Source organism: Gossypium hirsutum, chromosome D02 (assembly GCF_007990345.1).
Source record: "Gossypium hirsutum isolate 1008001.06 chromosome D02, Gossypium_hirsutum_v2.1, whole genome shotgun sequence".
Lineage (NCBI taxonomy): Eukaryota > Viridiplantae > Streptophyta > Magnoliopsida > Malvales > Malvaceae > Gossypium > Gossypium hirsutum.
Window position 1 is genome coordinate 20,660,573 of NC_053438.1, and position 72,089 is coordinate 20,732,661.

Consider the following 72,089-nt stretch of genomic DNA (forward strand, 5'->3'; position numbering starts at 1 on the left):
TTTAAATATATAAAAAATAAATAATATTCAAACTTTATATAAAAAAAATGAACAGTCAAGTGCCTAACTTTTAAGTTGTCTATTATTCTTCATATATAAGCCATCCAAGTGTTTGAAGTATACAAATACCATAGCTGGTATACATTTTCAGATTCAACTGATGCTAAATTAAACAGTGCTTTAAATCAGCGGAAGTGCCACCAAATGCTTAAAATGTATACCAAATGCTTAAAATGTATACCAGAGTTTGAGAAATAAATTTATTTATATTTACTTTATTTTAAATAATTTTCATTTTAATATATTATAAAAGGTATCAATAGAATTAAAATTTTGATACATATACCATATTTTTAAAAAATAAATAATTATTAAAATTGTATATAATTTAGAAAAAATTATCTTTAATGAATTTGGACATCTTGTTATCTAGATTCATTCTAGACTTCACTTTGAAATGTTTCTTATTAATTTTAAATTTTTTGAAAATTTTAATTTTAATTTAATATTTTTATAAATTTTAATAATGTTTTTACAAATTTATAATGTTTTAATTTTTTTAGAAATATTTTTTTTTAATTTTAAGAAAAAGTTTGGAAAGGAATAAACATAAACACATCCAGTAAAAAATAAATTTTATTGTTGACGTGGTAGTTGAAACATCAACAACTATCGCTGACATGGAGACCCACGTAGCGCTGTTAACAGCCACATCAATGTTGTAACAGTCAAAGATGAAAAACATTGGTCAAAGGGCTTAATTGATACAATTTGAGAGTTTGAGGACTTAATTGAGTGTGTTTTACGCACAAGGGATTAATTAATGTTTTCACCAAAGTTTAGGGGCTAATATACCCATTCAGCCTAATTTTTAGTTAAAACTAATAAATTTATAATTTTAGTTTTGTTATAAATATTTTATTATTAAGTGGGTGTTCATCAAGATCAAGATAAGTTTGATGTACGTTAAGACTCTAGTATTCATTAGAAGTATAGTTTTATTTTATTTATACTTATTATGTCTATAAATATAGACTTTGGAGAAACATTGTAAGCAATCGTTATTAATAAATAAAATAGGTTTTTTTTTGCTCTCTTATTTCTTGTTCTTTGCCTTCTTTATTATTTATTACATAACACGTTATCAGCACGATGTTCCTTTTTTTTCCATGATTTCTTTCTATGTTTTTCATCTAAAATTTTCATTCTTAGCATTCTTCTTCACATATTTTTTTTTAGCTTTTTAGTGGCTAAAAGGCACGAATGCAAATAAAAAAATCTGGTTGGATAAGCTTCACTACCTGACGGTCTTCATAATAAAAGAGATATTTGGTGATAAGCTTGTGCTTGCTTGGAAAGATCATCGTAAATGATTAAGGTGCGTTGTTTGTGATACATAAAATATTCAGCCAGAGCCACTCATATATAAGGAGTGAGGTATCGTAATATAGTTGGGGAACCCATGCTTCTACTACCTTTAAAATACTTAGCCAAGTTTTACCAAAAAAATATATCACACCTCCCGTAAAACTCAAACCAACACTTACACCGCAATAAACAACTCTTACCATTATTCCCTTATTGCTTGCCTAAACTAAAAGTTTTAGTATTATATGTGAAGAAAACTATAGAACCAACTTCCTTTAGATGGAAGAAAGTAAAATAAAACTTCATTAGGGAGATTCAAACCAAGGATCTCTAATGAACCTTCACACCTTTAACCACTCAACTGTTTCAAGAATTTTGAATTACTTTTGGCAAAAACTTTATATAAGAGTATATCTTCTTAGAAATGATGGTTGTAATGCCCTAAACCCAGCTGAGAATAATCTTTTCTTGCTACAATAGACATACAAGCATTTTCTTTTCTTGCTTATGCTTGTTAACAACTCAGCTGAGAATAATCTTTCAACTAAACTTCATTTGATTGCGCTGGACTTTACAATTTGAGGACTTTACAATATAAGGATTTACAAGCGAATATCATGACGTAATTACATAGTTCTATAAATTTTGTCTCTAAGTGATATTATTGACAACAATTGTTCTATCCACTTGTTTGGTATACATTACAAGGACTTACAAACAAATCTCTAGACTCATTTACGATACTCCCATAGACTTGATCACGCCAACCCAAACTTGCTTTGTATGCAGAACAACCCATCATGCCATTTCTTGGGCACAACCCTAGCGTCATCCCTTTTGGCGTAGTCTCACGGCAAATACCTATGACATGAAACATGGAGGTAAGTTCATGAGAACTTAATGAGTAAACCCTCCATTACCTGAGTTGTATTTGAGATCTTATTTCTTTGTCATAGAAGCCATACCTTGCCCTGAGAACATAACTTACCTTTCACACCTTCGTTACCTCTTCCACATCCTTCACCCTACCCATTCCTGATTTCTTACCCATTCCTATTTCGAAAAACCACACAGACAAAATATTGTTGATTGATTTGTTCTGTAAGTCCATTTAGCTCATATCCTTGATCCGCCACATACTCTGGTGCTTTCTAGCTTCTTTGTTCATACCTTAAGATTATGCAAGATTTACTATAACATTTCACACGAAGCCTTTCTTTCAGAGTTCTCCGTACACATTACTCTTTTAGAGTTCACCATATTTACTGTGCCTTCAGATTTTGCCATACATATTATTCCTTCAAAGTTCACCATACTTACTGCACCTTCAGAGTTCGCCAGGAATACCATTTCTCTCTTTCAGAGTTTGCCATAGAGGCATTCCCTTTAGATGATAGCTAATAGGGCCATCCTTGAAATCACACCAAAAAGACGTTCCTGTTATTATTAGCCACAAAGGCATCCCTTTCCAAAGACTGCCATAGAGGCTTCCATTTCAGATATACCACAAAGACTTTAATTTTAGATATGGCACAAAGGCTTTCATTTTAGATACGCCACAAAGGCTTTCATTTCAAATACGCCACAAAGGCTTCCATTTCATAGATTACCACAACAGCTTCCATTTTCTAACGTGTTTCTGATAGAGATTCGCCTAGACTCACATTACGTGAGGTTTGTGCCTCATCGTTTAGGATCATGCAAAAACCTCTTTCAGTAATAACCTTCATTTAGTTCTTCCCATAAGATGTCATAACCCACCAGGTATGATCTTATACGATATGGTGTTTCTATATGACGCCATAGCTATGGACTTTTCTTTTCAGAGGTTCGTGTTTAAAGTCCCAATAGACCCTTTTAGACGACTCCGAAGACAGATATAGACTCATCACTCATACTGATTCATTCATAACAAAAGTATTCCATAGCATGTTTTTAGACACATAAACATATACATTTTAATCTTTAGATTCCTATTACACATATAGACCATTAGGTTTCATGCAATCCATACACATAAGTCCATAATTCATACATTTCTCATCAAAATCATCATATCGTACATTCTTAGCCTGACCCTTATGGTTTCATTTCTTTTCACCGAAGTTTCTAGAATGCATAATACACATGCAAGAGTCAACTTAAAGACTCACCTAACAATACTGTACAATAGCCTAAGCTCGAGATCTAAGGTCCTTTCGGGATTCGTAACAACCATTACCTCTTAAAATAAAAGAACACCATAAAATCCATTTAGATAGAATTTCCCTCATCTTAAACACAAATAAATCATAAAAAAATCCTTACTTCTTCAGACATTCTTGTAGGTATACTTTTCAGAGTAATAAAACTCACATTGACATGGAGAAATTTCTAGAAGAATTCAGAGTTTCCAATCCAGCTTAAAGAAAAATGCTCATTCTTTTCCCCTAGCCTTGGATTTCAATATTTTTCTAAGAGAGAAGTAGAGAACTCTCTCTTTGTTTCAACTTGAAGGCCTATTAAAATAGTCTAAGTCTTTACTGGAACTTGAAAAATGTCACATCCCTATTGACTTACCTTAACAAGGGTCTACAACTTCCAAGGAAATTAATTGAGTACTTACTATTTCTCTTTTAGCTAGCATGGTTCACGTTCGATTAGTTCCTAACCAACTTACCTTATAACTTAACATGTACAATATCACGAGCAAAAAGTGTGTACTACTTTTGATGTGGGCTCATTCCTTCAGTATTTATTTACCTAATCACATCCTTCTTCCAACTAATCAAAATGATCTAGCATGGATTCCTCGATATCTTAAACATACGACTGTGTCCACCCCCATATACGTCAGAAAGAGCACTACGGTGATTACCTAATCGCCAAGTGGACGCCTCCAGACATCCTAACATCCAGAGTATGAATACTACAATAAAATATAGAATTACGAGGTGGGATTCGCAAGTATACGGGTCTAGTTATAATATAGATTTACAATTGAGTGGGTGAGTACTTCGAGGATCAGACCCAAGGGAGGCGAGCGTTAGATCAATTCTAACCTAAACACTAAAAGATCTAATTAGTACTTTTAAATTTAGTTATAGTATGAATAAAATAAAATAAATGATTTTTGGGGGTTTTTATAATAATGAAAATAAAATAGCATAAAAAGATAAAATTCAAGAGATTAAAAAGGAAGAATAAATCAAATCTAATTATGGGTAATTAGCTCACTTCGGTAATCTCTATCAACTATTGATTCGGGTTCCTTGTTAATCAACTAGTCACTAACTAGCAGAATATTTTGATCTTCCACTAACATAACGAGTTAGCAAGAACTACTTATCTACCGACCTCACAGTCCAGACTGGTTTGGGGTTAAGGTGTTCACGGATGGTCAATTCCAATTTTGGGTTAATTCCCACCTTGATGACTTCCCGGGTTGTTAGGCTTAGGGTTTGTTTCATGTTCTCCCTTTTCCAAATAGTTGATTCGTTGAGTAACCCTACAAAATAGTTAACAGATCATACCCGCACTCGCTAATCCCGCATAGAAGGATTAGTTCCTCATGGCATTCATAAATAATATATAATTGATGTAAAGAGAAATCATGTTAATTAAACTCGACAAGATAAAGTAAATGAAAAAGCCTAATTGTATTGGTTTTAAGCGTAAATCCACAGAGTTAAATGATTCCACAATCCAAATCTCTTAAAAGAAAACAATGAAGAAATAAATTGAACTCTAGAACACTAAGAAAACGAAACTAGATATAAAGGAAGAAACTAGGTTAATCAAAAGGTGTCTTTAACATGTGCCAAATGAGCCAATTTATAGCCTTCAAGTGGCCATCGTCCTTAACCCTAGGTTAGCTACATTTCCGAGCTTTAAGTTCTATTGTGCAGACCAAAACGCCCCTACTTCATGTCTAATTTCTGTCCAAGAGTCAATGTCGCGACACACCAGGACCTGTGTCATGACATAGCAACCAGTATGCTCATCTGTAGCCATCTTCAAAGGTATGTCGTGACACCCTCAGTCTATGTCACGACATCGAAGGCAGACCTGAGTTTTCTTTATTCTGTTCCCTATGTCACGACATTAATTCTCCCGCGTTGCGACATTACATTTAGTATCATCGTAAAATGCCTTCTGATGGTCTCCTATACATTCACAAAGTACGTTAGCTCTCACTTAGGCCTCATTTGGCTCTTAGGGTCAATAAAAGATTCAATTTGCACATTTTATTGAATTTAAGTAAAAAAAAGAAAAATAACTAAAATGTAATAAAAATTCTTGTATTTAGGCTCCTTAAGTGTGAAAACTAGTTTAATCTGCTACACTGAATTTTGGCAGATCAAACTCCCCCGCTTAAGTCAATTCTAGTCTTGAAGCAACATAAACAAAGATGACAAATAAACATAACAATCCTTGAGCAAGTATGATACAAGTATTGACTTCGGAGCATATGACTTAGGCATTTCATGTTTACTAACAATTTCAACATGATGAATAGCTAACTTACTACCTTTGACTAAAAACATCTAAGTTCAGTATGTTACAAAATATACAAGTATTAAGGGTCTCTCTTATAGGAATTCATCAACAAATCATACAAGTACTTTGATTCTCTGAGTAGAATAAAAATAGTCATTTTTTGTGACTTTTTCATTGTTCTTTTTCAATTTTTCTCACTCAAGAATGCTTTTTAGCTTTTTCAGGTGCTTTTTCTATTCATATGAATTTCCTTTTTGGATTTTTCTTCTTGTTTTTCACTTTTAGACTAACCTATAATTCCCATATCACACTAATATTTCCTTTCCCACTCTATTTTTACAAACTTCTCCATGATGTATCTACTTAACCCTCAATACGTATGGCCAGACGTCTATAGTCGTGTAGTGCAGGACCAAAGAACAAGGGCAAATACAAATTGACATTTTTAAGCTCGAGGCTTGTAATGTGGTTCATCAAGAAGTGTCAACAGGCTCAAAAATTGGTACTAAAGGTGAAATATAATTAGGAAAACTTTTTGGCTCTAGATGTGTCCCAAACAATGCTTTAGGTCATCCCTAAATATCTCAACATGCACAAATTCAATCAACCAAACAAATACAACTTCAACTATTTATCATTCGTACTAGCATGCTCGTTTCCTTGTATTTTCTATATCACTTAGTATATTTGATTTCTTAATAACTATTTATAGTGTAACATATAGAACTTAGTAGCCTAATAATCAAAAGTTTAAAATCACCTATCATCATGCCAAATTTATTCATAAACATAAGCAACCTATGTACATGCTCCTAACCAATCACTTGTATTCTACAAGTTCAAGAACACAAAAGACAAAAAAAATCAAAGGAAATGTAATAATTTGAAGCAAATTTTCTATGTTACCCCCACACTTTAGTTGACACATTGTCTTCAATGTGTAGCCTCTAAATAGATACGGAAGGAAGTTACCCGATTGATTGTGGTCGCTCCAATTACTAATGGTAGGTGCTTCCTCCTTTGATCGTGTTATCTTGAATTTTTTTGTGTCTTTTTTGTGTTGGGTTCCTACAAAGAAAATTTAACAAAGTGCAACAAAACAAAAAATCTATTTATTATTTCTACTCCTACAAAGTCTAAATTAAAATCATCCAATAATTAAAACAAGTCTTTATAAAATTAAAATAGTTCAATTGTCTTCTTCATCCATCTCCTCGTTCCCATCATTCTCCTCGTCTTCTCCTTCCTCCTTGCTTTTATGCACTTCTTCTTCTTGTTCCGTATTCGTCAGCCCGAACATGTCAAGTGTGTAATTGGGGACTCAGATGTTATTTTTCCTTGCAAATTCTTGGAATATTGGTCTCGACTCTTGCATTCATTGTATCATCCAACCAAGCTTTGGATGACTACTTTCACCGATGTCTGGTTGAGCTCGTTTCAACCTTTACGATGGAATCGGTGAAGCCGTCGCTTCCTATTGTTGCTTGTTCCAATCCTTTATTTGTTTGGCTCACAATTTTGTGTACTATTAGAACAAGGTGTCACCAATAATACTTTTGGACGGTTTGTTTTGCCAAGATGGGTTATAAAAATTAGATTGTAGTCCTTACCTTCCTCGATTTTGGTTTTTGTTACCTATGTAATACAAGGATTCTGGTTTGATGGACATTCTTCAAACAAGTGTCCTTCCCCACAATAAACACAGGCTACATATTTGTATTGATTCAGTGGCTGAGCTGTAAAATTATTAAACCCATTAATGGTAAAATTTTTAAGCATTGAGGAAATCGAAGATACTTGAGATACTAGTGAAGTGAGAGCATCCACTTCATGAACTCCAGTGACTTATCTTCCTGACACTACTCGATTGGTTAGCCATTGATAATTATTGCTGGTAATACTTTCAATGATTTCATAAGCCTTATTATAAGACTTAGAAAGGAGAGTTCCATTAGCCGAAGCTTCTTCTACCATTCTCGTGTGAGCATTGAAACCATTATAGAATGTCTCAAGTTGAATGCAATAAAGGATTCCATAATGAGGGTACTTTCGTAATAATTCTTTGTACCTTTCCCATCCTCATACAAGGACTCGTCATCCATTTGTTGGAAAGTAGTGATCTCGTTCCTCAACTTAGCATTCTTGCTAGGTGGGAAGTACTTCATAAGGAATCTTTCAGCTAACTCTTGCCATGTGGTGGCAATGAGTTCAACTAGGCTCAAGCCCTAGCCCTTAGCGAATATGGGAACAACTTTAATCGTAGTGCATCTTTGGGTACTCCAGCTAGCTTGAAAGAATCGCTCACCCCCATAAGCAATCTTAATTGGCCCACTGTCTGAAGCATCTGGAACATGACTGGCTTTAACTCAAATTGTTGTGCCTCGATTTCGAGTCTCCTAATACCCATATTAAGTTCATGAAACATTAGCACGGCATACTATCTTAGAGCTCTATCCCTATCATAACCAATAAGGTTTTGCTCTGTTTTCTTGATTTAGATTTTCATAGTTCATCTCCTTGGTCCTTCTCTGAATTGCTTATCTTCTTCTTTGTCGAAAAGTCTTTCAATTTTGGGATCTACAGGGAGTAAATCAATAATTCAACCAATACTCATAAATACCTGAAACAATCACAGAAAAAAATTAGCTAAGTTACAATTGAACAGAAAAAATAAACCAAAATGCAATATTAACAAATTCACAAATAATGATCTTTAAAACTATCCCCAGCAACGGCGTCAAAAACTTGGAATGATGGAAATGTGCAAGTGTATACAATCGCAACAAGTAATAAAGTGACAAATAAATGTCGAGTTATCATACCTACAGGAACTGTGCAAAGAAATATTTATGAAATAAATAATTTAACAAGTTGGTTGTGAAAATTTTATGATTTGAAAAGGGGTTTAATTAAGATTAAGAATTAAAATAAGTAAAATAAAATAAAAAGAACAATTTCCAATGCACGATTTCAAAACAAGTTTTAATCAATATGACAAAAATGCGCTAGATCAATTGCATTCTTTAACTTCACATTATCAGAACCATCTTCATGTTTGTTACAAATTTAATTCATGGCAACTCGGCAATTTGCTAACATATGAACATACTCACCTACCAAAATTCATTTATCTCTTGACTATATCTCTATGTCAATTCAACCGATTAAAAAAATTTTAATAAGCAAATGTGTTAATGCACATACATACTTATGAAATTAAAATAATCTCTTATACATATCACTATGCCAAATCAAAAAATTAATTCAATTTTCATAAGCAAGTAAAAGATTAAGTGAGGTAACAATATATCTCTATATTGAAACAATTTAATCAAAAAATCCTGCAAGTTATGCAAGACCAATGTATTATTTAATATCATCGCTAATTCAACATTCAGCTACCTTAGAAAATTAAACATGCACCAATTAGATATTGTGTCCATTAATTACAATCTCAATCCACTTAACAATTAATTCAATTGTTACTTTACAATTTAAATGCAAGCATAATACATAAACATGATTTTATTTAATTGAACAAATCAACAAGGCCTATAACAACACAAACATGATTTTTAATAAATTAAGCAATAGAAAGCAATCAATCTAACATGAATTAAATTTACGTCATTTTAATTAAATCAAAAGTAACAAAAAAATGATCATTCATCATAACAGAAAGAGTGGGGAACTAGAAACAAATCTAATGGCTCTCTGATCTTCTTCTCTGCTTGTTCTGTCAATTCGAGGCCTCTCTGAACACTCAAGTGATGCTACTCCAAGGTGAAAAAAGCCTCTTTCTCAAGAAATCAGAAAAGGAAGGGACAAGAAAGAAAAATGGAAAACAAAGGGAGAAAAGTGAGTGAAGAGAGAATGTGTTGTGAATGAATTGAGTTGAGTTCACTTTTGAAATGAGTAGCAAAGGGAGGTATTTATAGGTGGGATTGGCTGCTAATTTTAGCTAGAAATATCAGCCATTAACTTCCCCTATGACCGGCCAGCGCTCATGCATTTGTTGATGATTTCAACCTGCTACATTTGGCTAGGGGTAAATCAACAAAAGCATAATAAGTGGAGGGGTTTGAATGTGATTTCAAGGATATTTCAAGGATACTTCAAGGGCTGATTTGCAAGTCAATAAATTAGCTGATTGGAGCAGATTGGGCTAGCATTTTGGATGGTTTTGGGCAGCCTGATTGCTCATTTGGATCAGCCTTTCGTATTAGTACAACTAGGCCTCCTTTCCATAATATAATCAATAATAATTATTTAACCCAAAATAAATTGGATTAAAATTAAAATTAATTATATTATGTATTAATATTCATAATTTGGACCGTCTTAGGTTGAAAAATTTATTCGCCTCAACGCTTTAGAAATCGCTTAACGATTTGATCTTCTAGCAGTGTCTGCCGAGCCAATTTTCACCCTTTGTGAAAATCTGTCAAAAATAAATAAAAAATTTATGAAAATTTTATTATATTTTTCGACAAGAATTACTACAAAACTACATGAATTTGAGTTAAAAAGGGCATGAAAAAGTCTATATATTTTTGTGTTTAAGTAGTTTATGTGACCGACAAAGAGCCTGATAGGTGATTCTATATACACATAGTACGTAGAGCTCAATCAGAAATAGATTAAATATTGGAACCAGAGAAAAAACAAAAGATGGATGTCCTAGCTTCGCTTAAACAAAAAGCAATACCAATACCTCGAAAAGCAACGGCAAGAGTAGCATTCCAAAAATGGAATGGATGATAAGATGGATGCAAGAGACGAGCCCAGTTCTTCAAGAATTTGCACGGAAGAACAATATGAGAGTACCAAACTATCTGCTAGACATGTTTGGTTTGATTCATTCCCATTATGAAGAAAAAGTGCAAGGAAACAAGGAAAGGGAAGATAGTGAAGATGAAGAAGGTGATGAGGAAGGGGATGAGTTGGATTCCCAGGAGGAGGAGGAGGATTGACCAAACTTTTCAATTTTTAATTTATTTTGGGAATATAATTAGCTTGGGATAATTTTTATTGCTTTAGGAGTAGCTTTAATAGTAGATTTCTATATATTTTCTTTCTTTTCTATTTCAAATTTTCTATGTAGGAACCGCAAATGACAGAAGCACGACATGTACGAGCTTTCAACAAACAAGGAAGGAAGCAACCCACCATTAGACAATGGCAATATCACAATCAATAGGGTAACTTCTTTCCTTATATATTCAGGGCCACACATTCAGGAGCATATGCTATCTAAAGTGTGAGGGTAACATAGGAAATTTTTTTATTTTTCTTATTAAAGTGTGCTTGAGCTTGTAGAAATACAAGTGATTGGTTAGGAGCATATATATAGGTCGGTTGTGTTTACTATAGCATCATAGTGAATGATTTTAAATTTCCAATTTTTAGACTAATAAGTTCTATATATTACATTGTAAATAAGCATTAAGTAATTGAATATACCAAATGTCATAGAAAATATAGGGAAACGAGCATGCTAGTTTGAATGATAATTAGTTAAATTTGTGATTACTTGATTGATTAAATTTGTGAATACTGAGATACCTAGGGATAACCTAAGGCATTGTTTGGTATAACCTAGAGTCAAAAAACTAAACCTATTTATGGATCGTTGGTAATTATTTTGAGCCAGAAAACATTTCTTGATGAACCTCTATACAAAAATCGAGCCAAAACACCAATTTGTACTTACCTTTCTTTCTTTGGTCCTAGAATTGCATGAATTTAGACGTCTGGTCATACACATTGAGGGTTAAGTAGATACATCATGGTAGATTTTGTAAAATCAAAGTGAAATGGAAAGAAGCAATGTGATATAGTGATTATAGGATAGTCAACAAGTGAAAAACAGAAGAAAAAGTCAAAAAAGTCAAAAAATAGAAAAAGTATTTGAAAAATAAAAGCATTGTGAGCGAGAAGTGTTGAAAAAAGTCAAATGTGACAAGTCACAAAAATAAAAAAACTCAGTCATTAGTACACAAAAACTCATGAGCTAGACATAATTACTTTATTATGTTGTGACTTCCTATGTAGAGAAATAAGGAATGTGCAAGAATGAGAAATACGGCGATAAGCAGGCAAGGGTTATTAATGGGGAGAACAGAGGACAATACGATATGCCAAACTACATTCGTGCTTGAAATTGTTTTGATGCTTCTTGTTTTTTAATTCCATATTTGTCCTAAGCCTCAGAATGTTAAGCTGAAAAGTCCTATGTGATCTAGGTAAATCTATTCATGAATTAACCTCATATTGAGTAAATACAAGAACGACTATATGTACTCTGCTAGGATATTCAAATTACTTGTATGATTTATTGATGGATCCATATATTTGAGGACCTTACTATTTGTATACTTTTTACTATACTAAACTTATGTGTTTGAGATTGAAAATAGTAAGTCATTTACATATCAGGCCAGAATTATGTGTATATATGATTTCTCATAGCTATATGCTACTAGTTTTGTATCATGCTTGTTTAAGGGGCGTCTTTTATTTTTCATTTTTATCTTTCTTTGATTGAAGACAAGCAATGACGTAAGTGTGGGGGAGTTTGATCTATCGTAATTCGTTGTAGCAAATTAAAATAGTTTGCATACTTAAAGAGCTTCATTACTAGCAATTATGTAATGTTTTAAATAGTTTTTCAAATTTAGTTTTAATTCAAGAAAAAGTGTAATTTGAGTTGTTTTACGACCTTAGGGGCCGAACAAGGCCTAAAGGAGGGCTAACGTACTTAATGAGTGTGCAGGACACCATTCAAAGGTATAAGAGCTCGAGGTTGGTCGCCATGTTGAGACATGGGAGTCAAATGTTGTAACATAGGGAGCAGAATACAAGAATTCCAAGCTTACCTTTGTTGTTCTGACACAGCTAGTCGATGTCGCGACACAACCTTAAAGCTGAACCTAAGCCAAGCAAACTGCCTTCGATGTCGTGACACAAGCACTAGATGTCACAACACCGACCCAACACAGAAATGATTATGAAATGAGGACGTTTTGGTCTGTACAATATATTTTTACGTAAAAATTTCAGTCAACCTAGGGCTAAGGACTACGGCCAACCGTAACTCTATAAATAGATTCTTTAGACACTTGTTTAGGGACAACTTTTGTAACACCCTAAACCCGTATTCGTCACCAGAATAGGGTTACAGAACATTATCGTAGATTACATTTCAACATAATCAAAAATATAAATCATTCACTTCACATCATCAATCATAGCAAATTCCATTAATAACATACATATTATCCCTTATACGAGCCTTCAAGGCCCTAAAACAGAATAGAAACAAATCGGGACTACATCAAAAACATATAGAATTTTTCAAAAAAAAGATGAAAATTTTTAAACTGCAGGGGTCACACGGTTGTGTGGCCAGGCCGTCTATACACCCGTGTCTCAGGCCGTGTGGACATTCGAAGTGGGGGTACACAGCCGTGTCCCAGCCCATGTCTGTGCCCGTGAAATTCATTGACTTGGGTCACACAGCCAAGCCACACGTTTGTGTGCTAGGCCGTCTACCCTTCGATATGGCTTCACATGCCCGTGTGCTAGGGTGTGTGCTAGGTTGTGTAACAACCTGACTTGCAACCCTTTGAAAACTATAAGGGACACACGGCTGAGTCGCCTGGCCGTGTGTCACACATGGCTGAGACACACGTTTATACCTCTGCCCGTGTGAACGAAAAATAGGCCAATTCAGGCCATTTTTCTCACCCAAACATGCATCCACCTACAACCAATTTTCCACATATAATCAAGCACTTCAAAGTGCACCAAACCATGCTATAACAAACTATCCAATTAAGGTGCATAAGCATACAACCAATGTGCTCAAAAGGAACCTCAATCACAACCATTAAATATGTATATCCATATACATAAATTGGCCAATAGTTCAACAAATTTATAGCTAAACTTATGTCATAACTTACCACTTTGTTTACCTATCAAAATTCACACCAAAAGTACCAAATATGCCATTTTACATCTAGCACCAATAACCATACATGTCATCAATAACTATTATACCAATTCACCACATTCAAACATATCAAATGACCATTTATAATATACATTTTTATCTACCATTTGAACTTCCATCATATAGTTATCATGCATCTCAAATATACATATATCTAACTTATACATATTTGACCATAACTCGTCCATATATATATAGTTTAATTCCATACCAAGTTAAACCATATCTTGACCATTTTGAGGTCAATTCATCATATATTACTTTGGCCTTACAAACATGCTTTAACACAATACAAAATTAACACATATAAACAAAGCACCAAATGTACCAAGGTTCATCACCCAAAATGACATATACATGCCAACCCCATCAACTAACATTCAACTAATCATCAATCATAAGTTCACCTATACATGCCATTATAACCTTAACCAAGGCATTAAAATCTACCGATATAATTGCTACACAGTGTGATAGATCTCCAACAAGCTTCCAACCCGATCGAGCTTTCGATAATTTAAAAAGTAAAGGAGAAACAACTACGTAAGCAATGAGTTCTTAGTAAGCTCGTATAAAATTTATTCATATCAATCCATTTCAAATATGAAATTTATACATATCAAGAGTAATCCTATACCAATACTGCAATATACATGAAACCATATTCAACAACTCACCATTCCCTTTTTCATTATTTTACACTTCAAGTATGAACTTAACATTTCATTACCTTTCCACACCCGTTTCATATGCATAACACACAAGACATAAGCATATCATCAACCATAGTCACAAACTAGTGCATTTAAACATAGCTCTTTTGGGAATTAATCACACGATAAACCATTTCATAAGAAATTACATAATTTTAAACCTTACCACTCTTTCATAATTTTAATCACATGATAAACTAGTGCATATTTCCATTTGGACACTTACCATTACATTGCATAACCATTAAATTAACATGGCATGATCCAACCAAAGCTTGGCCAAAGCCTAATCATTCACACGAAACATATTGTCATACATGATACAAATCATATGTACATTAGCATAAATTGCTATTTAATCTCACCATGTATCACTTTAATCTATTACTCATCTTAGCCTGCGTAATTTCCATGTATCACCATATCAAGGATATTCATATAGTTTCATGTATTAAATCATATTGTTTTCTTTACCATTTCATTTGCATAACACATAAGACATAAACATAACATTACTTAAATCATACTTTTCATAATCATGAATGTTCTTACTTGAATCATCGATACATCATACCTTTCTATAATTGTCGTAGTGAAATAAATTGGAACCCTTACTGGTTCATCTCTTTTCATGCCCGTTGAACCACTTAGAATAATACCGGATATGCTAGAAAGCTCACACGAAGTGTGCTAAACATATAGTCATAGCTCACACGAACTGTAAAATAGGTCTCCTCAAACAAGTTGTCGGTCGAAATGTAAGCTACACGATGTTGCTTACACAAGCTGTCGAGTATCCGCAACTAATGTCGGACCTCAGCCATCGGTAGGACATTCAAGACCAGCGTCTGAGACATTGTAACCTGTGTTTGCTCAAACAAGATGTTGCTCACACAAGCAGTCAAGTAACTGCAACACATGCCGGAAACTCAACCACCGGTACGAAGTTTAGGACTAGTACCCGAAACACAGTAACCCTAATGACATGTCATTTGTATCCTATATATTCCTAAGGTTCAAACGAGACTCGATAGTCATCGTATGTCGTTGAATTTCCCTCGTTTCATTACAAACATAACTTGTATAATAACATATATATATATCGATTCATTTTCAATAAAATTCATATAATAAAATTAAATTTAATCAAGAATATACATAGTACAGTTCATACGAACTTACCTGGCTAAATTGCAAAAATACCAAAGTTTAGGGGCATTTGGGTAATTTTCCATTCTTTTCAATTTTCCACCCGATATTGATCTAAATTAATAATTTCATTCAATATATTAATTTATACAATAAAACAATTCCTTTCATCCAATTTGGTCCTTTTTATATTTTTACAAAATTACCCCTAAAGTTTTACTTTTATTCAATTTAGTCCCTAAGCCCAAAACATGCAAATTAACCATTTTTAATGCCAAATTATGACAACCAAATATTCATGGCACCCATATCATCCCACATTTGCAAAAATTTCACCTCAAATCCTTGAAATTTTATTATTTTAACAATTTAGTCCCTAATAGGAAAATTCATCAAAACTCAGTTAACAAAATACTTTTAATTATCAATCAACATTCCAAATTCATCATTTAACATAAAAAATCACAAGATTCATCAATGGCAACATTTAAAATCTTTAACAGTTTAAAAATCAACGGTACAGGCTAACTGGACCTAGTTGCATCGATCTCAAAAACATAAAAATTGCAAGAAACGGGGCTAAATTGAACTTACATGCATGAAATTTCACCATGGACGAAACTTAGCCTCATGCTTTCATGGACATTCGGGTTGTTGAAGATGAAAAAAAAAGATGATAAGAATTTAGCCTTTTGTTTTTATTTTATTTTAATTAATTATCAAATTACCATTTTACCCTTGGTTAAATAATAAATAAAACACCAAAGTCATGTCCATATTTGTCCATCACATAAATATATGGCATAATTACCATCAAAGGAAGATTTAATTTCACAATTGGTCCTTCAATTAAATTAAATTCTAATTAAATAAACTTATTTACAATTTAATCCTAAACTAATTAGTACTAAAATAACAATTAATCCAAAAGCTAGTGGATTCAATCATAACACCACCGCTTGGAAACTTTGAACATGGTTTAATTACCATTTAAGTCTTTTTTCCTTTATTCAATTAACCATTTAATAACTCAAATCAAATAGTGATCAAATTTTATATCTTTTACAATTTAGTCCTTTTTAATTAATCAACCATCAAAACGTTAAAATTTTTCAATGAAAATTTAATACCACCTTAATGACACTCTATAAATATTTATAAAAATACTTATGGCTCAGTTTATAAAAATGAAGTCCCGATACCTCATTTTCTAAAACCACTTAACCTTAGGGTCTTACCACGTGAACTTAATAAATCACTTATATTACATAAATGATTAAATCAAAAACATTTTTAAAAGCATATATGTCTCGTAAATATTAAATAATAATATTTAAGAACTTGTCGAATTTGGTGGCCCCGAAACCACTGTTTCTGACACCACTAAAAATGGGCTATTACATCTTTGATAGTTTAGAATTTTCCTTGTAATTTAGTTTTCAGTTTTCAGTTTCTTTTAGTCTTTAGATTTATTTTTATTTTTTTGTTCATGTTCAAAGGAAAATATAATTTGTAGATTCGACCAACTCTCTGTGGATTTTTACGTTTCAAATCAATGAATACAATCAACATTCTCTTAAACTTTATCTTAATTTATTCTTTATGTTTATCTTATTCATCAAATTTACAATGTTTATGGATTCCATGAGGAACTAATCCTCTTATGGGGATTAGTGAGTGGAAATGTGATTAATTAATTATTGTGTAGCAGATTTAAGAGAATGTTGATTAAACTAGTTTTTGATTTTTCGTAATTCGGTGTAGCAGATTAAACTATTTTTCATACTTTAGGAGTTTGAACACAAGCATTTTCATTATATATTAGTATGTTTCCTTTGTTTAGTTTAAATCCAATAAAAAGTGCATTTTGAGTCTTTTATTGACCTTAGGGGCTGAATGAGTCCTAAATGTGAGCTAATATACTTAGTGAGTGTGCAGGAGACCATTCAAGGGCGTAGAAACTCAATGTTGGTCGTTGCATTTCAAAACGGGAAGTTTAATGTCGCAACAAAGGGAGTAGAATGCAAGAATCTTGAGACTGGCTTTGGTGTCGCAACATAGCCATGGGATGTCGTGACACACCCCTAAAGCTACCTTGAACCTGAGAATAATGCCTTCAATGTCGCGTCTCAAGCACTAGAGTGTCGCGACATCGGTCCGGTACGGGAAATACTTATGAGCAAGGGGCATTTTGGTCTGCACAATGAATAGTTAATACGATAACGACAGCTGACCTAGGGTCAAGGACGATGACAACTCTAACTATATAAGTAGGATCTTAAAGCACTTGTTGAGAGAGGCCTTGGACATTCTAAGTTTTCTTTATAAATTTAGTTTTCATTTTTTCCCTTTTCTTAGGTTTTAGATCATTTTCCAGTTTATTTTTATTAGCGTTCGTCGGAGGATCTAATTTGTAGATTTGATCAACCTCTTTGTGGATTCTATGCTTATCAATTAAATACAATCAAGATTTCTCTTTACACTCTATTCCTAAGTTACACTTAACGTCTATTTATTTTATCAATTTTATTGTGTTTATGAAATCAGTGAGGAACTAATCCTCCTATGGGGGATTAGTGAGTGGAAGTGTGATTAATTAATTGTTATGTAGAGTTTTCTTAGCACAGCAGGCATTTGGGAGAGGAAGAACTTATACCCTAGGTTTGACAACCCTATGAAGTCATTTAGGTGAGAATTAACCCAAAATTGGTATGGTCTATCTGTGAACACCTTAGCCCCGAACCGGTCTAAACTGTGAGGTCGAGAGATAAGTAGTTCTTGACTCGTTAGTTTAGAGGAAGATTGAGAGGTCCTACTAGGGTAACAACTAATTGATTGAATAGAAACCAAAATATGAATTAGATATGATCATCGAAGTTAACTAATCACCCATGCTTAGATTTGATTGAGTTTAAAAATTCAATTTTCTGTCATTCTTATTTTATGCATGTTATTTATTTCCTTAGGTTATATGCAATTTCTCCCTTTTATATTTCATTGTAATATGACTTATTTAAAATACTAATTAGATCTATTTGCGTTTAGGTTAGAATTAATCTAGTACTAGCCTCCATTGGGTACGATCCTCGAAGTACTTACCCACTCTATTGTAACTATATTACAACCTAACCTGTATACTTGTAGACAACACCTTTATATTTTATATTTTTTAGTTACAGTATTCATACTCTAAACATTGGTATGTCCGGAGGCAATCAATTTTATTAGCGGATCAGTTGTTTGAAATAGGAAAAACTTAAACCCTAGACCTGACAACCCTAGGAAGTCATTTAGCTGGGAATTAAGAAAAAATTGGTATTGCCTATCTACGAACCCCTTACACCAATCCGGTTTGGACTGTGAGGTTGAGCGATAAGTAGTTCTTGTCGACTCATTAGTTTAGTGGAAGATCGAGAGACCCGTCTAGGATAACGACTAGTTGATAGAGTAGAAACCCAAAATAGGAATTAGTTATGATCACCGAAGCGAGCTAATCTCCCATACTTAGAATTGGTTAAGTTTAAAGATTAGGTTTTCTTCTGTAACTATTTTTTGCATGTTATTTTTTTCCTTAGATTTATAGATAATTTTTTTTTATTTTATGTTCATCGTAACATAATTTATTGAAAGTGTTAATTGGATTTATTTTTTTTAGGTTTGTAATGCCCCAGTTCTAGCGGACACAAGGTCTAACGTAGTCTTTTAGAAGTATGATTGCCAGGGTGGTATTAGCCCAAGTGCCCCTTCTTTCCCCATACAGTGGGTGGATACAGTTATGTGTTTAAGATGATGAGGATTCCACGCCAGGTTGCTATTATTTGTTGGAATAAAGATGTGATCAAGTGAATTGGTATTGAGGTTTTGAGTCCATGTTAGAGGTATAGTGCGCCATTTTTCTATAGAACTGTGCAAGTTAAGTTATAAGGTAAGCTGGTTAGGAGCTGACCGAACGTGAACTAAGATAGTTAAAGATAAAGGAAATACTCAATTAGGTATCTCGAAAGTTGTGGACTTTGATAAGAGAATTAAGTAATGATATGACATTTGTCTAGTTCCAATAAAGACTAGATTGTATTAAAAAGACTTTAGGCTTGAATAAAGGGAGTTTCTTATTCTCTCTTCAAACACATTGAAAACTAAGGTTGAAGGAAACGAAAGTATTCCTTTAAGATGGATCTGAAGATCCTGAATATTATCAATGATTTCTCCATGTTAAGGTAAGTCTTATGGCCCTATAAGTAGAATTGTTTAAGTGCATAAAAAAGTAAGGCTCTATTTGGGGGATTATCTAGGTATAAGATGATTGTATAAGTTGTCCGAATAGGTTTTTTTATGGTGATCTTCTATTTTATAAGGCAGTGGTTGTTGAAATCCCTACTTAAATGATGGATCTAGAGTTCAAGCTATTGTTCGTGGTTGTCAAGTGAATCCCTAAGCCAACTCTTGTATTTATGGTAATATTGAGATGTTTCTGTAGAAAGTGATCAAACTATGAACCTAAAATTAGAAAAATATAGTATGATGGTGATGTTGTGGTGTGACTATGATATGAGTCTTGCATGTATAGTTCGTGTGGAATCTGATAAGTTAAGCATGTGATGGATATTTTGATAATGAAATAAGACTGTAGGGTGCTTATGGAATGTATGATATGATATGGAATGAAGTTTGCGTTAAGTCTCAAATGAGGTCAATGCATGAAAAGTCTACTTGATAAGTCTGTGTTTGTTCGTCACAGTGTAGTCAAAATGGGTCCATCGGGAGTTTAAACACATTCTCTAAAAGGAAAGCCCATGGCCATGACACCATATTGTGTAAGACCATAACTTGTGGGTTATGGCATTATATGGGGTGATTTAACAGAAGGTTATTACCTATTGAGATTTTCTGCGTGACCTAAGATGATAAAGGACAAACCTCATAAAATGTGAGCCTAGGCAAATCCCTATCGTGAACATGCTATGAAATGTAAACCTTTTGTGGCATATTTGAAATGGAAGCCTTCATGGCATTCTTTAAAATATTGGCCCTTGTGGCAACCATTTGAAGGGAGCGCCTCTATGGTGGGCCCTGAATGAAAGAAATGGAATGCATGACAAACTCTAAAAGAATGAAATTATTGGAAAACTCTAAAGAAAAGGTATGAAAGGAAATCTCTAAAATTAAAGTCTTTGTACCCATGTATAAAGGATATCTTTGCAGTGGATTCTGAAGAAACAACCTCTATGGCGAATTCTACAAGGTTTTTAGGGCACACATGAGATGCGCTACTCCGTAGTGTAATATAGAAGGGCTTTCGATGATGAACCATTAATGATGCTATTGCAGCAGACTCTATGCTACGTAATTGGCACTTCGTACATTGTCCTTAAATGCAAATAGTAATACTAGTAATATGAGACATATCCATGGGTATAATGGTAAGGTATTTAATATGATTAAGAATTTTACATAGATAGGGAATAAAGAGATATAGCGAAGTAATGAAAAATATATATTCTGGAAGTGAATGTAAACATGGTACGCTCTAAAGGAAATAACAATCATCTATGTATGGGTCTCTTTCCGAAACTTGATGAAGTCATGGCTTAGTGATTGAAGAATCTAGGTAAGGTCTCAAAGACACTGAAGAGATGGAAAAAGGCATTAGGGTAAGTTATGGAAATGAACGTGAGTATAAGAATGACAATTAAAGAAGTAATCATTAAAGGAAAAATAAAGAATAAGGGAGATGATATGATAATTGAAACATTGAATGTAACGCGCAAGTATGATTCGAGTAAATGAGTGCTTGGCTCAAGTGGGTTTTTTAGGGTCTTAGCCTAGAGGGACGACGCTAGGACTGCGTCGAAGGAGCGGTGCATTGGTCTATTATGCATATAGAGCAAGCTTGATGGTTGGATCGAATCTGAGCCAATAATTATAGAAATTTCTACTGGGGATAACTATGTAAACCACGGCATCAATTCAATCTTAATTGTAATTAAATTCTCTATGCATACTATTTAAAATTCCTCATTGTTTACACTTTTGTATTTTATTGAAAAGTTTGAAATTTAGTAGCTGTAATCTGTTGTAACTTGAATAATTAGGCTTAAGTACATTGTATTTTGTGTGGTTATACCCAAGATTTGAGTTTGGTTCATTGGATTGGATTTGGGGTGTTCCAAGTTTGGTATCAAAGCACAGTTTAACTGGTTCTCAGATCATGAAGATAAAGAAGCCCTATATGCATAATACGTCGAACTTGGTAGAATTTCTCAGGATGTTGAGAATTTTCTCATTTATAAGATTGAAACGTTAATAATGACTTAATGAAGAGTAATGAAGAAGAATGAAAATATAAGAGAAAGTTAAAGGATCACTTCATTAATTAAAAGAAATGTTATACAAGGTGGAAGAAAATAAAAGAAAATATAGGATAAAAATAAAAGAAATTAGTCCTCTCCCTTTGAGTGGTGCCTAGTAGACTTGGCTGGGACCTCTTCTGTTGTCTCCATTTCCTTTGGAATTTGCTCTAAGTTATTGAGCTCCTCATGATTCTCATCACCATTTATTTCGAGCGAGCTAAGAATAAAAAAACCAGTAATTTGTTTCCATTTTGATTGGAAATCTTCCCACTATTTACCAATGGGTTTGTAAACACTGAAGCCCAATAAATCTGTAGAAACGTCTCGAAGGAAGTCGGAGTCCACTTTACTCAAGTCCATGGAACTAGAGGCCACTTGGCGTGGAGAATCAGGTTAACCTTCCACTTTGGCAGTGCCTTAGTTAATTTTTTTGTCGTGTCCTCCAGATATTTCTTGAAGGCTTCATCGTTGGATTGGCGAAGACTATCTAACTTAGCCTCATAAAGTAGCTTCTGGGATTGGAGTTTTTCCTTTAAGGAGGACTCATTCTTCTCTAATGACTCGACTATGTTCTCCAACAATCTACACTTGTCCTCTATCTCTTTGTTTTTGAGCTTCTATGTCATCACACTTGAGTCGAGGTGCTCAACCTTGCTTTTAAGAGTTTGCTCCCTATTGTATTTCTCCTCTATTGTCTTAAATTTTGACTTAATCGATTCCTCCGTGTTGATAATCGTGGAACTCTTAATAGCTTGTACTCTAGGGATAGGGCTTTGGCAGAATTGGTCATCTGAGAGAATGGAGATGAACCCGACTTGGACACAATGTAAGAAGGAAAGCCTCTTTCCGTTGTTGAGGGATTTGATCATATTGGCTTTAAAATATCGAACTTAGAGAAACATCGGATGGCTCTGAAGCATAAAGGCTGCACCAGGGAAAGAAATCTTCACTTCCAACAGAGAAAGAAGGTTGTGATTGAGGAATGGAAGGGATCACAGGCAAATCCAAAGGTAAAGCTTAAAAAAGGACACTGAAAGTTGAAGGATCCGTGTCATGAATAGGGAATTAGTGGTATGGGCGAGTTCCACTAGGACTATGGGCGCAGGTGGTAGTGATGGAATCGTTGAAGAAGGAACTTATGGACTAGGATGTAACACCCCTAACCTGTATTCGTCACTAGAATAAGGTTACGGTTCATTACCGGAGATTACATTTCAACATAATCAAAAATATATATCATTCACTTCACATCATCAATCATAACAAATTCCATCAATAACATACATATTGTCCCTTATACGAGCCCTCGAGGCCCTAAAAATACATTAGAAACAAATCAGGACTAAATAAAAAACATTTAGAATTTTTCAAAAAAAAGATGAAAATTTTTAAACTGCAGAGGTCACACGACCGTGTGGCCAAGCCGTGTGACTCACAGCCGAGAGACATACCCATGTCTTAGGCCATGTGAACATTCGAAGTAGGGACACACAATCATGTCCCAGCCCGTGTCCCTGCCTATGTCACTCATTGACTTGAGTCATATGGCCAAACCACACGCCAGTGTGCTAGGTCGTGTACCCATCGAAATGGCCTCACATGCCCGTGTGTTATGCCATGTGCTAGGCCGTGTAACAACCTAACTTGCAACCCTTTGAAAGCTACAAGGGACACATGGACATGTCGCCAGGCCGTGTGTTATACACGGCTAAGACACACCCGTATGGACGAAAAATATGCCACTTTCAAGTCAATTTTCTCACCCAAACATGCATCCACCTACAACCAATTTTCCACATATAATCAAGCACTCCAAAATGAACCAAACCATGCTATAACAAACTATCCAATAAAGGTACATAAGCATACAACCAATGTGCTCAAAAGGCACCTCAATCACAACCATTAAACATGTATATCCATATACATAAATTGGCCAATAGTTCAACTAACTTATAACTAAACTTATGTCATAACTTACCACTTTGTTTACCTATCAAATTTCACTCCAAAAGTACCAAATATGTCATTTTACATCTAGCACCAATAGCCATACATGTCCTCTATAAAATTATACCAATTCACCACATTCAAACATATCAAATGACCATTTATAATATACATTTTTATCTACCATTTGAACTTCCATCATATAGTTATCATTCATCTCAAACATACATATATCTAACTTATACATATTTGACCATAACTCATCCATATATATATAATTTAATTCCATACCAAGTTATATCATATCTTGACCATGTTGAGGTCAACTCATCATATATTACTTTGGCCATTCAAACATGATTTAACACATTATCAAATTTACACATATCAACAAAGCAACAAATGTACCAAGGCTACACCACCCAAAATGACGTAAACATGCTAAACTCATCAACTAACATTTAGCTAATCATCAATCGTTAGTCCACCTATACATGCCATTATGACCTTAACCAAGACATCAAAATCTACCGATATAATCACTGCATAGTGTGATAGATCTTCAATGAGCTTCCGATAATCTAAAAAGTAAAGGAGAAACAACTACGTAAGCAATGATTGCTTAGTAAGCTCGTATAAACTTTAGTTATACCGATCCATTTCAAATATGAAATTTATACATATCAAGAGTAATCCTATACCAATACCACAAGATTCATGAAACCATATTCAACAACTCACCATTCCCTTTTGCATCATTTTTCACTTCAATTATGAACTTACATTTCATTACCTTTCCACACCCATTTCATATGCATAACACACAAGACATAAGCATATCATCAACCATAGCCACAAGCTAGTGCATTTAAACATAGCTCTTTAGGGAATTAATAACATGATAAACCATTTCATAAGAAATTACATAATTTTAAACCTTGTCACTCTTTCATAAACACAAGCATATTTCCATTTGGACACTTACCAGTACAATGCATAGCCTATAAATTAACATGGCAGGATCCAACCGAAGCTTGGTCGAATCCTAATCATTCACACCAAACATATTAGCATACATGATACAAATCATAAACACATTAGCATGAATAGCCGTTTAATCTCAACATGTATCACTTGAATCTATTACTCATCTTAACTTACATAATTTCAATGTATCACTATATCAAGGATATTCATATAGTTTCATGTCTTACTTCATATCATTTTCTTTACCATTTCATTTGCATAACACATAAGACATAAACATAGCATCACTTAAATCATACTTTTCATAATCATGAATGTTCTTACTTGAATCATCGATACATCATACCTTTCTATAATTGTCATAGTGAAATCAATTGGAACCCTTACTAGTTCATCCCTTTTCATGCCCATTGAACCACTTAGAATAATACCGAATTCACGAGAAAGCTCACACAAAGTGTGCTAAACATAGAGTCATAGCTCACACTTGCTATAGAATGGGTCTACTCACACAAGCTGTCGGTCAAAATGTAAGCTACACAATGTTGCTCACACATGCTATCGAGTATCCACAACTAATGTCTGGCTTTAGCCATCGATAGGACATTTAAGACCACCACTCGAAACATGGTAACCTTGGTCTTCTCACACAAGTTATAAGTCGTAACGTAGCTACACGGTGCTGCTCACACAAGCTGTCAAGTAACTGCAATACATGTCAAAAACTCAGCCACTGGTATGGCATTCAAGACCAGCACCTGAAACACGGTAACTGTAATGACATGCCATTTGTATCCTATATATTCCTAAGGTTTAAACAAGACTCGATAGTCGTCGTACGTTGTTGAATTTCCCTCGTTTCATTACAATATAAATTGTATAATAACATATATATCGATTCATTTGCAATAAACTTCATATAATAACATTTAATTTAATCAATAATATACATAGTACAGTTCATACGAACTTACCTAGCTAAATTGTAGAAATGCCAAAGTTCAAGAGCATTTTGGTAATTTCTTATTTTCCTCGATTTTCCACCCGGTCTTGATCTAAATTAATAATTTCATTCAATATATTAATTTAGACAATAAAAAAATTTATTTCATGCAATTTGGTCATTTTTGAAATTTTTACAAAATTACCCCTAATATTTTACTTTTACTCAATTAAGTCCCTGAGCCCAAAACAAGCAAATTAACCATTTTTAATGCCAAATTATGACAACCAAATATTCATGGCACCCATATCAGCCCACATTTACAAAAATTTTACCTCAAATCCTTGAAATTTTATTATTTTAACAATTTAGTCCCTAATCGATAAATTCATCAAAAATCACTTAACAAAATACTTTTAACCATCAATCAACATTCCAAATTCATCATTTAACATAAAAAAAATCACAAGATTCATCAATGGAAACATTCAAAATCTTTAACAGTTTTAAAATCGAAGGTACGGGGTAGCTAGATCTAGTTGCAGCGATCTAAAAAAAGATAAAAATTACAAGAAACGAGGCTAAATTGGACTTACATGCATGAAATTTCACAATGGCCGAAACTTAGCTTCATGCTTCCATAGACATTCGGGTTGTTGAAGATGAAAAAAAAAGATGATAAGAATTTAGCCTTTTTATTTTATTTTAATTAATTATCAAATTACCATTTTACCCTTGGTTAAATAATAAATAAAACATCAAACTCATGTCCATATTTGTCCATCACATAAATATATGGCATAATTATCAGGAAGGTTTAATTTCACAATTAGTCCTTCAATTAAATTAAATTCAAACTAAATAAAGTTATTTACAATTTAATCCTAAACTAATTTGGACTAAAAGAACAATTATTCCAAAAGCTAGTGGATTCAATCATAACACCATCGCTTGGAAACTTTGACCATGGTTTGATTACCATTTAAGTCCCTTTCCTTTATTCAATTAACCATTTAATCACTCAAATAAAATAGTGATCAAAATTTACATCTTTTATAATTTAGTCCTTTTTAATTAATTAACCATCGAAACGTTAAAATTTTTCAACGAAACTTTAATACCACCTTAATGACACTCTAAAAATATTTATAAAAATATTTACAGCTTGGTTTATAGAAATGAGGTCCCGATACCTCATTTTCTAAAACCACTTGACCTTAGGGTCTTACCATTTGAACTTAATAAATCGCTTATATAACAAAAATTATCAAATCAAAAACCCTTTTAAATTCATATTTGACTCAAAAATATTAAATAATAATATTTATGAACTTACTCGTCGGATTTGGTGGCCCTGAAACCATTGTTTCCGACACCACTGAAAAATTGGTTGTTACATAGGAAGTCTTTTCTTGAGTCGACCCACTTGGGTTTTGGGGAATCATTGTCCTTAGTAGTTAGGGCATCATCACTTTCCCTGGGCCTATTCTGATGCTTCTAAGTCACAGGTTTCTTGGAAGGAGCAGTTGAAACACTCTCCTTAGTATGAGATTGGTCTATAATAGCCCTAATATCCATCCTTGGTGTTTGAGTGGATGAAGTATGAGAATCTAGAATGGATCATACACCACCAATGCAAGTGTTAGATTCACTTGAAGAAGAAGAGGTTGGAAGATGAATATCAGAAGTAATAAGCCAATTCCGGGAACGTATCCTACTAAACTCGTAAAAGTAAAAAAGAAGCCTCTCTAGTTCGCCCGGTCAAAATCTGTGCTAAGACAGTATTGCGATTGTATGGCCAAGCATCAAAAGTCAAAGCAATATTGTAAACATCTAGCCAATTAATACGGTCAGTATTTTTGTGATCATTGGGGCTTTGATTTCATAAGCAACATTGGAAAACATTTCTAACTGTAACCAACTCTGCTAACTCAAGTGTAAGCCTCCTGTTTAGACACTTGAACTACTTATTAGCAATCTTCGAGTCCACATGCTAACTTTGAGAACAAACAGATTCCTTGGGAAGTGACCAGCAAATGGGAAAACCAAAAACATCCTTAAGCTTACAAGTAACTCTTATATTTTTTTTCCTTTCTCCAATGTAGATTAGAAAGACTATTTTGGATGATTAGGTGAAAACCTTGACGGACACTGAAGTGGGTCGAACCAACATCAGCCCCTTATCTAGTAATCATGAATTGGTAAAATTTCTGGAAGACTCCCAAGACTGTAGGCTTGTTTTGTTGGCAACAATCTATGAAGTAAGCCATAAAGGTCCACCAAGACAAGCCCGATAACTACCCTAGTGCAATGTCATACTTTAAAAGCACTTAACAGAAGAAAGGGTGTAGAGGTAGATGGAAGCCAACCTCTAATAGAATAAGAGAAAGGATAAAACCTTGAGAGTTGTCACTTAAACGACACCTCAGTGGTATTTCAATGTCGTAGGCAAATTTCGGATGAAAGAAGCCTCAAGCTATCAAGAATCGGTCCGCTTCTTCTTGAGTTGTGCTACATTCATACATAGGAGTGGAGGCTTGGGGAGGAGTATTTCCAAGCTCTTGGAGTTAAAATATGGTATGATTTTAGGGGGTTAAAATTTGGCCACTCTGGGTACGACCTCGACCACGAATACTCATTCTTGACATTCTTGTATGAAATAAGAAAGAGAACGAGGAATCAGAGGAAATAAGATTACCTTTGAGGACTTTGGAAAGTCGAAGAAGACAAAGGCAGAAAGAGAAGGCAAGAAAGCTGTTAAGGAATTTGAAAGGCTTGACAAAGTGTTAGAAAAAGGTTTAAAGTCTTTGTTTTATAGAAATAAGCATGCTCAAGAAGTTACTCCGCAAGGACTATTTACATTCTCCAATGCAAGTGTGACATCTATCAAAGAGGTAAGTATGTGGTGTCTATACTCGAGTGTTTAACCACCAAGATTTGATTTCACTCAGAGAAGCAATCTGATGATATCTTTTAAGATTTTTGAAGGGTATGCCAGTAAGAGGGAAAAGCTTGAAGTGTGGGTAAGGGAATTTGCATCGTCTCTGATTTATTCTTGGCGTGAACAACCAAATTCATCCTGGTAAATAAAATCCTACATGGATGAAAATTTCAAGGACGAAATTTTATTAAGGGGGAGAAAGTTGTAACGCCCCAATTCTGGCAGGCACAAGGTCTGACGTAGTCTTTTAGAAGTATGATTGGCAAAGTTGTAACACCCTTAACCCGTATCCATTTTTGGATTAGGGTTACGGAGCATTACCTTACAAATAGAACATTCAAACATACATTTCATACATCATTGAAAACATATTATAAAACATTCATTCACATACAAATTATCCCTAAATCGAGCCCTCGAGACCCTAAAATTTCCCTAGAAATGATTCGAGACCAATTTGAAACCATTTGGAAAGTTTAGGAAAAAGTTACAAATTTTGGAAAACATGGGTCACACAGCCGTGTGGTCAGGCCGTGTAACCTTCAAACTAGGGACACATGATTTTGTCCCAGCCCACATCCTCACCTGTATAACTCTCTGAGTAGAATCACATAGCCGTGTCACATGCCCGTGTGCTAGGCCTTGTAACTAATTGACTTGCATGCAAAGGAACCTATAGGGGACACACGACCGTGTCGCCAGGCCATGTGTCACACACAGTTGAGCCACACGCCTGTGTCTCAGGCCATCTGGACATAAATTTTTCGAAAATCAAGTTATTTCCAACACCAAATCCTGCATACACCTAAAGGCCTTTTGTGCACATAACCAAGACATCAAAAGCTTATCAAAACTTACCTATAATGACCAATTCAAGAGTCCTAAATCAACCAACCAATATGCCATTCAAGGCACCTCAATTACATTCTTTTAAAACTTACCTAAACAAGTATACTTTACCACATTTCAATCAACAACATCTAGCTCAATACATTCCCAAAACATGCCATATCTTAACCATAATCAAACCAACTTAACACATACCACTTGAGCCATTCAAACATGCAACAACATAGCCACATTGACACAAACTAGCATGGCATCAAATTTACCAAACTAAATAACTTATACATACCAAATCATCATCTAAGCATTCAACTAAACATCATTATAATTCCACCTATAAATGCCATTATAACCTTGGATAAAACATCAAAAACTACCAAAATTTATGCTGGATAGTGTGATAGATCTCTGACGAGTTTCCAAACTAATCGAGCTTCTAATAATCTATAAAACATAGGAAAGAAAAATACATAAGCACATAATGCTTAGTAAGTTCATAGAACATGAAACATAACTTGCCTTTCATTACATAATAATGAGTATAAACATAATGTAATCCAAACCACAAGCTTGGCACAAGCCTAACATCATCATCAATACACAAGTTAGTGTATTTATACATAACTCATTTGGATTAACCACATGATAAGCCATTTTCATAAAAAAAAATACATCATTTAATCATACATCTTTTTCATGAGCATATGCATAGTTCCATTTGAAAACTTACGATTTCAATCCCTTTTCTTGCCTGTTGAACCAACTAGAATATCATCAGATACTCGGGAAAGCTCACACGAACTATGCTTAAACATATAACTAAAACAAATCATTTACATCGTTACTCACATGAGCTGTGAAATGGGCCCGATCACACGAGCTGTGGGTCGAAATGTAAGCTACACAATGCTGCTCACACGAGTTGTGAAGTATCCACAACAAATGCAAGAGCTTAACCATCGGTAGGACATTCAAGACCAGCACTCGAAACATGAAATCCCTAATGACATGTCATTTATATCCTATGAATTCCTAAGGTTCAACCGGGACTCAATACCTATCATAGTATTGCTTGTACGTTCATTGTTCAATTACATTACAAAAAACATATTAACATATACTTTGAAATAGTATTAAAATGATATTCATTCATACGAACTTACCTCGACGACTAGGGCGTAGAAACGAAATTGACTAATCTGAGGCTTTAGTTTTTCCCTGATCTAAATTCAGACGTGGTCTATCTTGATCTAAATAGAAAAATTCAATCCATTTAATACCTCTAGCATTCAATTTATTCCACATCTCATATTTATGAAAAATTACTATTTGCCCCTAACATTTTAACTTTTCATAATTTGGTCCTTACGCTCATAAATTGAAATCTAAGCATTTTAATCCTCCTTTCAAGCTAGCCGATTTCTCTAGGGACTTAAACCAACCCATACAAATCATCCTTTCAAAAATTTAACATGAAATTTTACAATTTTAACAAACAAGTCCCTAAATATAGTTTTAATCAAAAATCACTTTACAAAACTTGTTTATTTATCAACAATGAGTTATTATCTATCATTAAACATCAAGAATCATACAAAAGCATTCATGGCATAACCCTCAATCTTTAACAGTTTTAAAATTAATCCCTGAGCTAGCTAAGTTAAGCTACAATGATCTCGAAAACATAAAAATTATTAAAAACGAGACAAAATTACATATCATGCAAGTGAACTAAGCTTGGCTAAACCCTAGATATGTCTCCTTTGATGAATCGATTGAGAAGAATATAATTGGGAAGAAGATTATGGTTTTTTTACTTATTTGTTTTTATATTTATTTACTTAATTACCAAATTAACCTTTAAAAACTTTAATAATTTCATTAAAACCATGTCCATAAACATCCCCTATCACTTCAATTCATCTAATTACCATTCAAGTCCTTTAGATTAAAATTTCATAGCCAATTGACTCATTTACTAATTGAACTCTACTTTTACACTTTTTACGATTTAGTCCTTTTCACTTAATTAATCATGCAAACAAAAAAATTTCTTAACGAAATTTTAATATGGGAAATGAAAGCCTTTTGTAGCGTATTTGAAATGGAAGCCTCTGTGGCATTCTTTGAAAGATTGGCCCTTGTGGCAACCATCTGAAGGGAATGCCTCTATGACGGTCCTTAAATGAAAGAAATAGAATGTGTGGCAAACTTTGGAAGAATGAAATTCTTGTTGGACTCTGAAGAAACGGTATGAAAAGCAATCTCTGAAATTATAGTCTTAGTAGAAATGTATGAAAGAGATGGCCTTGCAACGGATTGTAAAGAAACAACCTCTATGGTAAATTCTACAAAGAAGGTTTTTAGGGCGCACACGAGATGGGATACTTCTGTGGTGTAACCTAGAAGGGCTTCCAATGATGGGCGCACACGAGATGGGACTTTATGCTACATAACTGGTGTATCTCACATTGTCCCTAAATGCAAATAGTAAGACCAGTAAGTACAAGACGTATCCATGGGTATAACGGTAAGGTATTTATTATGATTAAGAATTGCACATAGATAGGGGATTAAAGAGATACAATGAAGTAATGAAAAACATATATTCTGGAAGTGAATGTAAACATGGTATGCTCTAAAGGAAATACCAATCATCTGTGTATGGGTCTCTTTCTAAAATTCGATGGAGTCATGGTTTAGTGATTGAAGAATGTAAGTAAGGCTTCGAAGACACTGAAGAGATGGAAAAAGGCCTTAAGGCAAGATATGGAAATGAACATGAGTATAAGAATGACAATCGAGGAAGTAATCGTTTAAGGCAAAATGAAGATTAAGGGCGACGATACGATAATTGAAACATTGAATGTAACACAGAAGTATGATTTAGGTAAATGAGTGTTCGAAATTATTCAGGTAATTGAGTGTTCGAACTAGTCAAGCCATCAATTCATTGATCTGACCATAATCGATCTAAAAGCTTTCTCTAGACCTATACCTGAACGATTCTTGATCCAACTGGTTTGACCGGCTGGTCCGATCCGGTTAAGATAACCATGGTTTTTCCTATAAAAAACCCAAATAATTCCTTGTTAAACCTCAAATATTTTCCTTTTACTAAAAATACTAAAATTAATTCTAAAATATTAAAATGATAAAATGGTTTTTCTTTTAAGAATCCACGTTTTCTCTATAAAAACCAAGTAATTTCATATAAAACCTTATGTATTTCTCTTTTATTGAAAATTAAAATTAATACTAAAAAAGGGAAATGAAAAAGATAAATCGATACTCGTAAAAACAAAAGGTCTTTTTTTTTTTGTATGAAAGCGCAAGTAGTTTCCTACAAATCTCGAACTTTTTCCCTTACTCATCTCTTGAGAAAAAAATTAAATTAATTCTAAAATGACAAAAAAAAACTAAAAAAACAAAATAGTCTAACTCGAATTTCCTCTATAAAATCTCAAATTTTCCCTTCAAAAAACTAAAGTTAAATTTTTAAAAAATAAAAGAAATTAAAAAAATAAAATAAGCTATCAAAATAAAATTTTACTAAAATGAATAACTAAAATAAATGTATTAAATGACAAATTAACGGGCGAGTAATTAAAATAATAAAAGTATATAATAACCGTGTCTAAATTACAATTTTTTAGTTTAAAGTAGTTAGGTCATCGTTATTATTCAAATCTCCACGTATATTAAATCAACTTCTCTTGCAATATACCCAAAAATATGCGCACAAACGGATTCTTTTTTTGGGGCCAATTTTACCCTTAACAAATCCAGAAATTTAATTTAACCCTAAAAGCTTGCCCTCTTCAATGAGGTTACTGTAACTGCAGCTCCCAATGGCGACTTACCAACTTCGATCTCGAACGAATCGTAACGTCTGAACAGTTCCACTACGAAAAGCCGAGACACCAGCACCACGAAATCCTTGCCGGCACACTGTTTGTTCGCCGTCGTTGGATCTTCAGTCTCGGGTCCATTCGACCAAAGCACGTGCTTTAACAGCCTCTCTCCATCGTCACCCATGAACCTGTCTGGGACAAATTCCTCCGGATTCTCGAATATTTTCGGGTCTTTTGTTGCAAAAGGTTGGTACCCGTACAACATCTCCCCTGCTTTCACCTGGTAAACGGCGTCGTGGCTCTCGATCAAGAGATCTTTCTTTGCTCTCCCGTACTGTGACGGAACCGGAGGTTCGATCCGGAGCCCTTCGTATACAACGGATTTCATCAATGGCATCTGTTCCATGGCGGCCATGGTGAGTTTCCCACCGTTGGATCTGATGGCTGATCTGATCTCTTGTGCTAAATCAGTATGTAATTTGACTCCAGCCCTGCTAATCCACTTTAGCATGTTGGGAAAGAAAATCTTCATGCCACCGAAGGTATTAAAGCACGTGGCGAATAACAGATTATGGCAAACTTCTTCTCGCGAGATACCCAGTTTCTCAGCTTCATCTTGAACGAAACCAGATGAGTGGTAGAAAAAATCGTAAAGTCTCTGGTAATCTTTTTTAACCAGAAATGGCGGAAGAGGAAAAGTACGGATTACAAGTTCTTCCACATATTTTGGGAGACCAAGAGACAGAACCGGTCCGAGTTGGAAAAATACCCATTTACTAATCAAACTTGGACCGTCATCTCCTAGTTTAGTATCAGGCGGGTTCGAACGGAAGAAAGCCCTACACAAGAAGTTAAACCCAGCTTGATCATTCACTGTCTGAAAACTGCTTTTGCCTTTCTCGGCAAGTTCTTTGTCTAACGTATCGTATAACTGGGTGTAACAAGCTTCAAACTCAGGTATCACTCGTTTTGCGCTAGACTTGAGGAGAAAAAAGATAAGTTGTTTGAGCTTGGCGTGTTTTGGTTCGGAAGGGTCGAGATAAGACAGGATCCGGTAGCCGCCGGTGAGGTCGATTGAGGGCATGTAAGTACCGGTGAAAAGGTCTTTTTTTTCAATCTTGGACACATCGAAAAGAACAGGGAAACTCTTACCGTCGAGTAAGGCGATTACCTTTGGGTCGGGAGAGATGAAAGGACCGGGTGGCATGTTGGTTCGAAACACCGTTGACTGGTATTTCTGGATTTTTGACTTGAAAAATTCATCTCGACCTTGGTTGTAGAAATAGTCAAGTCGGTCTTTGATTGGACCAACAAAAGGAATCCCATAATTCCCTGGGATTTTCTTCAGCGGAAGCTTTTCGGAAAGCGTCGTCACGGGTGGCTCTGATACGGATGGCTTCCCTGACACTGAGGCTCTAACCGGCCGGACAATAGCCTGACATTGCAGATGAACAGATGTAAAAGGTAAAGAAACAGATGCCATTAGGATCAACTAACAATTAAAGATTTCTTACAAGGTAGGCTTATGTTCACATCGGCAAGGGGAAGTTAATGAATAAAATATATGTATGATTTAAGACAGGTATACGTCGGCGTGGGGACCCACTCTTAAACTTGTTACTGCAGAGTGGAGTCTCTATTTATAAAATTAGCTAACCCTACTTCTGTAAAACGAAAGGTGAGGGGCTGGTCTCACTCATGACTCGTGTATTGCGCCTAGTAGCTAATCCACTTGTGAAAGGTAATCATTGATTTTTTTTCTTTTCCTTTTTCACTATATTCTCTCTGGATTGGATATTTTAGATATACATTATTCCTGCTCAATGCTTTTTCAATGTATTCAAATTCTGTCACGTTTTTTTTTTTAAACTTTTTATTTATAATATATTTGAAATGGACATGGGTGGCGCAAAAAACTCTACTTCTTTTATAGATAATTTTATTTATAATTAGAAGTCTTATTCCTTAAAAATTATGGATTTAGAATATAAATATATTTAAAATTAATATTAATAATTAATAAAGCATATGAAATTAATTAATCATAATAATTTATGAACTATGTATCATATTAAAATAAAAAAATTAGACTAAATTATGAGTAAAACAAAATTTAAACATATAAATACATTATATTAATCATAAATATTAAATGCAATACAATTATTTATTATGATTTTGTCATCAATTTTGAGTTAGTGTCGAGTTGACTTGTGATATCAACTCAATTATTTATAATGGTGTTGCCATAAATTGTGCATATTAAAATAAAAATGTATAAAATATATCAAAATGAAACTTTGGTTGAATGGTAAATTTAAAAATTTTATCAATCCAATTAATGTGGGTTTAAACCCCATCATATGCATATTTTATTTTCTTGGTTTATGTTAAAATATAAAAACTAAATTACCCTCAAATAATATAACTTATTTTAATTGCAAAATGACATTTTCGTAATTTTCGTAATCGAGTTGGTGCCCTCTTGACTTATGACACCAACTCAGTCAAGGGGTTAAATAATAGTATAGATATACAATTGCTTGAATTGTAAATATTAAAATAAAAATGTGTAAAACATATTACAATTAAGCTTTTATTGAGTAATAAATTTAAAGTTTTACCAATTTAATTGGCATGGGTTCAAATCCCATCGCATGCGAGATGTTGAAAAAAACTTATTTGAGAAATTATGTCGTTTTTTTAAATACGTCCTACAAGGCGTGCTTTCAACCACGTCAGCTAAAAATGCATCTTACAAGAAGCGTTTTCATTGAAATTTGATAACTTAGTTTTTCTGATCAGGTGGTTAAATGTTAGTACTTTTATTCTTGATTCATTTCTTACTCATGCTTGTACTTTTTATGTCATGTTGTTTAAGATTGTTTTTATTTTTAATTAATACTTTTTGACACATTAGCTTTTTTGGTTAGATAGCTAGATAATTGTGATTTCATCATTGAGTCCTAAGTTTGATTCCTCTTATAAGCATTTTAATGTGTATTTTTATCATACGGGATCGGGTAATCTCTTGGTCCTTCGCCAGCACTTGTGGATTCAAGGGTATAAGAAAGGGGACCCCTTTTGCTGCTCAAACCGTAGCGGGAAATGCTATTCAAGCAGTATTAGACCAAGGTATGCAACGAGCAGAAGCTATGATAAAGGGTCCTAGTCTCAAAAGAGATGCAACATTACGAGCTATTCGTAGATATCTCTATGAATATGAAACAAATATGAATGAATTTAATTTTTTCCATTATTGTTCACTAATAATAGTGGAATTACTAGCGCAGAGTCAAAAAGAAAAGGGAATTGTGACACTCCACTGTTGATGAATCACTTCGATAAATCCGCTTATAATAAGCTCTTACATGATTTCGAGTAAAATCGAGAACCATTAAGCACAAGCAAAATGCGCTATAACACTTTTGGAAGTATTAAAAGAATGTTACTCACATGTATCAATAATAAGACTTATTCTTTCTTTTGGTGTCCCTCATTAAGTAAAAGCCAATTATCTATCCAATCTAATATTAATTGGATGCTTGAACACTTAGAGACTTTCATCCATTTGTATACAAAGTATCTTCCAACTCTTCTACAACCATTCATTAGTTAATTAGACACTCTCGTTATCCAATCTAATTCAAGACTCCTCTAGTAGCCACTCCATTAGTAAGGGGGCTCCCATATCAAGATTTACTGATTCCTTTCCACTACTTTAGTTTTTCCTTGAATCCTAGACATTATTCATTTTTTATGCAATTTTTATTGTATTATATGTAATTATAATTTATAAAATCTATAGAAATAGATAAATAATGACATCAAAAGACCGATCGTTTTGTTTTAAAAATAGATGTCTTTAACACCCAACTATAGCACTGAATAACTTTTTTTTGAATGACAGTTCCAAAAAAATGTACTTCTACATCAAAAAAGCGTATTCGAAAAAATGTTTGGAAAAAGAAAGGATATTAGGCGGCCTTGAAAGCTTTTTCATTAGCAAAATCTCTTTCTACGAGGAATTCAAAAAGTTTTTTTGTACGCTCAAGCTTTTTTATTTTTAATTAATATTTTAAATTAATAAATGTAATTTTTCCAAGTTTTTTATTTTTAATAAATAACTCTTTTATTTATAAAATCAAATAATAAATATGTAATTATTTTTTAAAAAACATCAATTAATTCTTTAGATATATTTTTCTTTATATATAATATTTATATGCCAAATATTTATTTTCTTCACCTATATTGTGGGGGTATGGTAATTTCTAATATTATAAATCAAATAATTATTTCAAATACACATACAAAAATATATATAATATATCAATTTACTACACTCATGATATGGATTGAAAAATAAATATTACACATATAAAAATTATATTTACTAAAAATAATGATATTTGCAATAATTATTTGGTTTTAAAATAAAAGAGTTATTAATTAAAAAGATGAATTAAAAATAAAAAACTTGAAAATAATATATTTATTAATTATAATTATTAATTAAAAATAAAAAGGAGCCTGAAACAAAATTAAATAAAAAATAAATATTAAAATGTTCATAAGAGGAATCGAACTTTGGACTTAAGGATGAAATCACAAATATCTAATCATTGAACCAAAAAAGCTAATGTGTCAAAAATATTAATTAAAAATTAAAAAAAAAGCTTAAAACAACATGAAATAAAAAGTAGAAATATGTGTAAGAGAGGAATCAAATGCAGGACCCAAGGATAAAAACACTAAGATTTAACCATTTGACCAAAAGAGTTGAGTTATTAACTTTCAATGAAAACATGTCTTGTAGGACGCATTTTCAGCTAACATGGTTGAAAGCACACCCTATAGAACACATTTTCCTTTCTCTCCAAAAACAACACAAATCGGTAAATTTTCAACAACAAATCAGCCTACAATTTCAAATAAAATTTTTTAGCATATTTCTAAAAATTAGTCCACTGTATGCATGTTTTTATTTTTATTGGTTTTGTTAATATAAAAGGATTAAAATACTCTCAAATAATATAACTTATCTTAATTGCGAAATTATATTTTCATAATTTCCCTAACTAAGTTGATGTACGGTTGAGCTTTTAGGACTCGGTATGGGTATTATGAATTTTTTGTGATGCCGTTTAGTTTAACTAATGCCCCTGTTGCGTTCATAGATTTGATGAATCGAGTGTTCCACTCGTACTTGGATCAGTTTGTGGTTATCTTTATAGACGATATTTTGGTGTATTCTCGTTCTAAGAAAGAGCGTAACGAGCATCTAAGGGTTGTCTTACAGATTTTGAGGGATAAACAACTATATGTGAAGTTAAGTAAGTGTGAATTTTGGCTTAAGGAAGTGACATTTTTGGGACATGTGGTTTTGGCAGAAGGGATTCGAGTGGATCCTAAGAAGATTGAGGCGATTCTAGAGTGGAAGCCGCCTAGATACCCTTAGTGCATGTATGGCATGTTTTAACAATAAGAAGTGGTCCTACAACTATAATTCATACGCATGACTAAGTAAAGATGATAATTGGTTACTTGTCAAATTGTTTGTTAAGAAAATAATGCGTGACAGTAGTGTAGCCTCCTAATATTCGGGCTCGGCAACTGGACCGGGTATAATGTGTTACATTTGATGGTATTAGAGCTCTAAGTTCAATAACAGTCAGACCTAGATGATTATTGTTAATGTGTTGATTGGGGTTTTGCAACCCAAGTGATTAAGTTATTTTGATAGCTTGAATTGCATGAGATATCTCTTATTTGTGATGCATGTGGGGTAGGAATGGGAACACATTGCGTTTAATCCTAAAATTTACTTGTAGGAACTTGACTTCGATCATTACCTCCGACACTCACACCTTTTTTTTGTGTATGTTAGACTAGTACGATATACCTTCTAGACCTGTGAATGCGAGAGCTAGTGCTTAAGAGGATGGTACATCCTCTGCACCTCTTATGTCGCCACGTAGAGTGAATATTCCTGATGAGAGTGTAGGCCATTTGATGGAACCAATAATTGAAGTGTTTTAGCGGATTACTGGTGCTAATCTTGCTCTTTCACCTACCAATCTTGTACCTGTGAATTGGGGTTGCCGCTTGAACGCCTTTGGGCATTGGGTGGAAAAGAGTTTTCCGAAGTTAAAAGAACCGATATGACCGTAGCTGAGTACTGGTTGGAGGGAGTCGAAAGGATCCTCGAGCAGATGTACTGTTCTAACGAGGAAAAAGTGGGTTGTACTGTGTCTCTACTAGATGGAGAGGCACATCGTTGGTGGAATACGGTTAAGAGAGGTACAATCACTAGTAGTTTAACTTGGGATTATTTGATAGAGGTGTTTAGGAGGATGTTTATGGGCGAACAGTACATGGAAGCTCGTAAATAGGAATTTCTAGACCTTGTGCAAGGTGGTTTGTCTACGGTTGACTATGAGTTAGAGTTTGTGCACCTTAGTTAGTATGGTTTGTGCGCCTTAGTCAGTATGCGCCTGAGATGGTTCTAACTGAGAAGGACCGTTGCAAGAGGTTTCGTGGCCCAAATTGTGGAGTTGTTTGATGAGCTTTTGGAAAAAGCCAAAGCCGTTGAAGAGACTTTGGCTAAGCCAACTTGTTAAGTGGTGGCTGAGACTGGTAAGAGAACTTCTAATGGTGCTTTGGGATGACCACCCAAGAGGGGGCATGATAATTACAGTTCTGGTAGGAGTATGAGACGTAGGTCTCGACCAAGTCAGTCTAAGTAGTAGAGTAATGTTGTTGCTAGCACTGGTGGACTGACTGGTGGTTCTGGATGACCACTTTGTGTGCATTGTGAATGTAGGCATCCTAAGGAGTGCTGTAAGTTGATAGGCAGTTGTTATAAGTGTGGCTCAAAAGAGCATTGATGTGATCCGGCCCGGATTAATTGAGTCGTTTCACGTAATTGCCCGATCGTCGACGAGGAATAGTTGAGTTATAGAAAATAGGATGAAATAAGGCTAAAGATGCGGAAGCTTTCAAATGGTTTTAAAGGTTGGCTAAGGTGATGGTAAATTTATAAGGGTAGTAGGCTCGATTTAAGGATAAAAATAAGAAAAATGGAAGTTGATAAATGAAGGCTCGGTTTAGTAAAAAGATATTATAGTTAGGTAAAATCTAGGATAGTCGGTGGAATGGATAAATGAGCTTAAACACCAGAAATGATTCAACACTAAAAAAGTGTCACCCCGATTTCTATTCGGTTCAAGGTGGGATTACGGAATTGTAGAAGGGTTGAACGCCACACCAAAGCAAGGTGATAAGTTCAAAAGAGAACGATAGACGCCACTAGCACGCTAGATAAGTCAGATCAAAACTCGTACGAATTTAGAGAGGAGAAAACTCACTCTTTGAACAAAGTTCATTCAAATGATCAAAAGTCAAAAGTCCTTTACAAATGAAATCAACAAACTATTTATACTAGTTTCTTATGCTAACCGAATAATCCATTCATGAACTTAATGATTAAGTAATGAACCTAAATTAAGACATGAACCTTCCAGAAAAATGACCAATGGTGTCTTTGTCCATGTTCGGCCGAATGGGAGATGAATGGGCAGCTTCATGTATGAGCAAACTTTGGAAGCCAATGGGATTGTCTAGGTTCGGCCATGGGATGCATGAAACTCCCAAAGGGTGTCTCTTGGCCGAATAGGTGCTTAGGAAACTCCAAGGGTCCTCCCACATGCATCGATTGTACATGGAACTTGGAAGGGGCCTTGAACCTAGCCATACATGCACTTGCATTGATCACCCCCCATTCATGCATGTGTGCCGTCCAAGGGAGATGCACCTTTCAATATGCATTAACCTTCCATGTACATGAATGTATGTCCTCCAAACATTGAACCGGTCCATGCATGTATCCTCCCGTTCAATTAACTTTCCCATGGACCTTGCATTAAATGCCATGAATGTATCTTCCAAATTCGGCTAACCTACAAAAGTAAATAACATAATTAAATAACACACAACTATTCATATAATTATAATTTAAAATAATAACTAAATAACTTAATATCACTAACTAAATTTGAACACAATAATTATAAGTCAACTTATAATAAATTCAGCTAGCTCAAAAAAATAGTCAAAACACTCAATGAGTTGAAATTGAGCTAGGGGTTTCGGCATGAGCTGTAGCAAACTTAATTATAAACTAAATTAAGACTTAGTTTATTGAAAGAAAGAAAGAAGGAGCTGAAAGTAAGCTCGGTTGAGCTCAAAGGAGCTGAAACAAGCTCAAATGAGCTGAGTTGAGCTGGACGGTGCTCGAGGAGCTAGAAATGAGCTAGGATCAGCTTGCCAACAATGCACGGGTCCTTTGGATAGTTGCTTCAAGCTGATTTTGTGAGCTTTGGCCCTTGTTTCGAACCAAGGTTTTGCATTAGAAGCTAAAATAGCTTCTAGGAAATGTTTAGCATAAGCTTGAGTTATAGGTCCTTTAGGCAGCTCGTTTAGATCTTGGTTTGCACTCGAGGATGCCCCGGGCGTGCTCACATCATTCCCTCCCTCTTTAAAGCGATTTGTCCCCAAATCGGGCCATTTTCTCGAAAAAAAAAATTTTACATTGTCACCAGCCCTTTTGTCGATGGAATTGGCATAGTTGCTCCCAAAAACCTGCAATTCAGACATGCCTTGAGTAGGACACAATTTATGTTTATACCCTCCCTCTTTAGGAGGGAACCACTTCGAAGTGTCACCTACACAAAAATTAAATAGATTAGTGACACCATGGTTTATAAGTTCAAAAGGTCTTCTTAAGATCTTATGCAAAAATTGAACAAATGAACCAATGCCGGGATCAAAAGTGAAAGTTGATTTTAACTTTCCGCAATGAGTTAAGAATTTCTTCGTTGGAGATATACCAAAAACAAGAAGCATTCGGGAATTATAATTTTGGACAACAAAAATCCATGACTTAAAAACTTTGAACAATGATGTAGAGCCAAAGCTTCGATTTAGCGTTTGCAACTTGTCATAGTTCAACAAATTCGTTTTCAAATTTAAAGTCATAACATCAAGCAAGCACAAATGGTTCACACATCTATTCACACATAGCGATAAAATTCGGAAAAGATGAGAAGATTCAACATATTTATTCCAAACAAAATTAGAGTACTCACCTTTATTTATCAACAACTTAAGATAACTTGCTCCGGGCTTAAACACACGGTTTTGGTCATTCTGTAACACCCCGAACCCGAGACCGTCACCGGAGTCGAACACGAGGTGTTAACAGACTTTTAAAAATTTTCCAGACACTGCCAATCTGCGTAATAGTCGCTTTAAAGATCATATCTTGAGTTTCACAACTCGAAAATCAGTTTCGTGATTTTTCCCAGAAACTAGACTCACATGCCCATCTACATATTTTTTTCTAGAATTTTTGGTCGGGCCAAATAGTACAGTTTATTAGTCAAAGTCTCCCATGTTACAGGGATCGACTACCCTGACCTTTGCGTATTACGACTTGGATATCTCCTTGTACAGGGCTCCAATACTGATGCCGTTTGTTTCTATAGAAACTAGACTCAGAGAGGAATCTATAAATATGTGGTTTGACTCCTAATTATCTCTGGTTAATTTATGGTAAATTTTCAAAGTCGAAACAGGAGATCCAGAAACCGTTCTGGCCCTGTTTCACGAGAACTTTAATATCTCTTAATATACTGTTCATATGATTGTTTTGTTACTTTCATATGAATATAGATTCATCAAGGTTCGATTACATAATTTATTCACTATTTAATTCCATTTATACAAATTTTTGTGATTTTTCAAATCCACACCACTGCTGCTGTCAGCATCTGTTTTCAAGGTAAACTTTACCTATTTCGTGGTTACCATGGACCAACTAGGGTCTTGTCATACATAGGTCCACATATGATCATATTTAGCCATTCCAATGGCTGATCATTTGCCCAACACTTCCATTCCAAACCATAGTCACATCATGAAACCATATATACATACATAAACACAAATGGTCTAATGCCATACTCCACTTCTACAAGCCATTTTCGCATGGCTGTACACACACACATCACAAAAAGTGCTTAAAACAACAAGGGGTAGTCCTATACATGCCATATCCAGAGTTCAACTAAAAGAGTACCAAAAGAGCTTTGATAGTGTGGATGACTTCGACTTCGATGATCCCGAATCCGATAGCTAACGAACAAAATCTATAAAACAGAGAGCCAAAGCAACGGGGTAAGCATTTTAAAGCTTAGTAAGTTTCAAGTAATGAATTCGGCTTTGACTAAAGTATTACATTCACATAACTAAATGAATCACTTTATTAATACACATTCTCATAATCATGCTTACTTCACAATTCGTCAACATATATACACACACAAGGTATCAACCCATATAAAAGCCCAAAAGTTCGTTAGTCGATTGAACGAATACTACTTAAAACGAATCGACTTTTCCGAAGCACATGCAAACATACCTTATCGTTTGGGTTTGTTGAGCGTATTAATTGAATTTATTACAACACAAAACGCTCACATTCATGCCCAAGTTTCTTCGGAATTTAGCCGGATATTACCACAAGCACAATTGCCTTCGGGTCTTAGCCCGGGCATAGCAACTCGCACGAATGCCTTCGGGTCTTAGCCCGGATATATCAACTTGCACAATTGCCTTCGGGTCTTAGCCCGGATATATCAACTCGCACAAATGCCTGCGGGTCTTAGCTCGGATATATCAACTCGCACAAATGCCTTCGGGTCTTAGCCCGGATATATCAACTCGCACAAATGCCTGCGGGTCTTAGCCCGGATATATCAACTCGCACAAATGCCTTCGGGTTTTAGCCCGGATATATATACAAATGCTCATGCACACATATATCAATAATCATAACACATCCATATCTTATTTTTGTTACTAAGGCTCAAACACAAAACATTTATTAAACCTTTCCAATTTTCGGCTCAATAGCCACACACAAAGAGCATGATTTCATTTGGCTTTATAACATAGTCTCTATGCACATTCGGCTATCCATCATAGTATGACTAATCATTTCAATATAATTCAAGTGGGGTCATTACTCGAAGACTTACCTCGGATGTTGTCGAACGACTTCAATGGCTATTCAATTACTTTTTCCTTCCCTTTATCGGATTTAGTTCCCCTTTGCTCTTGAGCTTAAGTTCAACAAATTTTAAAATAGTCATTAATCGACTATTCAAGTATTACTTTCAGAATAATATATATATTGATTCGACTTTCACACACATAGATTATAGTAAGCTTTATAAAAATCAATAAATAATTCATTAGCAAATTTTCATTAATGTTTACAACAAAATCACATATTCACTACGAGCTGTTTTTCCTGAGCAGTAGTCACTAAATTATTTATAACTGGAGCTACAAAACTCCAAATCACTTGCCGTTAATTTTCCCTGAATACAGACTCGTATATCTTCCATCCATAAAATTTTCAGAATTTTAGGCTTGGCCAATCAATACCAGATATTTCTTAAAATTTCCCCTGATTCACTGTTTGACTAATCTGACCACTCTTCACTACGAATCAAATTTCTCATTTTACAGAATTCAAAATGTGTTGTATTTGATTTCATTTGAAACTAGACTCATTAAGGAGTCTAAGCATATAAATTTTATCTTATAATCATTTTTGTACAATTTATAATGATTTTCTAAAAACAGAACAGGGAATCTAGTAGTCGTTTTGACTCAGCCCCACAATACTTCAAATATCTCAAGATCGGTAACTCTTTTGTTTTTATAGTTTCTTTTGTAAGAAAATAGACTCTTCAAGCTTTAATGACATAATTTACTCAGCTTCTAATTCAACTCCTACAAATTATGGCGATTTTCCAAAATCACCTTACTGCTGCTGTCCCCAAGCAGATTATTACCAAATCAAATACTAACATTTGCATTTCACCTTAATAGCTAGCTTAGCAAACCTTAATTTAACATATAATTCACACATATCACATTCCAAGCATTCACTCTATTCTATCACTTAAGGTATAAACATTACTCAATAACTTCCTAATTCAAATTCGGCTACTACACCAAGACCATTTTAACTCGTTTCTCATCCAAATAACATGAACAACAACCATTTCTTGAACATTTTCTCATGGCCGATTGCTCATGTTACCAACAAGATTCAAGATTTGAACATGGGCTAACTAAGGGACTTAGTAACTAGCTTAATACATTCAACAATTTCCAAAAGCTACCATGAATTACATACCTTATTCAAGACTAGAAGGAGTGGCCGAATGTTTTACTTCCCCTTCCCCCTTCTTCTTAGCATTTTCGGCCAAGGATGATAAAAGATGAACAAATTTTTTTTTTCTTTAGATTTGGCTAGCAAGAACATGAATGATGATCCCTTTTTTTTTCATTACTTTTCTTTTATTCTCTCTTTTATTTATTTTATTACTAACATTTTATGACACAAAATAACATTTTTTTATTTGTGCCATACTTATGCCATAATTCCAATATAAAAAAAATTTGCACAAATGCTTATCATGCCCATCATGGCCGGCCACTATGTTTTAAGGTGGGAAATTTGACATGCAAATCCACCTATTTCATACTATAAGTTATTTGGCCACTATAAATTAGCCCATAGCATTTGCAAAAATTTTCACATGAGTCATATTTCATAATTTCACTCACAATTGGCAAAATCAAAGCATGAAATTTTCACACATGCACTTTCACATGAAATAAACATAGAATATAACATCTAATTATTTTTGTGACTCGGTTTAGTGGTCCCGAAACCACTTTCCGACTAGGGTCAATTTAGGGCTGTCACAACTCTCCCCCACTTAAGAAATTTTCGTCCCCGAAAATCTTACCGGTAAATAGGTTTGGGTATCGTTCTTTCATAGAGTTCTCGGGTTCCCAAGTAGCTTCTTCCATACCATGCTTAAGCCATAACACTTTTACTAAAGGAACCCTTTTGTTTCGTAACTCCTTCACTTCACGGGCCAGGATACGAATCAGTTCTTCTTCATAACTCATATCGGCTTGAATTTCAACCTCGGAGGGACTTATTACGTGCGAAGGATCAGATCTATAACGTCGAAGCATCGAAACATGAAAAACGTTGTGGATCCTTTCAAGTTCAGGGGGTAAAAGCAACCTATATGCAACTGGACCAATTCCTTCGGATATTTCGTACGGCCCAATGAACCTTGGACTCAATTTGCCCTTACGGCCAAATCTGAGTATCTTTTTCCAAGGCGAAACTTTAAGGAACACTTTATCTCCCACCTGATATTCAATGTCCTTTCGTTTCAAATCCGCATACGATTTCTGACGATCTGTGGCTACCTTCAGACTTTCCCGGATTACCTTTACTTTTTGTTCGGCATCTTTAATCAAATCAACTCCGAAAATTTTACTTTCACCGAGCTCGGTCCAAAACAATGGTGTACGGCATTTACGGCCGTACAAAGCCTCGTAAGGTGCCATCTTAATACTTGATTGAAAACTATTGTTGTAAGCGAATTCAATCAAAGGTAAATACCGTTCCCATGAACTACTGAACTCGAGGATGCAACATCTCAACATATCCTCAAGTATCTGAATTATCCGCTCGGATTGACCATCGGTTTGGGGGTGAAAAGAAGTGCTAAAATGCAGCTTGGTACCCAAAGCTTCTTGCAATTTCTTCCAAAATCGTGAGGTGAATCTCGGATCTCTATCCGACACGATAGAAATAGGTACCCCGTGTAATATCACAATCTGAGAAACGTACAATTCAGCTAGTCTATCCAATGAAAAATCCGTACGCACGGGGATAAAGTGAGCCGACTTAGTCAGTCTATCAACAACAACCCAAATCGCATCCTTCTTACTTGCTGACAATGGCAGTCCGGACACAAAGTCCATTGTGACTCGATCCCATTTCCACTCGGGTATCATGATTGGCTGAAGTAATCCTGAAGGCACTTGATGTTCCGCTTTCACTTGTTGACATATTAAACATCTCGAAACAAAGTCGGAGATGTCTTGTTTCATACCATGCCACCAAAATCGACGTTTCAAATCGTTGTACATTTTCGTACTCCCCGGGTGAATTGACATTCGGCTACAATGGGCTTCGTTCAGAATCATCGAAATGAGTTCCGAATTCCTTGGAACACACAAACGACTTCTGAACCTCAAACAATCATCATCATCAATTTGAAACTCCGATTCCTTGTTCGGAACACACTCAGCCCGTTTTGCAACCAATTCATCATCGACTTTCTGAGCTTCACGAATTTGATGAGTCAATAATGGTTTGGCTTTTAATTCAGCTACTAACACATTGTCGGGTAGAACAGACAAATGCACATTCATCGCTCGTAAAGCAAACAATGACTTCCGGCTTAAGGCGTCCGCAACCACATTAGTCTTTCCCGGGTGGTAATCAATGACAAGCTCGTAATCTTTCAACAACTCAAGCCAACGTCTTTGTCGCAGATTCAAGTCTCGCTGAGTCATCAAATATTTGAGACTTTTGTGATCCGAAAATACATGGCACTTTTCACCAAATAGGTAATGTCGCCATATTTTTAAAGCAAACATGATGGCAGCTAGTTCAAGATCACGAGTCGGATAATTTTTCTCATGTGGCTTTAATTGTCTCGACGCATAGGCCACCACTCGACCTTCTTGCATCAATACGCAGCCCAGCCCAAGTAGGGATGCGTCACTATAAATGACAAACTCTTTGCCTGATTCGGGTTGCACTAAAATTGGAGCTTCAGTCAAATAAGTTTTTAGTTGATCAAAACTTTTCTGACATTTCTCCGTCCATTCGAACTTAACATCCTTTTGAAGTAGCTTCGTCATTGGTGTGGCTATCATCGAGAAACCTTTGACAAATCGTCGGTAATAACCGGCGAGTCCCAAAAAGCTCCGAACTTCAGTAATATTTCTTGGAGGCTTCCAGTTAAGTATGGCTGAAATTTTGCTCGGGTCAACTCGAATACCCGATGCGGATACCACATGACCCAAGAAGCTAACCTCTCTTAACCAGAACTCACACTTACTGAACTTAGCATATAACTGCTTATCCCGCAACATTTGCAACACTAGTCTCAGGTGCTCAGCATGTTCGGTCTCATCTCTTGAATAGACCAAGATGTCATCAATGAACACAACTACGAACCGATCCAAATATGGTCTGAAGATCCGATTCATCAAATCCATAAATACCGCAGGGGCATTAGTAAGCCCAAACGGCATCACTAAGAATTCGTAGTGACCGTACCTCGTTCTGAAAGCAGTTTTGGGTACGTCCGAATCTCGAACCCGCAACTGATAACAACCCGATCTCAAATCTATTTTGAGAACACTGAGGCTCCCTTTAGTTGATCAAACAAATCATCAATACGCGGTAACGGATATTTATTCTTTATCGTCACTTTATTCAGTTGACGATAGTCAATGCACAACCTCATGGTTCCGTCCTTCTTTTTCACGAACAATACTGGTGCACCCCAAGGTGAGAAACTTGGTCGAGCAAAACCTCTATCCGTCAATTCTTGCAACTGAGCTTTCAACTCTTTTAACTCGGTTGGTGCCATACGATACGGAGCTATCGAAATCGGCGTAGTCCCAGGTACAAGCTCAATACCAAACTCTACCTCCCGAACAGGTGGTAAACCCGGTAATTCTTCAGGAAAAACATCCAGGTATTCACAAACCACCGGCACAGATTCGGTTTTCTTTTCTAATTCTTTGTCATCAAGTACATACGCAAGGTATGCTTTGCACCCTTTTCTTACATATTTCTGGGCCAACATTGAGGATATTACAACTGGCAACCCATCCAAGTCTGTAGACTCAACTCGGATTACTTCGTTATTTGCGCACCTCAAATCAATAGTCTTGCTTTTGCAATTCACAACCGCATCATGCACGGTCAACCAATCCAACCCGAGAATAACATCAAATTCATCAAACGGCAAAAGCATCAAGTCCGCCGGAAAATAGGAACCTCGAATCACTAGGGGACATTTCTTACACACTTTGTCGACAAGCACGTAACGACCCAAGGGATTTGACACCCGAATTACGAACTCAGTAGACTCAATAGGTAAAGTCTTACTGGATGCTAAGGTTTCACATATGTACGAATGAGTAGAACCGGGGTCAATCAAAGCAATTACATTAGTATCAAAGAGAGTGAAAGTACCGGTAATAACATCAGGCGAAGAAGCATCCTCGCGGGCACGTATAGCATAAGCTCTAGCAGGCGCACGAGCCTCGGATCCGGTCGTAGCATCTCTAGATCCTCTCTGACCACCACTAGCATTGCCCTTATTTCTAGATGGTCTACCTCGAGCAGTGGTAGCACCCGGTTTCCCACTCTGATTTACATTCTGTTCAGACAACCTCGGGCAATCTTTGATGAAGTGGTCAACTGATCCACACTTGTAACAGGAGCGGTCATGGAATATACAACTCCCCGAATGCCATTTACCGCAATATCGACATTCTGTTTTGTCTCGACGTTCATTCCCAACACTAGCGATCGAAGTGCCTCGGGTACCCACAGGGGGTCGATCACGATCTCGTCTAAAAAGGCCCGAAGTGCCTCTAAACCGGCCCACATCATCTCGAAATTTCTTCGATGCCTGTTGAAGAGACTTTCCCGAGGATCTTTTATGAAACTCCCCTGTTCCCACATCAACTTTTTGTTTTTCTTTTCTAAGCTCTTCAGCTTTACAAGCTCGTTCGACAAGTACTACGAACTCTTGTATTTCAAGAATGCCAACGAACATTTTTATATCTTCATTCAGCCCATCCTCGAAGCGTTTACACATGATAGCCTCGGACGAAACACATTCCCGAGCGTATCTACTAAGTCTAACAAATTTTCGCTCGTAATCAGTAACTGACATAGAACCTTGCTTAAGCTCAAGAAATTCCTTCCGTTTTTGATCAACAAATCTCTGACTGATATACTTTTTCCGAAACTCAGTTTGGAAAAACTCCCAAGTTACTTGCTCTCGAGGCACAACAGAAGTCAGAGTACTCCACCAATAGTAGGCAGAATCGCGTAACAAGGAGATAGTACACTTTAGGCATTCATCAGGTGTACAAGATAGCTCATCGAGTACCCGGATAGTGTTGTCCAACCAAAGTTCAGCTTGCTCGGCATCATCTCTATCCGTAGCCTTAAATTCAGTAGCCCCATGTTTTCGGATTCTGTCAACTGGAGGCTTATTTGACCTTATTTGGTCAGTTACCGGAGGTATTGTAGGTGCGGGGGTGGTATTTGTCGGGAATGGAGGTTGTGGAACAGCCGTATTAGTTCGAATGTATTGGTTGAACCAATCATTCATCACGCTATAGAAAGCTTGTCTAGCTTCATCATTCGGGTTACTAGCATTAGGTTGAGAGTCCGCCGGCGCTGTCCCTTGTGCGGGAGCAGGCGCTACACTCTCAAGATCATCAGCTACCTCTCGGTCGGGATCGGGATCCATTACTATAAATGAACACATTTGCAAATGTCAGAAATATCCACACTATCAAATAATCACATAAAATGGCATGTATAGCTAGACCCAACGCATTACGGTAGTCCTAGAATCGACTAAACCGTGGCTCTGATACCAATCAAAGTGTAACACCCCGAACCCGAGACCGTCACCGGAGTCGAACACGAGGTGTTAACAGACTTTTAAAAATTTTCCAGACACTGCCAATCTGCGTAATAGTCGCTTTAAAGATCATATCTTGAGTTTCACAACTTGAAAATCAGTTTCGTGATTTTTCCCTGAAACTAGACTCACATGCCCATCTACATATTTTTTTCTAGAATTTTTGGTCGGGCCAAATAGTACAGTTTATTAGTCAAAGTCTACCATGTTACAGGGATCGACTACCCTGACCTTTGCGTATTACGACTTGGATATCTCCTTGTACAGGGCTGCTCCAATACTGATGCCGTTTGTTTCTATAGAAACTAGACTCAGAGAGGAATCTATACATATGTGGTATGACTCCTAATTATCTCTGGTTAATTTATGGTAAATTTTCAAAGTCGAAATAGGAGATCCAAAAACCGTTCTGGCCCTGTTTCACGAGAACTTTAATATCTCTTAATATACTGTTCATATGATTGTTTCGTTACTTTCATATGAAAATAGATTCATCAAGGTTCGATTACATAATTTATTCACTATTTAATTCCATTTATACCAATTTTTGTGATTTTTCAAATCCACACCACTGCTGCTGTCAGCATCTGTTTTCAAGGTAAACTTTACCTATTTCGTGGTTACCATGGACCAACTAGGGTCTTGTCATACATAGGTCCACATATGATCATATTTAGCCATTCCAATGGCTGATCATTTGCCCAACACTTCCATTCCAAACCATAGTCACATCATGAAACCATATATACATACATAAACACAAATGGTCTAATGCCATACTCCACTTCTACAAGCCATTTTCGCATGGCTGTACACACACACATCACAAAAAGTGCTTAAAACAACAAGGGGTAGTCCTATACATGCCATATCCAGAGTTCAACTAAAAGAGTACCAAAAGAGCTTTGATAGTGTGGATGACTTCGACTTCGATGATCCCGAATCCGATAGCTAACGAACAAAATCTATAAAACAGAGAGCCAAAGCAACGGGGTAAGCATTTTAAAGCTTAGTAAGTTTCAAGTAATGAATTCGGCTTTGACTAAAGTATTACATTCACATAACTAAATGAATCACTTTATTAATACACATTCTCATAATCATGCTTACTTCACAATTCGTCAACATATATACACACACAAGGTATCAACCCATATAAAAGCCCAAAAGTTCGTTAGTCGATTGAACGAATACTACTTAAAACGAATCGACTTTTCCGAAGCACATGCAAACATACCTTATCGTTTGGGTTTGTTGAGCGTATTAATTGAATTTATTACAACACAAAACGCTCACATTCATGCCCAAGTTTCTTCGGAATTTAGCCGGATATTACCACAAGCACAATTGCCTTCGGGTCTTAGCCCGGGCATAGCAACTCGCACGAATGCCTTCGGGTCTTAGCCCGGATATATCAACTTGCACAATTGCCTTCGGGTCTTAGCCCGGATATATCAACTCGCACAAATGCCTGCGGGTCTTAGCCCGGATATATCAACTCGCACAAATGCCTTCGGGTCTTAGCCCGGATATATCAACTCGCACAAATGCCTGCGGGTCTTAGCCCGGATATATCAACTCGCACAAATGCCTTCGGGTTTTAGCCCGGATATATATACAAATGCTCATGCACACATATATCAATAATCATAACACATCCATATCTTATTTTCGTTACTAAGGCTCAAACACAAAACATTTATTAAACCTTTCCAATTTTCGGCTCAATAGCCACACACAAAGAGCATGATTTCATTTGGCTTTATAACATAGTCTCTATGCACATTCGGCTATCCATCATAGTATGACTAATCATTTCAATATAATTCAAGTGGGGTCATTACTCGAAGACTTACCTCGGATGTTGTCGAACGACTTCAATGGCTATTCAATTACTTTTTCCTTCCCTTTATCGGATTTAGTTCCCCTTTGCTCTTGAGCTTAAGTTCAACAAATTTTAAAATAGTCATTAATCGACTATTCAAGTATTACTTTCAGATAATATATATAATATATTGATTCGACTTTCACACACATAGATTATAGTAAGCTTTATAAAAATCAATAAATAATTCATTAGCAAATTTTCATTAATGTTTACAACAAAATCACATATTCACTACGAGCTGTTTTTCCTGAGCAGTAGTCACTAAATTATTTATAACTGGAGCTACAAAACTCCAAATCACTTGCCGTTAATTTTCCCTGAATACAGACTCGTATATCTTCCATCCATAAAATTTTCAGAATTTTAGGCTTGGCCAATCAATACCAGATATTTCTTAAAATTTCCCTTGTTTCACTGTTTGACTAATCTGACCACTCTTCACTACGAATCAAATTTCTCATTTTACAGAATTCAAAATGTGTTGTATTTGATTTCATTTGAAACTAGACTCATTAAGGAGTCTAAGCATATAAATTTTATCTTATAATCATTTTTGTACAATTTATAATGATTTTCTAAAAACAGAACAGGGAATCTAGTAGTCGTTTTGACTCAGCCCCACAATACTTCAAATATCTCAAGATCGGTAACTCTTTTGTTTTTATAGTTTCTTTTGTAAGAAAATAGACTCTTCAAGCTTTAATGACATAATTTACTCAGCTTCTAATTCAACTCCTACAAATTATGGCGATTTTCCAAAATCACCTTACTGCTGCTGTCCCCAAGCAGATTATTACCAAATCAAATACTAACATTTGCATTTCACCTTAATAGCTAGCTTAGCAAACCTTAATTTAACATATAATTCACACATATCACATTCCAAGCATTCACTCTATTCTATCACTTAAGGTATAAACATTACTCAATAACTTCCTAATTCAAATTCGGCAACTACACCAAGACCATTTTAACTCGTTTCTCATCCAAATAACATGAACAACAACCATTTCTTGAACATTTTCTCATGGCCGATTGCTCATGTTACCAACAAGATTCAAGATTTGAACATGGGCTAACTAAGGGACTTAGTAACTAGCTTAATACATTCAACAATTTCCAAAAGCTACCATGAATTACATACCTTATTGAAGACTAGAAGGAGTGGCCGAATGTTTTACTTCCCCTTCCCCCTTCTTCTTAGCATTTTCGGCCAAGGATGATAAAAGATGAACAAATTTTTTTTTCTTTAGATTTGGCTAGCAAGAACATGAATGATGATCCCTTTTTTTTTTCATTACTTTTCTTTTATTCTCTCTTTTATTTATTTTATTACTAACATTTTATGACACAAAATAACATTTTTTTTATTTGTGCCATACTTATGCCATAATTCCAATATAAAAAAAATTTGCACAAATGCTTATCATGCCCATCATGGCCGGCCACTATGTTTTAAGGTGGGAAATTTGACATGCAAATCCACCTATTTCATACTATAAGTTATTTGGCCACTATAAATTAGCCCATAGCATTTGCAAAAATTTTCACATGAGTCATATTTCATAATTTCACTCACAATTGGCAAAATCAAAGCATGAAATTTTCACACATGCACTTTCACATGAAATAAACATAGAATATAACATCTAATTATTTTTGTGACTCGGTTTAGTGGTCCCGAAACCACTTTCCGACTAGGGTCAATTTAGGGCTGTCACACATTCTTTGTTAAAAACAGCAAAGGCTTTTTCAAACATGCAAAATTTATACAACAAGGCAGATTTGAGATACCATCTTCAACTTTAAGTGCACTAACCATTTTACATGTCATCCTCGTATCAAACAAACAAATCAAAGACATGCATGTTTTCAAGCATTCATGCATCTCAAATCTCATACGTACATTCTTGTTTAGACAAAGTAGTTTCTCATAAAAGATCAATGAGTGGACATTTTTACTCAAATCAAGCAGATGGAAAGGCTTATATGTTTTCTTATCTTGCAAATGCCGAATATTTATTATTTCAATAACAAACTCATCAGCATCACAATTTCCAAAAACATTATTCTTCTTGCCATCATTCCACGCAAATATGATATCATCAATCAAAGAATGGCAAGTAACCACATCAAAATTCAGATCATTTTTAAAGACCAAATCATCAACAGTGTGTCCATCAACAATCGAGTAAGGCAGAAGTGCTTTAAAATTTTCAACATTCATACCTTGCTTACCTTTTGGCATAGGCGAACTAGGATCGTTGAGAACATTACCTTTTTCAGCCAAAATGAACCTTCTCTCCTTCGAGAGGTATTGGAGTTGAAAATTATCGTCACTTGGCCTTCCGAAGACCTGAAAAGAGGAAACAAAACAAGACAAATTCTCATGTGGTTTAGTAAATAGATTCCTCACTTTTTCTTGCTCTTTTGCCTCCTTTTCTCTCGTTTGTTTTTCTAACTCATTGTCTTTTCTTTCTTTTTCAATTTTCTCTTTTTCCTCACACTTTTGTTCAATCTCAATTTCTTTTTCGATTTCTTTCTCTTTTTCACATCCTTTTTCAATCTCAATTTCTTTTTCCATGACACTCGTTTCTTTTACACTCTCGTTTCTTTCTTCAATCTCACTCTCTTTTTCAATTTCTTGTTCTTTTTCTTTCATTTCTTTTTTTCGTCTCTCGATTTCATTCCATATATGCTCATTTTCTCTCATCAACATTTCTTGCCTTTCTTTTCTTTTGATCTCTTTTTGCTTTTTGTCTTCTTCTTTTCTCGCTTGCTTTTTACAAGAGGTTACAAAAGATTTAGGAGAAAAATCATTTTGTTCAAAAGAAGAAAAATCATTTACATATGATTCACGAACAATCCTTCGTGAAGATCTCTCCATGGCTATTTTCTTTGGAGCTCTTGAAGAGGTGTATCTTTCATCTCGCACGTCTTCTCGGAAGGATTCAAAATCAAAATCGGCTTCTCTTCGTCTTGAATTCCTTGATGAAAAAGAATCTCGATCGTAATCTCTTCTTGAGTAGTCGTTGGATGTGTATCTCCATGATGCTCTCGAATCCACTTTTTGACTTGATGACATTCGTGCCCGTTGGTCTCTTTTCTCCACTCGGTTCAAACGTCTTTTTAATGGGCTTAGTTTTTCCTCCAAAATTCGGCCCATCTCGTTCACCAAGTATTGAAATTCATCAGTAGAGAATTCTTCTTGAGACATGATTTAATTACTAAAAAAAATGATTAAAACAAAACAAAAATTAAATACCTCACCACAAAAATCTCACGTTTCACTCGCACTCGTGTTTAGACTCAATTTTTTTGGCTTTTTCTTTTAATGTATTTCACTCTTGCCTTTTACCACTCGACTCACTCTCGTGAATTCGTATTTTGTTTCAAGAAGACTTATTGCGGCTTAGAGGGTCTGCTTCAAATGGGTTACAAGGGATAACGTCGGGTGTAGGGTAGGCTAAACAAAGAAAATAAAAATCAAAGTATGTGTGGCGTTTTGGGGGGGTAGAGGGAATGATAGAATGAATGGATGCTCGGAAGCAACAAGAAATAATAACAAAATAAAACTCACAAGACTTTTCACTTTTTTTTATATACTTCGATTTTTTTTTGAATTTTTTTTTTTGAATTTTTTTTTCAAATTTCCTCTTCTTTTTTTTTTGATTTTTTTTTCAATTACAATATGCTGAAACACAAAGGAAGAAGAGAAAAAAAATTACAACCTAAATTTTTTTTTCACGTTATGAACCTACTCCGAGCTTGGTACGAACGTCGGCATTCCTTGTTTTAGTAGCTCTGATACCAGATGATGTGATCCGGCCCGGATTAATTGAGTCGTTTCACGTAATTGCCCGATTGTCGACGAGGAATAGTTGAGTTATAGAAAATAGGATGAAATAAGGCTAAAGATGCAGAAGCTTTCAAATGGTTTTAAAGGTTGGCTAAGGTGATGGTAAATTTATAAGGGTAGTAGGCTCGATTTAAGGATAAAAATAAGAAAAATGGAAGTTGATAAATGAAGGCTCGGTTTAGTAAAAAGATATTATAGTTGGGTAAAATCTAGGATAGTCGGTGGAATGGATAAATGAGCTTAAACACCAGAAACGATTCAACACTAAAAAAGTGTCACCCCGATTTCTATTCGGTTCAAGGTGGGATTACGGAATTGTAGAAGGGTTGAACGCCACACCAAAGCAAGGTGATAAGTTCAAAAGAGAACGATAGACGCCACTAGCACGCTAGATAAGTCAGATCGAAACTCGTACGAATTTAGAGAGGAGAAAACTCACTCTTTGAACAAAGTTCATTCAAATGATCAAAAGTCAAAAGTCCTTTACAAATGAAATCAACAATTTATACTAGTTTCTTATGCTAACCGAATAATCCATTCATGAACTTAATGATTAAGTAATGAACCTAAATTAAGACATGAACCTTCCAGAAAAATGACCAATGATGTCCTTGTCCATGTTCGGCCGAATGGGAGATGAATGGGCAGCTTCATGTATGAGCAAACTTTGGAAGCCAATGGGATTGTCTAGGTTCGGCCATGGGATGCATGAAACTCCCAAAGGGTGTCTCTTGGCCGAATAGGTGCTTAGGAAACTCCAAGGGTCCTCCCACATGCATCGATTGTACATGGAACTTGGAAGGGGCCTTGAACCTAGCCATACATGCACTTGCATTGATCACCCCCCATTCATGCATGTGTGCCGTCCAAGGGAGATGCACCTTTCAATATGCATTAACCTTCCATGTACATGAATGTATGTCCTCCAAACATTGAACCGGTCCATGCATGTATCCTCCCGTTCAATTAACTTTCCTATGGACCTTGCATTAAATGCCATGAATGTATCTTCCAAATTCGGCTAACCTACAAAAGTAAATAACATAATTAAATAACACACAACTATTCATATAATTATAATTTAAAATAATAACTAAATAACTTAATATCACTAACTAAATTTGAACACAATAATTATAAGTCAACTTATAATAAATTCAGCTAGCTCAAAAAAATAGTCAAAACACTCAATGAGTTGAAATTGAGCTAGGGGTTTCGGCATGAGCTGTAGCAAACTTAATTATAAACTAAATTAAGACTTAGTTTATTGAAAGAAAGAAAGAAGGAGCTGAAAGTAAGCTCGGTTGAGCTCAAAGGAGCTGAAACAAGCTCAAATGAGCTGAGTTGAGCTGGACGGTGCTCGAGGAGCTAGAAATGAGCTAGGATCAGCTTGCCAACAATGCACGGGTCCTTTGGATAGTTGCTTCAAGCTGATTTTGTGAGATTTGGCCCTTGTTTCGGACCAAGGTTTTGCATTAGAAGCTAAAATAGCTTCTAGGAAATGTTTAGCATAAGCTTGAGTTATAGGTCCTTTAGGCAGCTCGTTTAGATCTTGGTTTGCACTCGAGGATGCCCCGGGCGTGCTCACATCAAGCATTTCCTGAGGGATTGTCTGAATAGAGTTGAGGTTTCACAGACTTAGAATTTGGCACCTATTTATGCGCCTGCTAGAGGCTGAAGTCGTGGTAGAGGTAATGGGAGAGCAGTTGGGCAGTGAATTGTTGCTCACAATGTTGCTTAACAAGTTCAGTCTAGAGGTCCAACTCGGTTTTATGCTGTTAGGGAACTTGAGGATCAAGATCCACCGATGTTATTGCAGGTACACTCATTTTGCAATCTATTCCATTGTTTTCCTTGGTTGATTCTTGTTCTACACATTCATAAATTTTGAGTGAATTAGCTTGTAAGTTAGGGATTCTTGTAGAGACTATTGACTTGGGTACGACTCTAATTAGTTCTTTTGGAGATAGTGTTGTTGTGAATAAGTTTTATTGTAGGTGTCCCTTTATGATACAAGGGCACATTTTTTTTGTGGATACTATGGAATTTTCATTTTACGGTTTTTATGTTATCCTTGGGATGGACTGATTGATTAAACATAAGGCTAAAGTAGAGTTTGAGATGAAGTGAATTACCTTGAGAAATAGTGATGGGTTGGAAATTATTGTAGTGGGTGAAAGACCAGGATTCCTGTCTAATGTTGTTTCGGCTTTGAAAGCTAAAAATATGATGGGGGAAAGGTTGTGAAGCTTACTTTCTTATGTGATGAACTCGGTTAGTAAGGAGTTGAGAGTTCAGGATATCCGAATCGTTAAGGATTTTCCTGACGTGTTTCTTAAAGAGTTGTTTGGCTTACCACTGGAATGAGAAGTGGAGTTCGAAATTGAGCTTTATCTTGGTACTGCATCGGTGTCCATTGTGCCCTATTGCATGGCATCAAAAGAGCTCAAAAAGTTAAAGATTCAATTGCAAGAGTTGTTGGATAGAGGGTTTATATGATCAAGTGTGTCTCTGTGGGGTGCACCGATTTTATTTCTGAAGAAGAAGGATGGTAGGATGCGGATGTGTATAGATTATAGACAATTGAATAAGCTGACCATTAAGAATAATTATCATTTGCCTTGGATTGATGAGTTGTTTGATCAGTTTCGAGGTGAAATGGTGTTCTCGAAGATTGACTTAAGATTTGGGTATTATCAGTTGAAGGTGAAGGAGTTTGATGTGGTGAACGAAGCATAAGCCACAACTTTACCTTCTTGCATTAACATACAATCAAGTTTTGTATAAGAAGAATCACTATAAACTACAAAATCTTTTCCTAGTTCCGGTTGAATCAATACAGGTGCCTTCGTCAACACTGCCTTTAGCTGTTCTAAACTTTTTTGCCTTTCATCTGTCCATTCAAACACTACATTCTTCTAAAGTAGTTTCATTAAGGTTGCAACAATAAGGGAAAACCCTCCAATGAACCTAAGATAGTCACCAGCCAAACTTAAGAAACTCTGAACTTCTGTAACACTCAAAAAATCTGAACTGTATATTTCATGTATTAATTTTCTAAACTGTATGTTTTTCTGAAATCAGGTGGCTCAAAAGTTGATGTCTGAATGGTCAAACAAAGAGTTCAATATTTTACAATCAAATTAGTAGTTATACAAATTATAGTAAATTCCTTAAGATTCCTTTTGTCATGGTTCCATTAAAATGTAAATCCAATTCGAAATATACTGGATTTGTCTATGCCCATATTTTTTCTCATTTAATTTTTGCTTAAATTTGGTTTGGTCCAGTTTAATTTCTTTTGTGAAAAAACCGTTAAAATTTTTTTTGTCAGATTAGATTCTGATTAAATTTAGAATAAGATAAGATTAAACTTTTAAACACATAAAACTCTCCTAATATTGTTTTTTTGCCCATATATATTGGTTAAGAGATATTGAATTATTTACCAATTAATCGGTAAAAGTATCATAGAAGTCCTTATATTAAGGGCAAAATTACATTTGGCCTCATTTACTCAAAAAATGGACAAATTAGTCCCTATACATTAGATCAAAGAGCAAACTAGTTCCTTCTATTAAAAATTTCATCTCTTTGTATTGTTAAAAACTGGTGTGGTTAACATAATAACCAGAGAGTGACGTTGCGTGACACGTGTGCCTCATGTTGACGTACATTGAGTAGTATTTAAAAGTAGATATCGATAAAAATTTTAACAGAGTGATTTGTTTCCTCTTTGATCTAACATACATGGATAAAATTGCCCATTTTCTTTAGTAGAGGGACCAAAATATAATCTGACTCTTAATACAGGGGCCTTCATGGTACTTTAGTCCCATTTAACCCAACTAGTGTTGATATAATTTCTATACTTTGTTTGATAAAAATCATTCATGAAATCTCAAAAAGACACATTGAACTACGACTAAATTCAAAGTTGAGCTAAATCAAAATCTTAAATGACGAAAAAACTCTTCATCATCATTTTCTTTATCCACGTACCTTACTTAGGGACTTCTTACCACTCAACCTAATAAGATTTCTAAAAATACAAATACAACATTCATAATCAGCTTTCATCAGCTTGTTAGTGCCTAGTACATACATATGCGCGTAATTACTCCCGTTCTCTAGGTACTTCAGCTAATTTACATGGTTCACCTTTCATCATTTGTTGAAATTCATGGAAGTCAAGCACTCCATTGCCATCAAGATCAAACACTCGAATCATAGCAACGCAGTCTTCATACGATTTCATATCCCCTAAACGATTAAGCATCTGCTGCAATCCCACTGGCGTAATGCACCCACTACCTTTGTCAACTTCGTATATCTCGAAAGCTCTTTTGATATCATCGCCTTCATTTCCTCCCTCCATCAACTTCACAAACTCCTTGAATTCCAACAAGTTATCACCATCGATGTCGAAATCTTGGATAACCCTTTGAGCTTCCTCTTTTGACATGTTGTCGCCTATGGAAGCAAAGTAAGAGATGAGTTCTTCGCTTGAGATCTTACCATCTCCATCAGTATCAAACCGATGAAAGACCGCTTGGAGGGCTTCTTCTTTAGTGTTATTATGTAAAGCTGGTACAGTGGCAGCCACTGATGGTGGGAGCAAGGAGCTTGAGGATTTGGATCTTGAACGAAGGCGAGAAAGGCTTAATCTTAATCCCTTGTTGGAGAACCATTTGGTGGGTGGCTTAGAAATACTAGCGATTTCCATGAAAACTACTTGAAAGAGTAATTTGGCTTAGGAATTTCACATTTCTATCCAACCTGTGAACAAAAGCCAAAAGGGGGAACATTGAGTCTTGCGTAGAAGTTGCGTGATGGAGGACATCGTAGAGGTGAAGTTGCTATGTTGTTTCTTTCGTAGAGGTGAAGTTGCTATGTTGTTTCTTGACTTCTTGGGAGGGACCAAATTACATTAATTTCTTTTGGCATGATGACAGGAAAATTTGGAGGTGGAAGCTTTTTCTGTCCCTTTGGCCCTGTAAAATATAAGGTGACAAGTAATAATTGGAGAACTTCCATGAATAAGTAAATATATAAAGAAATAAACTATTTGTGCCCAAAAAAACTTAACTCAGACATTTGACATATACTTTTCATTTTGATATTTATTTATTTTTTCTAAATTTGGTACTTAAAGTATACTTTCTTTATATTTTTTAGTTATTTTTAACCTAAGTTAAAAAAGTTGGTAATCAATCACATAATATCACGTGACGTCTTTTTTGTTAAATATACGTAGTTTCTTTTATCAAATATATATAAACATTAAATATATAAAAATAGAAATAAATATATAAAAATTTAAAATTATATATTCTAAAAAAACATATGAATTATAAAAAATATAAAAATCACAAGAAATTATAAAAAATCATATATAAACTCTTTATATAAATATATGAAATATTTAAACATATAAAAAATTTAGAAAAAATATAAAATTATAAAATCTAAACCTTTTCTTTCTCTTATTAAATTTTAAATGTCTTATTGGATCAAGTTGAGATTATTTTAATACTCAGCCAATAATTTAAATTTTCATAAAAAATGTGAATTTTTTTGTTATAAACATGTAATTAATAATATATTTTTCTTAGTTAATTGTGTAATTATTTGCCTTTTTCTTTGATTAGTCATTTAATGATCATTTTAGGTAGATATAATATCAAATATGATTACTTTGTTTTGAGGATATGTTGTGTTGTTGTGTGATTGACTTTTAAGGCAGCTAGAAAAGATTCTCACCGTTAGCTAAGTTTGCTTATAATAATAGTTATCAATCGACCATGAAAATGACACATTTTGAGGATTTATATGGTTTTCAATGCCAAACTCTGCATTGTTGGTCAGAGTTGAGTGAAAGAAAGTTAGCAGAAACAAATTTGATGCGTGAGACAGAAGAGAATGTTCGCATTATTCGAGACTGTTTGAAAGTTGCTTCCGACCGATAGAAATCTTATGTTGACTTGAAAAGAAAAGATAATGAATTCGAGATTGGAGATAAAATCTTTTTGAAAGTTTTGTCGTGGAAAGGTTCTATTTTGGCAGGAATAAAAACCTCAACCTGAGATTTATTAGATCGTATGAAATTTACAAGAGAATTGGACTTGTAGTTTACCAGTTAGCTCTTCTGCCATAATTAGATAAGATTCATAATGTCTTTCATGTATCAATGTTATGAATATATAGATCTGATCCCTCTCATGTGTTAACCCCCAAGGAAAAAAAGTTATAGCCTGATTTAACGTATGGTGAAGAACTGGTTAAGATTTTAGCTCGGGAAGTCAAAAAATTGAGAAATTAACAAGTGGCATTAGTTAAAGTGACGTGGCATCGTCATGGCATAGAAGAAGCTATGTGAGAGTCAGAAGAAACTATGAAATCCCAATACTCTTATCTTTATAAATTCACTAACCTTGTGAGGTTTTCTGTATAAATTCACTAACCTTGTGAGGTTTGTCTTTATAAATTTACTAACCTTGTGAGGCTTGTGGTGTGTATAGGAAATAAGTGAGCTTATGAGCTAGTTAATGAAATTATGCATGAATTGTTTAAGTTTATCCCTATTCGGTAGTTTACGTTTAAGTTTTATGCGAACTTACTAAGCATTGAATTGCTTACGTCTATTGCATTCTTTCTTTGTAGATCATTAGAAGTCACGTTTGATTGGAAGTTCAAGTCAGAGCTCACACTATCCGTTCATCAGCTCGGTAGTTAATTTGATCATTTTTGTTTGGTTATAAATTACATGTACTAGGATTTTTAAATATGAATATGTATAACTTAGTTCCCTTGCGTTTTGGTTGTAAAGGTGAATAAGTATTTATTTGTCACTTTTGGCATAAGTATGTCTATATATATGTGCTTATAATCCTTTGTTGTCCATTTTCTTTCCACTGAATTTAGACCCAAGAAACAACATTGTTAACACCTCAAGCATTCAGTCATCTCTCTCCCATGCATGTAAATGTTTTTCATCTTTTTTTTATGATTTCTATGTTTTTGGAGCCATTTTCACTCAGTCTAGCTAGCCTAGGGACTAATTTGCAAAATTGTTAAAAGGTTAGGGTTTTTCCATGAACATATTCATGTGGTTTTTGATGTTTGATGGAAGAAAATGAATCTTTGTTGATAAATAAACAATTTTTGGAAAGTGAATTTTGTGGAAAATGTCAAATAAGGATTTATTTGTAAAATGTGTATAATGCATGGTGAAAATTGTGAAATAATAAATTGTATGAGTTGATATGGATCTATATGGAATTTGGCTAGCTTGGGTAGGGATGAAATTGCATGAATTTCAAATTACAAGCTTAAGGACTAAATTGTAATGAAATTAAAATAATAGGGGCAAAAGCATAATTTTTCAAAAATATGAATTTGGATTGAATTGAATAGAATGGTTATTAAGTAGATTGAATTTAATTATTTAGATCAAGACAGACTTCCTATGGCTTTGGATTGGGGTAAAGAAAAAGCTTCGGATTAGTAGACTCCATTTCTATGCCTTCATCGTGGAGGTAAGTTCGTGTAATTATGTAATTTTTTAATGCAATCTTTTGAACTATATGTAAATTATGGATTGTTATGTAAATGGTCGATGCAAATCCAACGATGTTACGACGTCTATCGAACCCTGTTTGAACCTTAGGAATTTGTAGGATACAAATGAAATGTCATTAGGGTTTACATGTTTCGGGTGCTGGTCTTGAATGTCCTACCGATGCTTGAGGTCTGGCACGTGTTGCAAATACTCCATGGCTCGTGTGAGCAGCATCGTGTAGCTTAACTTTCGACCCACAGCTCGTGTGAGCATACCTATTTCCCAGCTTGTGTGAGCAACTATGTATATGACAAGAAAGATTATGATTATATGATTAATACACTTTGTGTTAGCTACCCCTTGTATTCGATGATATTCTAAACAGTTCAATGTGCATGAATTTGAAAGGGTATGGTAAGTGTTCAATATGAACAGAGACATGTATGTATGAAATACATTGAAATGATGAGCTACGTGGAAAACATGTTAAGTTATGATGGATGGTAAATCCAATTGAATTATGCTCAAGTATAGTGGTTATCCTTGTTAAATTCATATGAATTATGTTCAAGCATGCTAACATGTTTTTGTTGGTGCTTAGGCTTCTGCCAAGCTAATGGTTGGATTATGTCATGTTAAATTTTAATGTTATGAAATGAAATGGTAGGTTGTGTTTTATATTGTACGAACTTACTAAGCATTATAGGCTTACATAGTCTCCTTTCGCATGTTTTATAGATAATCAGAAGCTCATTCGGTTTGGAAGCTTGTCGGAGACCTATCACACTATCCCTCGACTATTTTGGTAGATTTTGATGTTTTGAGTAATGGTTATAGTGGTATGTATAGGTGAATTATATTTGATGATCTAGTTGTTATGTTTGGTATGTACATATGTGGTTACATGGTTGATGACATTTTGGCATTTTGGTTTTTTGGTGGCTAATGGTGAAATAGTTAAGTGATGATATGTTTTGAGTGACAAAATTGGTATGTTTAGATGTGTTTGGCATATGGTTAATTGTGTTATGGCTTGGCATGAAAATAGGTAGTTGTGTGTGGTTGATTTATGCCAAATGTGTTTATGTTTTTGTTGATTTGATGATTTTAGATTAAGGTGCCTTTTGGCATATTGGTTGTATAGATAGATGTTTTATTGATCTAGCTTTATTATGCATGTTTTAAGTATGTTTTGAAGCTTGCTTGTATGTGTAAAGGACTTGTAGGTGTGAGCATGAATTGGGTGAAATAAATGACTTGAAAATGGCATATTTCTTATCCACACGGCCTAAGACACAGGCTTGTGTCTCAACCGTGTGTGACACATGGCCATGTGACACATCCGTGTGTCCCCTATAGGTTTCAAAGGGTTGCAAGTCAGGCAGTTACACGGCCTGACACATAGGCGTGTGAGGACATTTCGAGAGTTACACGGCCTGGCACAGAAGAACACAAAACCATCATTGGAATTTCATATCATTACAAAGCCATTATCAAATTGATGTCAAATGGTGTGTGAGCATGAGACATCATTCATTCGAGTAACAATCACCATTCAGTACAACAAAATACAATACATAGCATAAATCAATAACATTTGAATATGTCGTGCACATGATGCAATGCAAAAAGGTTCCTACCCATACCATCCGCTACACACCACGAGTTCCCAGAACTCACTGCCAAACTCAAATCTACTGGATATCAAATAGTGAGATATAATCGCCAATAACATACAATATATGATAAAATCGCCAATCCCCTCGATACTCCAAGTGCAGTGCACTGACTATGAATAATGCGGACTTAATATGTCGTCGGTACTCCACGAAACTCCTCCGTCAACCACAAAATCGCAACCCAATGCATATGCAATATGTCACACAATCTCATGCATAATCATATCTCAATGCTTTTCACATTCATTTGACATGCTTAGCATGTCCTCAATAATCACATAATCTCAGTAAATGGAAACAATGTTCTAATCTTTCAAATTACCATTGTGTTGGTATCAATCAATATCGTTCAATTTCACATACTTTACAGATTTTCATTGTGCATAAATAGCACCCTTTTTAGTACACAATATAACAAATATCTCAAGTGTTTAAATCATACATAAGCTTAATATCTCAACACATTATATCATTCAGTCAAACATTCTCATATCTCATAACTCAAATATGCAATTACAAACTCAATCAAACATTCATACTATCAAACTAGCAATTTTGCAAACATGTCAGTCTTTTAAGGCTCGAAACATACCTGGTTCGGCCACTTAAAAAATCAATAATTTGGCTATTAATCCAATCCAATAAGCAAGCTAATTTATCAAATATAACATGATATTTAACATTTTCAAACAATTTTATGAGTTTTGGACCCACACATTATTTTCTGCTTCTTCACAGTACACTAGCGAATCTTCCAATTTTCCTTAATAATTCCTTAAACGAACCAAAATCAAAATTCAGTATAAATTCAAAAATTTACCATTAAAATAGCCCCCAAACACCCACTTATGATCTCAAACCAATCCTTGAAATTATAACTTTTTTATGAATCCAAACTAGTTAGATTCCTTACACTGTATCGATGTGAACAGTACGTACAATCGTTCTTCACCTTTACGGATGATTCAGGGCATTTGGGTCAGCACCTAATTAATGATTAAATTTCTTCATTTAATCAATTCATAACATTTACCTAACAACTATATCGAAATAACAAACTATTTACCTTTAATTGCACTTACGCTTCATGGTTTGTGAGATCCGAATGACCAATCGATCAAGAACGTTTTTCCATAATTGAAATGGGTTTAAAAGCTGATTAGAAGGGTTCAAGAACTCAAACTAATTCTGGAAAAATATAGGTAAGAACCAAGAAATAAAACAACCCCCTTTCTTGCACATAGACGTACATACCACCACCCATGGTGGCCAAAATTGGGGTTGAATTTTAAAACGGTTTGAGATCTCATTAAGGAAAAATACATTTGAAATAATTTAAATTCCCAAAAATTCCAGATCTAGAAATTTAGGTTTTAATGAAAAAGATTAATTAAGAAATTGAAGAGAGAAGAAACATTACCCAAGCTAGTCGAGAGAAACGACAATGACACTTTCTTGCAATGTTTGGGATCGATATTGGGGTTTAAGATTTCAAATTTGGGGCTGATTTAAATGAGGATCAATTGAAAAAATATGATAAAGGAGATGGTGCACAATATTTATGCAAAAAGAAGAAGAAAGAGATGATAAAATGGGAGGTGTAGGTGACGACAACAATGGGAGAAAGAAAGAAAATTGAAAAGAAAAGAGGAGAGAAAAAAGGTGAATGGCTACGGTAGGGAAAATTGAATTAAAAGCTGAAAAATAAAATAAAATATTGTGTTTATACTTAGGGTTCAAGGGTATTGATGGCACACACATTAAAAAAATAAGGGGTTTTGCAAATTTAATTATTTTGCAAGGGAAAGGATTCAAACTTGGGACCTCATTTAATTTCCATGTTTTCTCATATTTATTTTAACCATTAGACCTTTTCCTCATTCTTTAAATGATTTTTTAATATTTCTTTTAAAAGCAAGACATGTCACATACTAGGGTTTAAGGCAAAATTTGCAAAATAATAAAAATGATGCGAGAGAAGGGATTTGAACTTGGGTTTCAAGAAACGTTACACTAACACTTAACCAACAAACCAATACCTTATTTATTTCCTAAAAATGCATAGATAATTTAAAAAATTAAGGCATGATTACTCTCTCTCGATTCACAAACTTGATTCTACTAACCCTAAATTTTTGGGATGTTATAGTGACTCTTGTCACCAGTCATGTGTCTTGAGCATCCACTATCGAGGTACCATAAGTTTTTCTTTGAGTAACCCACCTCAAAGCAATGTTCCTTTTCCTACAAACATAGAATTAAGATTTGATTTTTGGTGCCCAAATTCTTTTGGGTCCATAAGCATTAGTTCCTATAATTTTAGTTCCTTTGGGTATCCATTTTGAAATAAGCTCCTATCTTGAAAAGTTATGAGTCCTTTAGGGACCCATACACTTTTAATGATTTTTCTCTTGTAAAAATTTTGGGGACCTCTATGTTTATAGAAATTAAAGCTATTTTTAACAAATTTTTGTTTTGAATTTTGTCCTTTTTCTAAAACTTTGTTAGAGTGAGCTTTTTCACTCTTAAGCAACTCAAGTTGCTTTTGATTATCCTCATGAGCTTTTGAAAGTAAATTATGCAAGTCTAAATTTTTCTTTTCAAAGTCATTAATAATTTCTTTCATTTTATTTACTTTCTCTTCAAGTTCATGATTGGTTTTAGAAAGTAAGTCATTTTCATTTCTCAATTTTGAAAAAATTTTCTTATGTTTTAACATCATGACTTCAAATTCCAAACCCAATTCATCATAGGCATTTTGCAACTCAAAATAATAATCATTTAAAGATGAGTTAGAACTTACCTTAATATCATCAATGGTCATAAGGCAAAGATTGGCTACTTTTTTATCTTCATTTTCCGATGAATCCTCATCACTCCAAGTAGCAAAATGAGCCTTAAGCTTTTGTTTGCTTGACCCTGTTTTCTTTCATTGAGGACACTTAAACTTAATGTATCCCAACTTCTTGCACTCATATCATATGATAGGGTCCTTCTCTTTAGTAGATTCATTCTTGAGTCCTTCCTTCTCTTGGAATTGTCTTCCTTTGTTGAACTTCATGAACCTCTTGAATCTTTTTGCAAACATTTCCATTTCATCATAATCATCATCATTATTGCTAGAGTTTTCATCCTTCTTACAAGTTGTTGATTTGAATGCAACTCCCACTTTCTTTAGAACTTCTTTGATTTCCTTTATATTGTAGTTGATCTTCATATCATACGTCAATAAGGAACCAATGAGCTCATCAAGGGAGAGTGAGTTGAGATCCTTTGACTCTTCTATTGCCATCACTTTAGGTTCCCAAGATGTTGGGATACTATTCAACATATTTTTTACCATCTCCTTATTGGGATATGTCTTTCCAAGAGTTTTAAGACCATTGATGATATGAGTGAAGCGATTAGACATCTCCTTGATTCCTTTTTCTGGTTTTGCTTTAAAAAATTCGTAATCAAATGTGAGAATACTCATCTTGTGCTCCTTAACTCTACTTGTCCCTTCATGGGTGACTTCAAGTTTGTCCCATATTTCTTTTGCATTGTCACACAATGAGACTCTATTTTACTTATTGGGATGAAGAGTACAAAATAGAGTGTGCATAGCTTTTGTATTTAATTACACCTTCTTGATATCATTTTCATCCCATTCACTCTCTTCCTTTGGGACAACAACACCTTCGACCCTCTTTATTGGGATGGATGACCCATTAGTAACTAGCCTCGAAACTTTATAGTCGTTGGCTTGGATGAATAGCTTCATTCTTGTTCTACAATATGAGTAGTTGGTGTCATTTAATAGAGGAGGCCTCATAGTGGAATGCCCTTCTCCCAATATAGTGGAATTTTGCTCTGATGCCATGTAGGAGAATTCTTGACTTGTGGCTTCCATCTAAAAAACCTTGAGGATCTTCTCTCTTGGTGGTAAAATCGTCCCTAGAGATCTAGCTTTGATACCAATTGAAAGCTTAATAAATCAGACCAAAAATGCCAAGAGGGGGTGAATTGGCCTTTAAAAATTTTGGTGAAAGCAAAGGCAATAATGAAACAAAGAACACAAAGAATTTAGAGTGGTTTGGCCCCAAGTGTTTACTCCACTACCTTAGCTTTCCACCACTAAGGATTTTTCTCAAATTTACTAATTTGTTCAACATTTGAGGAAAAACTTTAACCTTACAACTGCTTAGGACTTCTACCCCAAATCTTAAGTTTCAAAACCTCTCAAAGAGATACAAATGAGCAAACAAAGAAACAATTCTTACAAGATAAAATTGTTTGCAAATTGAAGCACAAATACAATGAGATACACTTGAGCAAAAGAAAATAGATAAGGCTCATAAGTGTATGTAAAAAGAATATGAAAATTTAAGCTCTAAGATTGTTTGATTGATGATTTTTGCTTGAAAGTACTTTCTTGGATGTTGTAGGACTTTAAAAGATGGTATTTTTACCCCCTAATAGATTTCCAGCAGTTGAGGTTGTTGGTGAAGTTAATATGGTCGTTAGGGATATAAAACCAAAGCATTTATTTCACCTGTAACTGCGAGTATCGATACCTCCAAAAAGGGTATCGATCTTTTTTTTATCATAAATGCTAATTTAGTGACCGTTGGAATGAAATAATCAATACTTCAAAAGTATTTTATCGATACTTCCTAGAATAGGTATCGATACTGGATCGATACTTTCTAGGGTTTATGAGAAACAGAATACAATTTTGTTATCGTTTTTAAGAAAGATATCGATTATTTTTAAAAAGTATCGATACCAAAAACATGGTATCGATAATTTTTTGGGTTTTGAAAGAACACCTTTTTGGTCTTGATTTTTTCTAAGGGTATCGATTATTTTCAAAAATTATTAGTACTTGGCCAAATGGTATTGATACTTTTTGGCCTAGAGCAATTCTGACTTGTTTCAAAATCATTTTGATGTGTTAAAATGGTTTTAACTTAATTGAGATCATTTTAACTTGGTTAAAAATATTTTCACTTGACTTTAAAATTGTTTCAAAATTTTCTAAGAGTTTATTGTAAGTATTCAAAGTTTTATTTCTTAGAATTCAAATTTAAAAATTATTTTGTCAAATTTAGGTTATATTCAAAAACACTTTTAATTTGTTATATCAAAATTTTTTATCAAATAAAGTTTAGTTTAACAATCTTATATTAAGCCTTCATTTTTCTTAGTTTAATTATTTAATAAAAAATATATAATGAAAACAACTCATGTAAGCACAAATCAATTCACTATACATCGCCCACTTTCAGCTTGGCCCTCGATGTTTTGACCTCATTGTTAGCTACCTTTGATAATTCGTTTACAAAATGATATTAGTTTCACAACTAATCAAAATATAATCAAATAACCGAACATAAAGCCTATTTTATAAATAAGTCCCTTTTCAAACTTTATATCCAAAATGTTTGTATCTTGTCATTTACTTGACTGAATTAAAATCCAACTTTGTATTTATTCTATAGGAACCTCAAACTATCAATCCATAGCATTTATATTTAACATCTTTCATTCTATTCAATTTAATCTTTAACATTTAACAATGAATTTCTTTACAATCACTAAATTTTAACTTAATCACAATCTCACCCATTTCATTTCTAGCTTGCATTTCTCATGATTTAACCCAACACTTAACAACTTCATGATTCTCAAACTTCAATTCACTAAATATTTAAAAATGGAAATTACCATCAAATTTAATCAAACTTGATCCAATACTTTCTACTATAATTTCCAAGCTTAAACAACCTAAAGATTCATGAATTTTTGCTTCCTTTCTCTAAGC

At 34.6% G+C, this 72,089-nt stretch overlaps 2 protein-coding genes and 1 non-coding gene across 3 annotated transcripts; 1 reads left to right on the forward strand and 2 right to left on the reverse strand.

Moving 5' to 3' along the window:
- Positions 1–7,876: 7,876 nt before the first annotated feature.
- LOC121215155 (small nucleolar RNA R71) lies at positions 7,877–7,982 on the forward strand. The gene has a single exon (XR_005910884.1). It is a non-coding gene; the product is annotated as a small nucleolar RNA R71 (small nucleolar RNA).
- A 25,460-nt stretch (positions 7,983–33,442) lies between these two features.
- LOC107910216 (allene oxide synthase 1, chloroplastic) lies at positions 33,443–35,499 on the reverse strand. The gene has a single exon (XM_016837996.2). It carries the CDS (start codon positions 35,078–35,080, stop codon positions 33,548–33,550), a length of 1,533 nt encoding a protein of 510 aa, XP_016693485.1. The 5' UTR covers positions 35,081–35,499; the 3' UTR covers positions 33,443–33,547.
- Positions 35,500–60,937: 25,438 nt separating this feature from the next.
- Positions 60,938–62,000, reverse strand: LOC107910175 (probable calcium-binding protein CML41). The gene has a single exon (XM_016837951.2). The coding sequence runs from the start codon at positions 61,767–61,769 to the stop codon at positions 61,161–61,163; it is 609 nt and encodes a 202-aa protein (XP_016693440.1). The 5' UTR covers positions 61,770–62,000; the 3' UTR covers positions 60,938–61,160.
- Positions 62,001–72,089: the final 10,089 nt, after the last annotated feature.

What these genes read in the sequence shown, in the direction of transcription:
- LOC107910216 (XM_016837996.2), bottom strand. Translation starts at nt 35,080, where the DNA reads ATGGCATCTGTTTCTTTACCTTTTACATCTGTTCATCTGCAATGTCAG.
- LOC107910175 (XM_016837951.2), bottom strand. Translation starts at nt 61,769, where the DNA reads ATGGAAATCGCTAGTATTTCTAAGCCACCCACCAAATGGTTCTCCAAC.